Below are 62,692 nucleotides of genomic sequence, written 5' to 3' on the forward strand. Positions count from 1 at the left end.
CAAAAAAAAAAAAAAAAAAAGCAAACAATAAAAAACACAAACATATGGAGACTAAACAATATGCTACTAAATAACAAAGAGATCACTCAAGAAATCAAAGAGGAAATCAAAAACACATAGAAACAAATGACAATTGAGAACACATGACCCAAAACCTATGGGATGCACCAAAAGCAGTCCTAAGAAACTTTACAGCAAATTAATCCTACCTCAAGAAAAAAGAAAAATCTCAAACAACCTAACCTTACACCTAAAGCGACTGGAGAAAGAACAAACAAAACCCAAAGCTAGTAGAAGTAAAGAAATCACAAAAATCAGAGCAGAAATAAATGAAATAGAAGTGAAGAAAACAGTAGCAAAAATTAATGAAACTAAAAGCTGGTTCTTTGAAAAGATAAACAAAAGGTAAACCTTTAGCCAGACTCATCAAGAAAAAGAGGGAGAGGACTCAAATCAATAAAATTAGAAATTAAAAAGGAGAAGTTACAACTGACACCACAGAAATACAAAAAATCATAAGAGACTACTACAAGCAACTCTATGCCAATAAAATGGACAACCTGGAAGAAATGAAAAAATTTTAAGAAAGGTGCAACCTTCCAAGACTGAACCAGGAAGATATAGAAAATATAAACAGACTAATCACAAGTAATGAAATTGAAATTGCGATTAAAAATCTTCCAAAACGGGCTTTCCTGGTGGCGCAGTGGTTGAGAGTCCACCTGCCGATGCAGGGGACACGGGTTCATGCCCCGGTCCGGGAAGATTCCACATGCCATGGAGCGGCTGGGCCCGTGAGCCATGGCCGCTGAGCCTGCATGTCCAGAGCATTTACAGGTTCCAGAAAATAGGACAAATCTCAATGAATTTCAAAATATTTAAATCGTACAAAGCATGTATTCCAACCACAGGAGAATGAAATTAGAAATTAATAACAGAAGGAAATTTGGGAATTCACCAATATGTGTAAATTAAACAAAACACTCTTAAATAGCCAATGAGTAAAGAAGAAATCATGAGGCAAATTATAAAATACTTTGAGAGGAATGAAAAACACACAACAAAACTCATGCAGCAAAAGCAGTGCCCAAAGTAGACACAAAAATTTCCCCCCAAAATTCTAGCAAGCTGAATCCAGCAACATATAAATAGGATTACATACCAAAACCAAGTAGAATGTATCCCAGAAATGCAAAGTTGGTTCAGCATACAAAAATCAGTGACTATAAAACACCACTTAAATAGAATAAAAGACAAAACCCACATGATTACATCAATAGAGAAAGCATTTGACAAAATCCAACACTCACCAATTAAGAATAGAAGGTAACTTAACTTCCTCAATCTGATAAAGGCCATCTAAAACAAAATAAAACAAACACCCCCTCCCCCCCCGTTAGTATCATATAGAATAGCCAAGAATAGCCAAAATATTATTTAAAAAAGAAGTACAAAGTTGAGGACTCACATTTCCCAGTTATGAAAATACAGTAATCAAAACAGTGTGATGCTGGCATAAGGACAGACATATAGATCAATGACATAGAATTGAAAGTCCAGAACTAAACTCTTACATATATGGTCATTCGTTTGCCAAGACCATTCCATGGAGGAAAGAATGGTTTTTTCAATAGATGGTGCTGGGACAATTGGATATCTACCTGGAAAAGAATGAGTAGGACCCTTACCTCACATCATATACAAAAATTAGCTCAAAATGGGTGAAATACCTGAAGGTAAGAGCTAAAATTACAAAACTCTTAAAAGAAAACAGGTGTAAATATTTGTGACCCTGGATTAGGCAACTGTTTCTTAAATCTGACACCAAGAGTACAGAAAAAACAGAAAGAAAAGAAAAGGATAAATTGGACTTCACCAAAATTCTAAACTTTTGTGTATCGAAGGACGTCACCCGAGAAAGTGAAAAGACAATCAATAGAATGGCATATGTGAAAATAATATGTGATTAGAATCTACTATCCAGAATATACAAAACACTCTTACAGGCAATAATAAAAATAAAAATAATTTCAAAATAGGCAAAGGATCTGAATAGAAATTTCTCCAAGGAAGATATACAAATGGCCAATAAGCACATGGAAAGGTGCTCAGCAGCATTAGTCATTAGGGAAATACAAATCAAAACCACAATGAGATACCCCTATAGCTATTACAAATATTGGTGAGGATGTGGGGAAATTGGGAACTTTGTACATTGCTGATGGGAATATAAATGGTGCAGCCATTGTGGAAAATAGATTGGTAGCTCTTCACAAAGTTAAACATAGAATTACCAATGACACAGCAATTCCACTCCTGGGTGTGTATCCAAAAGAACTGAACACAGGTACTAAAAAAATACGTGTACACATCTGTTCATAGCTTCTCCCAGAACTGGCAAATGGTCCCAAGGAAGTAGTAGCCCTACATACTGGGTTCATCTCTTTGGATTTATGTTTTCTCCCGTATCTTGGTTCTATATTTCATCACTACCTTAGTAGCACACTGATGCCTTTGAGTAGAATTTTTCCCCTAGTTTTCCTCAGGGAAAGGTTTGATCTGAATTACCCGATATTTTCCTAGTTTAAGTAGAATAATATTGATTCTATCCTGGATACTCTTCTTTCTAGACCTTTGTATCTTATCTACTTATGGAGTTTCAAATAGCATCCATATGCATATGGATAGATTCTTATAGTTCTCATCTTTAGCCAACCAGTCTGAAATATATTATACCTTTCTCCCAAACAACTGCACTTCCTGGAATTTCTTGAACATGACATCTGTGTATCTGGGCATATGGTCGTCCATCTTTCTATTCTGCTTTGAATGCTCTTCCCTCTGCTGTCCACCCGGCAAACTCATGACAGCTTTTTAAAATTCAATGCTGGTATCCACTCCACAGTCTTTTCTGATTCCCCATGCAGAAGTAGGTGCCTCTCCTCTGTGTTCCCACAGTATCCCAAGAATAATTAATAATAATAATGTTATGTACATTAATTTATAAACTTATAATTTTAAAAAATTATATGTTGCACTGTTTTTATTAAATAATTTAAGGACTATTCAAAATGCTTCCCCTATATTAACTTATCTCTCATAACAATCCTATGAATCTGATAACATTATTATTCACATTTTATAAATGAGGAAATTGAAGTGAAGTAACTTCCCAAGATTATGCAGCTATTAAATTGCAGAGCTGGAATTTTAACTCAGGCATCTGACATCAGCCTGTAACCTTAACTACGCTCTCTGTCATCATATTGATCATAATCATCTTCTCTGTCATTTGCTGGGCTAACTGTTAATGCCAAGCATTATGTTAAAGGGCATGATCACATTTTAGAGCTCTATAATGTAGGTCCCATTTTTTTCTTATTGAGGAAATTGATGCCCCCAAATTTAAGTAACTTCTCCCTTATGTTCATTGTGTTAGATTGCAATTCTCCACTCTTCCCTAGATCCATGCCCTTTACAATATGGTTTTGTAATTCTTCCCATCAAGAGGTAAATTTCATTTCCCTAGTCCTTATATCCAGAATGGCCTTGTAATTTGCTGTGGTCAATAGACTGCAGGAAAAGTGACGTTTCAGTTCCAAGCCTGGGCCTCCAGAGCCCCTGTGCACCACTTTTCACTTTCTCTGTCATGGGACGCTGCCACTGCCATGAGAACAAGCCAGGGCTAACATGCTGCTGCTGAAACCATGCTCAGCAGAGAAAAGTCATCTCAGATGAGGTCATCCCAGACCAGCCAACCTGCCAGCAGACCACAGATGTGAGAGAGGTCAGCCAACCGGAGACATGTAGAAAATAATTGCTGTTTTAAACCCCTACATCTGGGGGTAATTGGTCATGCATTAGTATGGTAGCAATACATAACTGATTCAGTCATATAGCCAGGAAGTGACAGCATCTCTCTCTCTCTCTCTCTCTCTCACACCCACACACCCACACACACACGTGTGCAAAAATATGATCCATGTGCTCTTATCCATACAGCTTGATAATAGGAGAATAAGAAATTAATTTAACCCCCATTCATGAAGGCATGAATGTGGAGGGGGCACAGGGAAACCAGCACAGGAGGTAACATAGGAAGGAAGAGGAGGGGAGGGGCCACGAAGAACTTTCCAACCCCTTCAAACTGACTTGCCCCCTCTCTGTCTCTTTCCTTTTTTTTTTTTTTTTTTTGCGGTAGGCTGGCCTCTCACTGTTGTGGCCTCTCCCGTTGCGGAGCACAGGCTTCGGACGCGCAGGCCCAGCGGCTATGGCTCACGGGCCCAGCCGCTCCGCGGCATGTGGGCTCTTCCCGGACCGGGGCACGAACCCGCGTCCCCTGCATCGGCAGGCGGACTCTCAACCACTGCGCCACCAAGGAAGCCCTGTCCCTTTCTTAAGAGACCCATCCCTCGACCCCTCCCTCTTCCCTCCCCCTCCCCCTCCCCCAGACCTGGAGGATCCTTCAGAGGGAGGTTCCGACCTCTTTCTCTTCCTTTGCTGGTGTAAGCCATGGTGGTGTGTGCTTCTGTGTGATAAGTAGGTTTTTGAAGTTCCTGTTCTTTCCGTTCCCAAGTCTCTGGGGCTGAAAAGGAGGAAAAGATATTAGTTATCAGATTTTTTAAATGTAAATAAAATATACTCCCCCCACACCTCAGAAAAGCACCTCTTCCTGTTAAGCGTCCGGAGGTTTATAAGGCACTACCGCCAGACTGAATTCTAGCAAATGCAGATGGTAGTGGGTCAGCATTAGCCATTGAGTAGAACTTAGCCTTTGGTCTTTCCAGAACAGAGTCAGATGAATGAGGATCCCCACGGGAAGACACTTGCTGCTCAGGAATGAGTCAGTACTGGAGTCTCCTGGGGTAGAACCTATAATCTTCCGAGGGCAAGAGGTTGTGTCAGTGCTAGTGATGTTTGCTCTGCCCAGAAATACAGCAGCAGAGGCCAGAGCCTCTGTGCTGAACCTACCACTGCTTCAATGTGCTCCCTTCCCCACTGTCCAAGGAAAGGTAAAATCTCATTCTTTTATTTATTCAACAAATAAAATATCCACTATGTCCTAGACACTGTTCCACGTGCTGAGGATGCATCAGTGAATAAAACCAAGTCTTTCCTCCATCAAACTTGTATTTTAGTGGAGGAGACAACCAATATATATACATAGATATATAATTCCTAAGTGCTTTGAGGAAAAATAAAGCAGATTAAGGTGAGAGGACAGGGAGTACACTTGAGCAGAGACCTGCATTGAGGAAGGAAAAAACGTAGATATTGGGGTAGAGGAAGCCAGTGTGAGGAACAGTACACTCAGCGTTCCTGAGGCAGCAGTGTGCCTGGTCCTTCAGAGGTCCAGCCAGCAGCTGAGCTGCAGCAGACTGATCAAGGGAGGTGGAGATAGCCATGGGCCAAGTCATGCAGAAGTTAGTGGGCAAGAGTGAGGGCTACATTTTTTTCTATGAGATGTTACCTTTCATCGTAACCACTATAGACCAATATACAGGAATACTTAGAAAGTTTGTTGACTGAACGGGGGGGGAAACCCTCACTTTATATCATTTAAGACAAACTGTACCCAGTCATGGCTACACATGAATCATCTGTGTAACTATGTGACTCCTGGGCCCACTTACTCATCAAAATCTCTGGAGATGAAGCCCCAGAATCAGTACTTTAAAAAAAAACTCCAATCCTCAAAACATATGGTTGTATATGCAAAGAAAACGTGTGAAAGGATTTATACCAAACTACAATATGAACCTCAGGCACATGATTTTAGTTCTGAGTAGAAATGCCATAAAGAATTTAACTTTTTAAAATAGTTCTCAAAATCAGACCTTTTAAGGACAGTTCTGTCTTGGTGAAACTGCTACCAAAGACATCCATCTTGTAATATAGCTCTAATAAAAAGGATCAATTTGATACTGAATTGCAAACTGGAATGCACTCAGTATTTGCTGGGTGAATGTCTTTTAACAGCTTACTGTCAAGTATGTCGGTCACCCTATTGTACTGGGTTGCTGCTATCACAGTAGGAACTAACTCATGACGTTTCCATTACTGCTGCAGTAGTGGAAAAGTTCTAATCTACGAAAGCACTCTATTGACACAACATGCTTAGGTTTCAAACTATTTAAAATCCTTTTTTAGATAGGTTAATTAACAAATAGATGAATGGGCTATCTAACCTATCACCAGGTATTGCATTATGCAGACTTATCCAAAAAAAAAAAAAAAACAAGGTTATACTAGAAAACCAACTTAGTACACAATTTAGAGAAAAAAATTTTATTGCAATATAAAACGCACTTATAAAATGTCCACAGAAGGCATATAATTCTTCACTGCTATATAAATTCACTGGGAATACTTTATTCACCTTCTATTGTTATGATGACATCACCTAAAACATAAACGATGAGTTATACTCTATAACAAATGCATCATTGATTTTCAACAATCACTGGTTTAATAATAATTAGTTTAAGATTATATAATCACATCTATATTCTGGAATGTCCACTTACTTTCATATAGTGTAATAGAGTTTAAGAGCATAATTGCACATGGATGGTAGAGAAAAACATTCACTACTAAATTATTTTATACCTTCATGACAGGTTAACTTTCTTCCTGACCGAAAATAACAGCTTCAGCAGCTTGGCCTATGGTCGACAACACAGCTCCAGGATTCTCAATGCAGTAGTTTGTGTGTATGTGTGTCTATGTGTGCACCCACGGAAAAACTTAAACTACATCTTTCATAAACAAGTGCAACATTACCGTCAATTATTTTGCATTATAGTCTGATTATTTGTAAACAAACAAAACCCCACACACTCTTAATTCTAGAAAACAAAAAAATCTGTCAACTCATAATTATTCTAACATGCTTTTAGTTGAACACACATTGAATTTCTGAAAGGTGCATATATTACCGTAGATAATAAAGTGTAAAAATGAGTGTTTCATATTTTATACTATGAAATGTACATTTCTGGTATTTGTTCTATGCAGCATAAAGTTTAGATCAAGAAATTCTAAATCCCGGATCCCCACAGTTCATTTAGAAAAGTCCTCTAAATTATGGCTCTTGCAGCAGGTTTATCAGATTAAACATGATGAAGTTTTCTAGCTCCCTCTATTTCAAGTATCAGAGAAAAGGAGGCTCAAAATCTCTGTAGGTTGTAATTGAAAATGCAAAGCTTTAGAAAACAGTTAACTGTGTTTTGAAATAAGACATAAATTGAAACAAGATTTGTTTATCTGTGTTAGGCTGATGAGTACTAGGACTTTAAAATAATTTTGTTAAATCTGAGTATTTGCCTATAAATATATGGTTTTAGAGAGAAATCAATCGGTTTAAAACTTTTTCAATATTGTTGACTTTAGTTTTGTTTGCTTTTGAATGATATAAATTTAATATTCAACTGGACATAAATATTTGGTCTCACACTACCTATAATGAAATGACTTACTTTTGAAATGGAAAATTTTTAAAGCACTAGAAAGAGCATTTACTAAAGCAGTTTCAATGTGTCTTTCAACATCATCAGAAATCCTGAAGTATATATCTGGTACCCTTAATGTTTCAGAGTGAGTTGATTTTCTGAAATTTTAATGCCATTTAAAAAATGAAAAAGTCAAATAGAAAAGACTGCTGCAATAAAGCACTGTTTCTAAAAGTTGTAGACATGATCTCACAGTCTGAGTGAGCACTGCTCTTCAGAGCACCTTTTCCTAGGCACATGAAGTTTTCAGCTTAGAAAATAATCTAATCTGGTCCTTAACATATTCATTAAGTGGAATGAATATTTTAAGGTCTTCCTCTCTCCCTTGAAGAAAAAAAAGTGATGTATCACCGAAGAGTAATAAGAATTGTATCTTACTTTAGATTTTCTGGAATTGGCCCAACTCTATAAAATTTTAAGAACTATGTGAAAGTGTGGAATCATCACTCTATGAAAACTGTGATGAAATTAAACATCATTATGTCAAACCCTTTTCTAGCTTTAACTCAAAAATAGAAATCATGAGTCTTCTATAACATTAATTTAAAAACACACAGAAGTGAAAAGTGCTGATTTTCAAAAAGTACAATTTTTTCCCCTACTATACATCAACGTGGAATGATTTCAGTTCTCCTGTACTAAAAGCTGGACTTTTAAAAAAACTTAGTATTGTAATAATTTTAATCAGTAGTGGCTTCAGTTTCAGCTGGACCCCTAATTAGTCTTCGAATTCCTCTTTTTCCTGAAGGACCTTTTGGTTTTGCAAAACTTTGTTTATGTGCATGCTGCTTGGGGTGTACTTCTTCATAAAGGAAGTCTGCAGTCAACTCATCCCCATTGTCTATCTCGATCTGTAAGAGATAAAATTAGCAAAGTGTGATGCAATGTGAGAAAACACAACATTCAAAACCTACTACAGATTTGGGTACAGAGGATGTGGCACATATATACAATGGAATATTACTCAGCCATAAAAAGAAACGAAATTGAGCTATTTGTAATGAGGAGCATAGACCTAGAGTCTGTCATACAGAGTGAAGTAAGTCAGAAAGAGAGAGACAAATACTGTATGCTAACACATATATATGGAAATTAAGGAAAACAAAATGTCATGAAGAACCTAGGGGTAAAACAGGAATAAAGACACACACTTACTAGAGAATGGACTTGAGGATATGGGGAGGGGGAAGGGTAAACTGTGACAAAGTGAGAGAGAGGCATGGACATATATACACTACCAAACATAAGGTAGATAGCTAGTGGGAAGCAGCCGCATAGCACAGGGAGATCAGCTCGGTGCTCTGTGACAGCCTGGAGGGGTGGGATAGGGAGGGTGGGAGGGAGGGAGACGCAAGCGGGAAGAGATATGGCAACATATGTGTATATATAATTGATTCGTTTTGTTGTGAAGCAGAAACTAACACACCATTGTAAAGCAATTATACTCCAATAAAGATGTTAAAAAAAAAAAACCTAATACAAGCAATGAGCCAGTTTTCAGGTGTGAACGCTCACCAGTAAGTGCATAATACTCATTCCAGCAAAAGAGAACCAAGGACCATGTGAAAATAGTTCACTTTCATCTTATTTGGGGGGAGGAGGAGGGAGCTAAATGAGTTGCTTGAATATATAATTAGCTATACTCATTTTCTATTTGGTTCTCTCTTTCTTCTCCAATTTAACTAATGTTTAAAAGTAGTACAGTAGGAATCACCACTATATTCTTAAGTTGTTCTGTTTTGGTACACTACATATTTTCAAGAAACATTACTCATGGCCCTTTCATCACTTGGGTCACTTGAAATCACTCTATGACACGGGCTGGCGAACGATGGCCTGCAGGCCAAATCTGCTCAAGTTAAGAGAGTGTTTTACATTTTTAAAGGATTGTAAAAACAAACAAAATAATAAAACAAAGAAGAATATGTGACAAAGACCATATGTGGCCTGGCAAAGCCTAAAATATTTACTATCTGGTCTTCTGGTAGAAAAAGTCAGCCAGCCCCTGCTATAGAAAGTGATTCTTAAGAACTTAAAAAGCTCTTAAAGGGCTCAGTACCTAAAACACTGGTAATCTGTAAGGACCTGTGTTTTAAGAGTTGAAGGGCTCAAGAATAAACCATATCTTTTCCCATGCCTCACCTGCATTTAAGAAAATAAATTTAAGGAAACTTAGCTCCCAAAATTCATGTTTATGCCCATTCTCTCCTTTCCCAACAACTGGAAAGATTCTCAACCACCCCATGGTTCAGTTATAAATAGAGACTGTAGTTCCTTATTAATAAAGTCTTGAGACAATCACAAGTATGCAGCTTGAGTAGCACCATCCAGCAAAACTTTCTGCAACATGGAAATGTTCTCTAAATTCTGCACCATCCAACACAGTGCCATTGGCCACATGTGGCTAAAATGAGCACTTGAAATGTGGCTGGTGCTTTTAAGGAACTGAATTTTAAATTTCATTTAATTTTTATATATATTTAAATTTAAATAGCCACATGTAGCTTGTGGCTACATATTAGAGAATACAGATCCACAGGGAGACTGGGGTCATGATAGGCCATCCTCAAGCACTTAGAGGAGTTCCTAAGGATTTATGATGAGAATAAGAAAAAAAACCTTTCATTTATAAACCACAATACATCACGAACTACACGAAAGACAATAAAAATGTAACAAAAACTGAAAAATTAAAAATAGGTAGGTATTAAATATATTAATAAGATAAATTAGATAAAATAAATTAGATAAATAAATAGATAGGTAATTACCTTTCTAATGACATCCATTTGTAGTTGTCTTTCTACAATCTCTAGCAGAGGGCTCTTGCAGCTAGAATACAGCATCCGTTCTCTTATACTGCATGTGTATCCAGGCATTGAATAAATAAAAACTAAATTAAAATAATAATAAATCCAATTAGCAGCACATCAATTAAAGCACACACTAAACCTCATAAAGCTACAACTAAACCCTCTGGCCAAGAAATAAGAAAGAATATAGTGATGAAATATCAATCAGCAAACTGAAAGTATTACGTTAAAAAAAAAAAAGTATCATATACCTATAGACTCCAAATAGTCTCCTTCATGGGAATGTTTATACAGAAAGAAATGATAACGTGCTGAATCTCTGGGAATCCTCTTTGGCAAATCTTTTAGTTCTGTATTTATTGTGTTGGCCAAAATTATAATTTCATTTTTTATATCTATTTCCTGTCAATAAGAAACAAAATGCATTTATTAAGACAGATACACAGAAATTTAAAATTTATAAATTAAAAAACAAGGAGACAAGGGGAAACTTACACAATTTCACTTTTTCCACAGTGAATATATATTGTTTTTGTAGTTTAAATGAATAAAAAATAAAAAGGAAGCAAATAAAAAGATTTAAAATCCATTAAAAACAAACCTTATACAAGCCATAGATACCAAAAGGTGAAGCCATTTCATAATAATCATTATATCTCTTACCAACTGCACATAGTTGAGCTGTCTGTTATTCAATTTTTCCAAAGCCTGAAAAGCTTCTCGAGAAATAGGAAATGCTACTCCTTGTAGTGTTTGATGCTTAGTGTCCACACTCACGTCAGTTTGTACCTAGTATGACAGATTCAATTTACCGATGAAGTTTAGCATTTAGCAGTGTCAGATGGCAAAGAGAAGAAAACCCAACCTCTTCAGAGTGGGGGTCATTCCACCCTTGCCCATTTTAATATAATTAAAATTAACAATTAAAACACTATGAACTTAAAAAGCAAATAATTTTCACATTTGTTTCAGGTTCTGCTAGCACTTTGTCAACATGCAGAGTGTATGCCACATTTTGATGAAAATGCCGGAAGTGAACATCTGAGTTGAGTGTGCAATGTTAGTGGGGCTTTGCTTTTATGTTTGGTTTGGCACAATTGCCATGAGCTACGTAAGCTCTCTGAAGTGTCTTCAGATTACACTTTTAATTAAAAAGTTTTACTTGATAAAATTTATGAACAGTGTGATATAAATATAATATGCATAGAACTTTACTTTGTTCTGCTAGACATAAAATGCAACACAAACACCATGCACTGAGTTGAAAGGAGTACAAACAATATACAAAGACACAACACAGCTCAACAAATTATACTACTGCAGAAGTTCCACACTTAGAGCTTTCATTACTAAGAACATGGGTGTGCACGTATCGGAAGAAGAGAAGAGTACGTCAAGAAAGCTTTCAATGCACATATTTAAGACTTTTATACTCAGTAAATGACAGCATAGTATAGGGTCTCATTTGCAGTGTTGCAACAAAGTCAAATAGAAATTTTACTTTAAAAAAAAATGAATGGAGATTCTACAGCATAAATGGTATTGTATAATGAAAACATCATAGAACATATGCAAATGCATACCCCAATAAGATCCTCTGGGTTCTGATTGCAAGGAATAAAACAAACTATCAAACTTGTAAAAAAAAAAAAAAACCATGTAAAAATCCATACTCAAATAACTTGAGTTAAAATAATATAAAGATAGATCCTTGCTATCAGGTCAATATTAAATAATATTCAATCACTTTTCAGACTGATTCTTATTAGTCTGTTACTCAGACAAGTGAATAGTAGTTTCTGCTACTTGTTCTTTTCTATAAAATTGCGTTAGAAATACAGTAGCTATTCTAACTTAGAATTGCTGCAGTAAACACATTAGAAATATGATAAACTATAATATGGATGAAATTTATTGACTCTAATATGCTAAACAAGTACTCAAATAACCATCTCCCATATATATCTACATATATGCACACACCCATCCAAGTAATGTCCATAGAAGTTAATTTATAGAGCCTCTAGAAATCCTAAACACACTACAGCATTTATGTTTTACTCTCTCTAGTCGTCAGTATTCTCTGAAATAACAAAACAAACCTTCTTCAGGCAACCTCATTAGATATAATATCCCTCACACTACATGGGTAACACATACTTTTCCCATTTATCGATATTTAGTATTCAAAGTACAAAGTTAAGAACAATTGTACTTCTCACAGGAAGATTACTAATCTATAACCTACATTATAAAGACAGGAGAAAGCTATTTATGAAACTGACATGAAGTTTAATATTCACTTTTAACTTTTTCCTGAAGACACATTGAGCACAGTCTTGTCAGTCTTGTCTCTAAACTGAACAGAATAAATGTAAGCTATCTAACTTATTTATTCTCTAGTTACCTCTTCATCGATTAATTAAAAATACAATATTTTTAATCACTTAGAATCTTGCAACGTTTCAAAATGGTAATAATACCTCATTAATTTTAATCTGTCGTAATTCTTCTTCAGCTGCAGTCAGTGGGGCAGGAGAAGACTGTGACAGCAAATATTTCTTATATCCATGTAATGACACATCTTCCTGTGAGCACAGAAACTGACTGTTACTAGTTGTGAGGCTACTTTAGGAAAACAAAATCATTAATTTAACAGAAAATATTTTAACTAAAAATAAACAGTAACAATAATTTTCTTTTTTTAAAAAAATATTCTATTCTACAGGTTTCAAAAGTTTTAAGGGGATTAGCTACACTTCATTTCCTAAAGCTTTACAATTATTAGATCTTTTGTGTGAGTGTGATGGTGGTAACGCCAGCCACATGACGAAACTGATCATGCTTCAAGTCTATAGGACGATTATAATTAACCTGGGGAAGCCTGCCCCATAGTTATTCAATAATCAACATATTCAGATTCTGAATTCTGTACTGTAATGAATTATATAATTTCTCTATAATTATTCATAGAAAATAATTACAGTTCTTATTTAAAATAAAAAATATTTCAAAGAGGTTTACTTCTCATCAAAATTTTGTGGTTTGGAAGACTGAGAATAGAATTGAGAAACCAGGCCACTTCACAACTGATGTGAATAAGCAAAGGATACCCATCTAGTCTCGTGCTCTATCCACCAGAATACATTACTCCCTGAATCACAATAAAAGCTCTAAAAAACAAAAAACCTGTTGAAAAAATACACTGTAATTTTCTTAATTTGGGGGTATATCTACATACATGTATTTACCATACAAATTTTATAATGAAGTAAATTCTTAATCATAACTTAACTAAATTTATTAATCAACAATTACCCCAATTAATTATCAATCAATTTACCTGCCTCAATGTTCTAGTTCAATTAATATAGCTATTGCTTCCACAGCATAAGTGTAAACATCCAAAATATCTAAAACCTACTATCTCTTTTAAGTAGTCTCTCATTTTTCTGAGCCTATCTCCACATCCTTAAAATGAAAAGGTTGAACTAAATGAGGGGTTGAACTAAATGATCTCCAAGGGATATTCTAGTGTTTGAAGACTAACAGAGGAGATTCCAACATATTTTAAAAGTGTAAGTATGATGTTTCAGTTAACTTGCATATCATATGAAACGTAATATTTTCTCTTATTCTTTATGTTTACCGATTCACCAGTCATAATTCACATTAACTATCCCATTACCTCGGTGCAACATGCAGAATCTACATAAAAGTATAAGTTTTGTACCTTTACTGTTCCAAACACTTCATCTTTAATGTGGCCACCTCCAAACTCCTTTTTCAGAGTTGCTCTTGTTGCTGCATACAACATTTTTTGACGAACCTAGTAATTGTGAAAGTTTACTTATAAGTTTATAGATGAAAACTATCATTACAAAAGAAAGCACTTTATAAATGTATGAAAATCTTCAAACACATTAAAAAGAAATTAAACTGTGACAAAGCTGAAGTCCGTTGACTATAACATGTTAAAATATGTGTATACAAATAACCATCATAACATCAGCATCTAAAATATCAACAGCTACTAAGGAAGACTTCAATTTATAAGTCATATTTTTGGAAAAGTAGAAAAAAACTAAATTTTAGAAAATCATTCATTTTTGTCAAAGTATAAAATGAATTCAGGAATTAAAAAAACTACTTAAAACACTATTTTAAAATCACTGAAATGAAGTAAACTTGATAATGACATTTTACTCAAAACAAGTCTAGGTCAGACGCTACTTATTTAGTTGTTTAAGAATCAAATATTCATGGCATAACTATGGCATAAACCATTCTATGAGGGACAAAGTAGAAAAGAACTACAGTATATACTATTATTAAAGAGTATGATAGCATCTATGGAAAACTACTAAAGATAACTGCCAACCAATAGAAATCATTTCATAATTTTGTACTGGCAAATCCAGTATTTCTTTCAGACAGCATATACAGAATTAAATAGGAAGTGATGACTTTTGAGAATGATATTTACATAACTTTTAAAATTATTTTTCTACAATAAACAAGAGAATTAATTTTTAAAATATTGAGCAGTATCCATACACTAGCTTTTTATTTTATTCTATTAATCAGTCTACTAACTCTCCTAAGAGAAATACTTGTTTGTGTGCATGCCCATCACTTGAATGGTAGCTATTGAGAATATTTAATAAAATGTTCAGTTAGTTCTATAAGAATTATTTCAATTATTACTCTCAAAATAGTAACCTTCATTCTTCAGAGGTCCACAGAGTCATTTATAATTGCCACAAATTTTTCAATTTAAAATCAATAATAATTCTACTGATTTCAATCAAGGTCAAGATTTCTGAATCTAAGTACATTACCCCTGATTCTACATTACCAATCACAAGGATTTTTTCCATGATCATTCCCATCTATGAGATATGACTGTTGCTTCTTAACTTTCTCTTGGCCTAGGAATATTTCAGAAAAAAATTTTCTAGCTTTTAATGTTAAATAAGTAACCAAAAAATTACTTACATGAGAATGGTCTGGAGACCACGCAATGAATATCCATTCATATCCCTGGGCATTCTGAGAATCTAACCTGAATAATACGTAGCACGGTTGTTTGTCCTCCAACAGGGGTAAAACAAAGGAATCATAATCCTTATCCCAGGAATCTAAAGGCTGCCTACACGCTCCAACCACAAGTTTCTCTATGAAGAACAATTTTTAAAAGATATATAAATGGTTTAAAATGCCAAATGGTAGAATAATGAAGAATAGAAGAACAAATTAATAGTTAGTTCTTAATTGCTATTATTCACATCAAAATATAGAACGAGCAAAGGTTGTAACACAGAAAATAAATATAATATAAAGCAATATTAAAAACATATAAAAATTATAACTAGCATAGTTAAAATAATGTTATAAACACAAGAAAGGAACGTACAAAGATGATTATAAATAGTTGAGTTGGATGGCTGAAGAGAGGGTGATTATATTCTATTGTCCAAATATTTATGCTATAAATTATCAACAAAATATATTTAAGTGTCCTACCGCTCAAAGGTATAATTTCTGAAATTAAACACTGAATTGTACAGTTAAGAAATACTAAATAAAAACAGGTTTAGCTCCTATTTGGCCATAATGCTACAGATTTTAATATTTGTCCAGAAACAAATTGGTACAGCCACTTTGAGACATTATTGGGCGAATCAAGTGAAACTGCTAATGTACTCTGCATAGAGAATCTCTTGCACATATATACCAAGGTGTTCACTGCAGCACTATAAAATAACAGTGGAAACTGAAAATAGCCTAAATATTCATCAATAAGAGAATGGACATATATTATGTGGCATAATCATATTATACAATTCTATTCATATTTAAAAAGAATTAGTGAGCCTCTATCAAAACTAATTATAAAAGCAATGTTTACAGGAAAAGGAATGATGCAGAAAAAGATGTCAGTTTATGTGAACTTAAAAACTCTAAACAGCACTATATGTTATTTAGGGATACATATAAAAAACAGATTGAACAAAAATAAGGTTCCTAACATAGTTGTCTCAGGAGAAGGTCAGGAAGTAAAACTGTTTAAAGCGAATGTTCTTATATTACAACAACATTAAATTACAAAAGGCTTGAAGCAAATATGATAAAAATGTTAGCAGTTAATAATTTAAGAAGAGATGGAAGTATTTGTTATTTATTCATAATTTCCTTATTTAAAAAATTTTCTCAAAACAAAAATAAAACCAGAAAATAGTGATATTCTAAAATATGCTGCTTTTCAGTATATGTTTATTCTTGTTGAGTGTGTTAACGTATGTAGAACAACTGCCTATTTTTCAAACTATTTTGGTATTTTTAATATATAAGAGAAAATGGAATGCAAATTAGATTTACTTCCAGTTTATGAAAGAACAAGGTATTTTTCCAAAGCAAAATATTTAAGGTATTTAAGAAATTAGGTCAATGGAATATTTTAACATATTCATTTGAGATTAAGTAGTTATAATATTAATTATTCACACTCAAACCAGCTGAATTAAAAGACTCTCCCACCCAGTGAATTTCCCTACGTACAGCTTTATTTTGAAAGTATCAATTTATAGTTTGTTACACTCAGAACTTTTTCCCATAACAAGAAAGGGGAATCATTTCTGCAGCATACACTGCAATCAAGTTGAGAAAACGGGAGAGTTTAAAATCCTTCCTTTCTACCTCAAAACTAACTTTACTGAATAACAATTCACAAGTAACTTTTCTTTTGTGTGGGATAATCACCTGTTACTGATTTTCATTCCAGAGATGCAAGCACTGATATTAGATACAAACTGTGGTACAGAAACTGAGACACAAAAAGTGTAAGAGGAAGATGTCACACCAAAAACAACATCTTTTTGTTTCCGTGAGAGTCAACTACAGAATGCAGAAGGTAAAGTAAGCAGGGGCCCACAGGACATGTCCAAAATGTAGAGGAGCCAAGTTAACTAAAGGCGAGCTCTGAACCTGCTTCACATTTATTAATAGTCCAAATCACTGACAATGATTTAGAAGTTTAAAAATACAACAGCCAATAATCCAAGGACAAACAACATTTAAAAATGCTTAACTAACCATTTTCAATCGATATCTTCAGAAGTCTGTATTTTCCATTTCTTGCTCTGGCAAAAATATCTTTAACATCCTCACTTGCTGTGGAAAAAGATACAGAAAAGTAAACCTATTTTTAATACTTACATATTAATACTTTCTGATGCTACTTGAATAGGGAAAAAATGAAATGTAATACAAAGAAAACATCTTGAAGATGCAGCATTCTCTTATCAGTAATTTAAATTACAAAAATTAAAAGGTGTAACAGTAGACATTGTATACAGCTAAGAAACATAAACATATTTTAAAAGTATATTAATTCTAACCTGTTTTACCTAGATAATTCCATAGCAGAAATTTACACTAGGAATGAATATATTAAAGTTTCTCAAACCCAATAATCACAAATCACAATTTTGAAAAACACCTTTAATGCTTGTTTGAAAAATGCTGAAAACCTGCTTTCACTCTCTTCTGGTCCAATTTCAAGCTTATAATAAACAAACACACCTCCATCAATTCATTTTTACATTTTCACCTTTAAAAACAACAATTAATGTCAAACACCCTATCCTGATTAAAGAAAAAGACAACAATTCATTCAAGCTCGTACTTCTGGTCATACTTCTCTAATTTATATTTCTTAAAAACCTGGAGTAATCTCACTGAGCAAATATATATTTAATAACCTATCCCTTGTGCTATTAAAGCTTCAATTTCGTTCTAATTTTATTCTTGAGTTGTATATTGAGAACAAGAACCACTGTTTAGTAGTGCTTGCTATAACGCTCAAGCATGAAAGTCAATAATTATATATATCAAAACTAACGCAGACAAAACAATGCTTTTAGATTTGCGACTGTTTTGCTTGTGTTTGTGCGTGCAGGAGGAGGTGTGGGGTGGTGTCAAAGGCCCTTAAGAACAAAACACAATTAGACGTTTATCTGGGGAAAAGATTCTTTGTCCATTAACAGGAGGAGCTTGTGTTTACATTACAACTCGTTAAGTGATCGCGAGTAACCCGGGACATATTTGATTCTGATGAAGTGAGCGCTTTCAGACCGCCCATTTCCAAACCAGGAAATAATACAGGTCAATTATAATTGCACATTCAACTGCCTGCCCGGGACGATTAAACGCAACCACACAGATCAAACTTTTCAGTTCCCTGGGTAGTATCTAAGAACAACCAAGACGCCTCATACTCAGGATACAGACAACGGTGTTGATGTTCCAATTTTGGAAGAAAATGCGGAAGAGTCTGGGAAGCACCCTTACTGGAAATGAAAAAGATTCCCGCATCTTTCTTTTGATAATCCAAATCTTGTAACAACTCTAAAGTTGGACCGTGAAAAAGAAAATTCGCCCGTCTCTCGACAGCAAAAAGAGCCCCAGTCGCCTCCACGGTTCCAGGTCTTCCCAGTCCGATAAAAAAGGGGAAAGTTGGGCTAACGGCGGCGGCGGCGGTGGTGGCAGGCACGCCCCCTTCACCCCGGCCGCCGCGGAAAGCCATTTCCTTCGCTCCGGCGAATTTCGGGTCCATCGGCAACGTGGCGGCGGCCGGCCCGGGCTGGGAGGGTAGCGGGCCGGGAGCGCCCGGGACACGAGAGCGCGGAGAGGCGCAGAGGCCCGGCTCGTCCCCGAGACCGACTCCCTGTGCTCCGGAACCGACTCCGGCCCTGCCCATCCCGCCGCCCGCCCTGCTCGCCGGGGGCCTCCCAAGAGTCCCTTCCCCGCAGGCAGCGCCGGCGCCGTTACCTTGGATGCCGGTCTGATGGGACATGGCGGCGGCCGCGGGCTCCCGGCTCCGGCGCTGAGTGCTGCGAGCGGCCCCGGCCGGCGGCTCCAGGAAGTGGCGGCTACTCCACCAGCCCTGACGCGTCATCAGCCTGCGACCCGCCCCGCCCCGCCCCCGCACCGCGAGGCCAGCGGCGTCCTTGCGCGGCCCCGTCGCTCTCGCTGCCTGCCTCCTAACACCCGCGCAGTCTTGGCGCAGCCGGACTGCAGGTCCAGACCCCCGGCCCGCAGCTTCAGCTCTCTGCCGGGGTCACAGTTCACGTTATTTGCCGCCGTTTCTCCCCCTCCACCACGGTGAAACACTGCTGCCCGGCAGGATGGCTTTGCCCTCTGGGGTCTGCCCTCCAGTGACCCTGCCGACACCGCCCTTCACTGGTTCAGCAAAAACGTTGCTCAAAAACAGAAATGAACGTTTTACTGAACACACGTTTTCAGCTTTAAAAAGATGTGCATGATATCCTTTTTGGTTTACTCTTCCTGCAGTCTATACAATTTAATGTAAACGGTCACTCCCCGCCCCTTTTTTATAAAAAGAATTAATAGATAGGCAGTCTCCTATGAAAATCCCCCACGCTTTTAAATTAAATTTATCTCAGACTGTTAACTATCCTTTCTTTAGTTGGGCACATTTAGACACCAGGTTTTCCTTTTTCTTCATTCCAAAAAGAGACAGCCACTGAGAGTGAGATTAACTGACTTGAGTACTCCTCTGTGGTCAGTTCTATCATTGCAAACTATAATACTGCTCTGCTTCAGGTTGGCGGTTTATTCTTTAATCAGGTAATTACTCAAGATTCATTCGTAAGGATGAATTTGTAAGGTAACAGAAGATATTATTAAAAATTATTTTTCATTTTCTGCTTTTATGAGCATGTATTTCCCTTTCCAAGGATAATTTTAGTAGTTATTTTTGTACTACTTTTCTAGGACTCTTAGATTATAGTTTCCTAGGTGGAAATCTGGGTCTTTTGTTTTTAGGGCCTTGAACTGACAAGTATACAAAAGTACAATCTGATTATCAACAAATACTCTGAACAGGCCAATAATATAAATGCAAGTTAACAAAATCACTCTTCAAATGCAATGTATTTTTAATTAGTTAACTAGCCGCTGGGTAATTGATTTCTTTACGAGGGTCACAGCAAACAACGTTGCTATGCCCTGTTTCTTGTTACTTCAGCCTTATTTCTCAAACACGTCCTCATATTCTGGAATAAGAAAAATGTAATCTGAGTTTTATAACTTGTTTGGATTTAAGAAATGTAGGGAGGTGTTTCATGCTAACCAAATTCTTCCTGACACAACAGTTCACCCTAATTTACCAGTTTTGATAGCATTGTTGAGCACAGAGAGTTCATCTGCAATTTTTTGACTGATTGATGTTATTGTGACTAGGGAAAATTGCTTAAGGAGGTTGGCACTACTCAAAAGTACTGATGAGAAAAAAATAATTCTCCCATATTCATGCTTAGAAAAGACCCCGGTATGTTCAGCCCTGGAGAGGAGGAAAGTCCAGGTAGGTTGGATAAGACCACCACGGCATCCACCAGAAAATGCTTATTTTCTGCCAGTACAGTAGTTTGACTTAAAACTGCAAGGGGCTTGGGTGCATTGTTTATGAAACAGCAAACTTCCTCTAGCAAAACAGGAAATCTGAGAAGGGAAAATGTTTGCTAAGATGTGAACAGCATGGCCAAAATGATCTTTTTTACTGTCCATCAACATTTCTACATATAGTTAAATAATTTCCTCTATTTTACTGTATTTTCGTATGTGCAACAAATGGGTTCTTGATGCTTTCATAGGATATTGTTTTATGAAAATGTTTCTGGTTGATATTGACCATACACTTAAATCTCACTAATTTATTATGCCTGATGTTCACTTCAGATTAGATCATTGTACTAACTTTAGAGAAATGGTTTATTGAGTATAAATACTGCTAGTGGTGCATATATTTTACCTATTTAAGAGAACAGATTATGATAGAAATCCTGTTTATTTGGTTAATTTCTTGCACTTACATCTTTAATTTGATCCCAATCATATGACTGCTCACCTTATCTTTTTAAAATATTGTGTTAAAATACACATAACAAAAAATTTACCATCTCAACCATTTTTAAGTGTTCAATTCAGTAGTGTTAAATACATGCAACCACTCTCCAAAACTCTTTGCCTCTTGCAAAATTAAAACTTTATATTAACATTAAATAACTTTCCATTCCAACCCAACCTCCAGGTCCTGGCAAACAACATTCTATATCTGTTTCTATGAATTTGACTACTCTTAGTATCTCACGTAAGTGGAATCATACAGTATTTGTCTTTTTCTGACTGGCTCATTTCACTTGGCATAATGTCCTCAAGTTTCATCCGTCTGTAGCATGTAGAATTTCCTTCCTTTTAAAGGCTAGATAATATTCCAGTGTATGTATATACCACATTTTATTTATCCATTCATCCATCATGGGCACTCAGGTTGCTTCCACTTCTTTGGCTATTCTGATTAATACTGCTATGAACATGGGTGTACAATTAACTGAGTCACTGCTTTCAATTCTTTTGGGCATATGCCTGGAAGTGGAATTGCTAGATCGTATGGTAATTCTGTTTTAATGTTTTTGAGGAAACTCCATACTGTTTTCCATAGTAGCTTCACCATTTTACAATCCCACCAACAGTGCACAAGGTTCCAGTTTCTCCACATCCTTGCCAACACTTGTTATTTTCTTTTTGGTTTGTTTTTATAGTGGTCATCCTAATGGACGTGAGGTGGTATCTCATTGTGGGTTTTATTTACATTTCCCTAATGATAAGTGATGTTGACCATCTTTTTATATATTTGTTGGCCTTTTGTATATCTTCTTTGGAGAACTGTCTATTCAAGTCATTTTTAAATTGGGTTGTTTGTTTGTTTTGACGTTAAGTTGTAGGAGTACTTTATATATTCTGGATATTGACCAGATATATGATTTGCAAGTATTTTCTCCCATTTTGTAGGTTTCCCTTTCATTCTGTTGTGTCTTTTGATGCACAGAAATATTTAATTTTGATTTTGTCCAATATATTTTATTTTTGTTTTCTCTCCCCTTAACTTTAGAATATCTTTCCTAATCTTTTGAATATCTTCTAGCTTTCCTTCCCTAAGTTTCTGCTAAATGTCTTATAAATATCATCTACACTTTCTCACCTCTTACTCCTTCAATCCATGGTTTCCAAACTGTGTGCAGAGATGCCCCAGGCACAGTGAACTCATAGGAGCGCCTGGGGTATATTACACAATTCTGAGGGAAACACAGTAGTACTTGATGTCTTTCTGATACCACACAAAATATTAGCTCGGGATAGTTTATAGTTTCAACATTAGATCACTCTATGTTCCTTTTCATAATGTCATATCTTTGAAAAGCTGGATATTCAGTGGTTGCTGTGATAAAAGCAATTACAGGGCAAAAATCAGTGTTGAACAGGAAATGACAGTGGCTAGTATCTTATCTAATTCCAAAATTTAGGAAGTTCTGTGGTGTGTAACAGGTGCATGCATCCCGTTAGTAAGTAACTGATTATTTAAAAATAAAATCAAATATTTTTCTTTCAATTTTTATGTATTACTTTTCAAACAGCATCTAAGTTGCTAGTACATAAATACTGATTAAGTTGCTTGGAACTGACTACTTAATAAACTGAACTATTAAGTGTTTCTTTTGACTTAGGAATACTATGAAAAAATCACTGAGTTATGAAAGACCCCATGAACTGAGAAAGTTTGTGAACCTCTGTCTTAGAACCTTTGTATATGGCTTTCTCCATACCGCTCTGTTGAAAGCATTTTCTTGAATATGACCAATGTCTTCCTTCTTGATAGCAAAATCGATTCTATTATTCTCAGATGTTTTTATTAGTTTCCTGTAGCTGCTAATTAACAAATTAGCACAAAGTGGGTGGCCTAAAACAACAGAAGTTTATTCTCTCACAGTTCTAAAGGCCAGAAGTCCCAAATCATAGCTGTCATCCCTCTGAAGTCTCTAAGGGAGACTCTTTCCTTACTTCTTCCAGCTTCTGGTGGCTGTTGGCATTTCTTGATTTGTGGCCACACTACTCCAATCTCTGCCTCTACGGTCACATTGCTTCTTCCTCGTCTGGGGGTCTCAAATCTTCCCCTGCCTTACTTTCATAAGGACGCTTGTCATTGGATTTAAGACCCAATCAGGTAATCCAGGATGATCTCTTCATTTCAATATCCTTAACTTAATTGCATCTGCAAAGAACCTTTTTCCAAATAAAGTAACATTCACAGGTTCCAAAATTAGGATGTGGACATATCTTCTGGAGTGTCACCATTCAACCATCAACCTGCTACAGATGTTTGAGGCTTTTGATACTCTTGATCGTTGCTTCTTCTTGACATACTCCTTTTTCTCTTCTTTGACACTGCACTAAACTGATCCCCCTCTTAACCTGGCTCACAGTGTCCAGAGTATTATTGTTGTACATTACTCTGGATGTTACTGTGAGGGTGTTTTGGGGATGAGATTAAAGTTTAAGATGGTAGACTTTGGGTAAAGCTGATTGTCCTCCACAATGTGGATGGGCCTCTTCTAATTAGTTGAAGACCTTACTAGAACAAAGACTGAACTCTCTAGAGCAAGAACAAATTCTGCCAGCAGACTGCCTTTTGAATTGAATTGAAACTCTTCCCTGAGTCTCCAGTCAGCGGGATTACCCCATCAGATTTTGGACTCGTTAAGTCTCCACAGTTGCCTAAGCCATTTGCTTAAAATAAGTCTCTCTTTCTGAATATACACACATCCCATTGATTCTGTTTCTCTGGAGAACCCTGACTAATACCCTTCAACTCCTTCTCTGTCTTCTTTGCCTCATTCGTCGACATACGTGAAAAATGAATTCATTATATCTTCATCCAACTAGACCTACTCTAGACTTCAGTGTTTCTCAATGTGATATCATCACTTAAAAACAGGTCCTTCTAACCTGCTACACAGCTGACTCCAGACCTGGGAGGCCTTGCTTATATTAACCACATCGCATGTATCAGATACAAAATTAACATAGATTGTAATTAAATTGCTCAAATTTGGAACTTTGAGGCTGAACTCTTCCATATCCAATCTATATTCAGTGAACCACTCTTGTCAATTACCTAGCAAAGTTCAATGAAGTAGGCAATTAATGTTTAAAAAAAAGAAAAAGAAGACAGAATAGGCAATTAATGTTAAAAAAGAATAAAGTATCCCATTTACCCAGTCCCTCACTTATACCTCTTTCAAATCCTCACATCTGATTATTTTCCAAATCTTATAGATTCAACCATTTTACTTTCAGAAGCAAAACATCTTCGGGTTCCCTTTTTTGTGTCTTGTTGCTCTACTCTTCTTACCTTACCTTATATTATTTTCTATATCGACCCCATATGAACAAATCCATGCTCAGCTGTCAAGTTCATTTCCTGAAATGCTCTTTGACTGGTCAATCCCCCACATGCTGACGCTCAATGCCTCCCCCTACCTACAGAATATGGTCCAAGCTCGTCAGCCTGGCACCCAAGGCCCTCTGCCATGTCTTTCCTAACTGTGCCCTATGCCCCAGTCAAACTACACTGCACTGTCTTATGCTGTTTTACTGATCTGGAAGACAACTCCTTACTCCCTAACTATACACCCAGCACTTTTCTGCTGTCTCCGCCTTTTAATAGTTAACCCATCCTTTGGAGCCATATCAACTTCCATGAAACCTTTTTTCAGTGTCAAATATGTTAAGAAGTCTTGTTTCTTTAAATGCCTTTAGCATTTTGTGTGTCTGTTCTAGCACCTCTCTTACTCTTTTCTGTAGTCATAGATGTACTTGAACTTACTGCAGTCTTCCTATTAGACTGTGTAATCCTTGATATCAAGGACTTTATCTTGCTCCTTTTTGCATCTCACATGTGTTTATTACTTATTTATTCATTTGTTCTTCCATTCAATACACTGTTTCTCAAATTGGGGATATAATCATGATCACAGTGCTCTGTAAACATTTGTGGAATTTAAAAGATCTTGATGACTTTTATTTTACATGTGGAAATGAATGTTGATAAGTCGCTTATCCTCAGTGGAACTGCAAAATAAGGATGAACAGTTTTCCAAGAATGCTTTTTTAAGTTATCAAACTGTATGATTCTTTGGTAATTTAAATGATTGTATATCCACTCAGTAAAACAACTGTTTGGAAACAGTTCCATTTAGTTTATGCAATTCAACCAAATTTCTTTTGAAAAATCTGCATTGTAAGATTTTTCTTTAAAAAACCTTTATTTTTATGGTAACTATTTTTATGTTTTTAGCAGTGACTACTCAGACAGTTATAAAAATTGCCTCCTCTCACCCTACCTCTTTCTTTAAAAACTGATGTAAAACAGTGGCACCTTATTGTCGGCCCTATCAAATTATGTATTCTTATTCCTATAATTTATATGTATGAATCCTCTGCTCTAAGCATGAATATTTTCCCACTTTTCCTCATCTATTATGTCTCCAGATGTTAAACATTTGTCAGAACTGTCATAATAATAGTACCTTTGATTTGTATAATGGTTTAAAATTTTGAAAGAACACAGGTAGACTTATTTGAGCACCAATATAATCCCATCTGACAGGCTGAATGATGTATTATCAGGTTTTATTTTTTAACTTTCAGAGATTTGAAAATCTGAGGGATAGAGAGAGGAAGTCAGCAGCTTTTAAGGCTAGGGCAGGTGTTTACAAGAGACGGAAACCATTTTAAGCCAATGTATGCAAATAACAGGAGAATCTCATGTATCCCAAGAGCCTGACTTCATTTCTGCTTCTCTCTTTTTCTCTCTCTCTCTCCTAACAGGATCTCTCTGCTTGTGCACTCAAAATGACAGAACATGGCCACCTTACCTTCCCAATTGACAGTCACAGTTCTAGCCATATGCAGAGACTGAATAGTTGTTTCTAAGTTCCAAATTCCTAGGAGAGCATATGATTGACCCTGCTTGGCTCAGGTATCAAATCATCCTTGGCCAAGTTGGCTGGTTTACCCAGTGCACACTGCTCCACGAATGAAAGGCAATTACTGTAGGAGGGGAGATGGATCTTGGATCTGAAAAATAGTCTCAGAATTTATACGTTTTACAATTTGGCAGAGCTGGTGCTTAGAACCTCAGAAGTCACAAATCAAATGCATCCCAAGGGCAGTTAAATAACATAAATGAATAAAGGTGACAGATGGAGGCTGCAGCACCCGGATGGGCCACGGGCTCAATCTAAAGGGAGCTGCTACTACTCAACTCCAACTCCATGGGAGTCTGGGCCTGGGCAACCAATCTTCTGATTTTCAAATAAACTCAGAAATTGGGATTTTATGTAAAATCTCTGTTTAAATTTTTTTAAATCCCAATGAGTGAGAAAAGAAAAGAAAAAAAAAAGCCATGACTGCAGGTCATATCTGAACTATCAACTTGTAGTTTAGTACTTCTGACCTAGATCTGTCTGGTCAATTGTCAAATAATGACATTGAAAAACTCACATCCAAGGCAGCTTCAAGATGGCGGAGGAGTGAGACGTGGATATCACCTTCCTCTCCACAGATACATCAGAAATACATCTACCTCTGGAACAACTCCTACAAAACACCTACTGAACGCTGGTAGAAGACCTCAGACTTCCCAAAAGGTAAGAAACTCCCCACGTACCCGGGTAGTGCAAAAGAAAAAAGAAAAAACAGAGACAAAAGAATAGGGATGGGACCTGCACCAGTGGGAGGGAGCTGTGAAGGAGGAAAAGTTTTCACACACTAGGAAGCCCCTTCACTGATGGAGACGTGGGGTAGTGGGGGAGAAGCTTCAGAGCCATGGAAGAGAGTGCAGCAACAGGGGTGCAAGGGCAAAGCAGAGATTCCTGCACAGAGAATCACTGCCGACCAGCACTCCCCATTCCGAGAAGCTTGTCTGCTCACCCGCCGGAGTGGGCGGGGGCTGGGAGCTGAGGCTCGGGCTTCAGAGGTCAGATCCCAGGGAGAGGACTGGGGTTGGCGGCATGAACACAGCCTGAAGGGGGCTAGTGTGCCACAGCTAGCCAGGAGGGAGTCCGGGAAAAAGTCTGGACCTGCCTAAGAGGCAAGAGGCCATTGTTTCGGGGTGCGCGAGGACAGGGGATTCAGAGCACCGCCTAAACGAGCTCCAGAGACGGGCGCGAGCCACGGCTATCAGCACGGACCCCAGAGACAGGCTTGAGACGCCAAGGCTGCTGCTGCCGCCAAGAAGCCTGTGAGCAAGCACAGGTCACGATCCACACCTCCCTTCCCGGGAACCTGTGCAGCCGGCCATTGCCAGGGTCCTGTGATCCAGGGCCAACTTCCCCGGGAGAACGCACAGCGCTACTCAGGCTGGTGCAACGTCATGGCGGCCTCTGCCGCTGCAGGCTCGCCCCGCCTCCGTACCCCTCCCTCCCCCCCACCCCGGCCTGAGCGAGCCAGAGCCCCCGAATCAGCTGCTCCTTTAACCCCATCCTGTCTGGGCCGGAAAGGATGCCCTCAGGTGACCTACACACAGAGGCAGGGCCAAATCCAAAGCTGAACAGGAGCTGTGTGAACAAAGAAGAGAAAGGGAAATTTCTCCCAGCAGCCTCAGAAGCAGCGGATTAAATCTTCACAATCAACTTAATGTACCCTATATCTGTGGAATACGTGAATAGACAACAAATTATCCCAAAATTGAGGTGGGGGACTTTGGGAACAACGATACATATATTTTATTCCTTTTGCTCTTTTTGTGAGTGTGAATGTGTACGCTTCTTTGTGTGATTTTGTCTGTATAGCTTTGCTTTTACCATTTGTCCTAGGGTTCTATCTGTCCGTTTATATTTTCTTTTTTTTAGTATACTTTTTAGCACTTGTTATCATTGATGGATTTAGTTTTTGGTTTGGTTTTTCTCTTCTTTCTTTTATTTATTAATTTTTATTTTTTTTAATTTTTAATAATTATTTGTTATTTAAATAACTTTATTTTATTTGTTTATTTATTTACTTTCTTTCTGATTTTCTCCCTCTTCTTCTGAGCCATGTGGCTGACAGGGTCTTGGTGTTCCGGCCGGATATCAGGCCTGTGCCTCTGAGGTGGGAGAGCCGAGTTCAGCACATTGGTCCACCAGAGACCTCCTGGCTCCACGTAATATCAAATGGCAAAAGCTCTCCCAGAGGTCTCGATCTCAACGCTAAGACCCAGCTCCACTCAATGAAAAGCAAGCTACAGTGCTGGACACCCCGTGCCAAACAACAAGCAAGACAGGAACACAGCCCCATCCATTAGCTGAGAGCCTGCCTAAAACCATAATAAGGTCACAGAAACCCCAAAACACACAACCAGACATGGTCCTGCCCACCAGAAAGACAAGATCCAGCCTCATCCACCAGAACACAGGCACCAGTCCCCTCCACCAGGAAGCCTACACAACCCACTGAACCAAACTTAGCCACTGGGGGCAGACACCAAAAACAACTGGAACTAACGAACCTGCAGTCTGCGAAAAGGAGACCCCAAACACAGTAAGTTAAGCAAAATGAGAAGATACAGAAACACACAGCAGATGAAGGAGCAAGGTAAAAACCCACCAGGCCAAACAAATGAAGAGGAAATAGGCAATCTACCTGAAAAAGAATTCAGAGTAATAATAGTAAAGATGATCCAAAATCTTGATAATAGAATGGAGAAAATACAAAAAACGTTTAACAGGGACCTAGAAAAACTAAAGAACAAAGAAATAATGATGAACAACACAATAAATGAAATTAAAAATTCTCTAGAAGTAATCAATAGCAGAATAACTGAGGCAGAAGAATAGATAAGTGACCTGGAAGATAAAATAGTGGAAATAACTACCGCAGAGTAGAATAAATAAACAAGAATGAAAAGAATTGAGGACAGTCTCAGAGACCTCTGGGACAACATTAAATGCACCAACATTCGAATTATGGGATCCCAGAAAAAGAAGAGAAAAAGAAAGGGACTGAGAAAATATTTGAAGAGATTATAGTTGAAAACTTCCCTAATATGGGAAAGGAAATAGTTAACAAGTCTAGGAAGCGCAGAGTCCCACACAAGATAAATCAAAGGAGAAACACACCAAGACACATATTAATCAAACTATCAAAAATTAAATACGAAGAAGAAATATTAAAAACAGCAAAGGAAAGACAACAAATAACACATAAGGGAATCCCCATAAGGTTAACAACTGATCTTTCAGCAGAAACTCTGCAAGCCAGAAGGGAGTGGTAAGACATATTTAAAGTGATGAAAGGGAAAAACCTACAACCAAGATTACTCTACCCAGCAAGGACCTCATTCAGATTCAACAGAGAAATTAAAACCTTTACAGACAAGCAAGAGTTAACAGAATTCAGCACCACCAAACCAGCTATACAACAAATCCTGAAGGAACTTCTCTAGGCAGAAAACACAAGAGAAAGAAAAGACCTACAATAACAAACCCCAAACAATTAAGAAAATAGTATTAGGAACATACATATCGATAACTACCTTAAATGTAAATGGATTAAATGCTCCAACCAAAAGGCATAGACCGGCTGAATGGATACAAAAGCAAGACCCGTATATATGCTGTCTACAAGAGACCCAGTTCAGACCTAGGGACACATATAGACTGAAAGTGAGGAGATGGAAAAAGAAATTGTATGCAAATGGAAATCAAAAGAAAGCTGGAGTAGCAATTCTCATATCAGACAAGGTAGACTTTAAAATAAAGACAATTACAGGAGACAAAGAAGGACACTGCATAATGATCAAGGGATCAATCCAAGAAGAAGATATAACAATTGTAAATATTTATGCACCCAACATAGGAGCACCTCAATACATAAGGCAAATACTAACAGCCATAAAAGGGGAAATCGACAGTAACACAGTCATAGTGGGGACTTTAACACCCCACTTTCACCAATGGACAGATCATCCAAAATGAAAATAAAAACAAGAAACACAAGCTTTAAATGAAGCATTAAACAAGATGGACTTAATTGATATTTATAGGACATTCCATCCAAAAACAACAGAATACACTTTCTTCTCAAGTGCTCATGGAACCTTCTCCGGGATAGATCATATCTTCGGTCACAAATCAAGCCTTGGTAAATTTAAGAAAATTGTAATCATATCAAGTATCTTTTCCAACCACAACGCTATAGTTCTAAATATCAATTACAGGAAAAAATCTGTAAGAAATACAATACATGGAGGCTAAACAATACACTACTTAATAACAAAGGGATCACTGCAGAAATCAAAGAGGAAATCAAAAAATACCTAGAAACAAATGACAAAACACGATGACCCAAAACCTATGGGATGCAGCAAAAGCAGTTCTAAAAGAGAAGTTTATAGCAATACAATCCTACCTCAAGAAAGAAGAAACACCTCAAATAAACAACCTAACCTTATACCTAAGGCAATTAAAGAACAAAGAACAAAAATAACCCAATGTTAGCAGAAGGAAAGAAATCATAAAGATCAGATCACAAATAAATGAAAAGAGATAAAGGAAACAATAGCAAAGACCAATAAAACTAAAAGATGGTTATTTAAGAAGATAAACAAAATTGATAAACCATTAGCCATACTCATCAGGAAAGAAAGGGACAAGACTCAAATCAATAGAATTAGAAATGAAAAAGGAGAAGTAACAACTGACACTACAGAAATACAAAGGCTCATGAGAGATTACTACAAACAACTATATGCCAATAAAATGGACAACCTGGAAGAAGTGGACAAATTCTTAGAAAAGCACAACCTTCCAAGACTGAACCAGGAAGAAATAGAAAATATAAATAGACCAATCATAAGCACTGAAATTGAAACTGTGATTAAAAATTTTCCAACAAACAAAAGCCTAGGACCAGATGGCTTCACAGGCAAATTCTATCAAATATTTAGAGAAGAGCTAACACTTATCCTTCTCAAACTCTTCCAAAATATAGCAGAAGGAGGAACACTCCCAAACTCATTGTACGAGGTTACCATTGCCCTGATACTAAACCCAGATAAGGATGTCACAAAGAAAGAAATCTACAGGTCAATATCACTGATGAACATAGCTGCAAAAGTCCTCAACAAAATACTAGGGAACAGAATCCAACAGCACATTAAAAGGATCATACACCATAATCAAAGGGGTTTATCCCAGGAATGCAAGGATTATTCCATATACGCAAATCAATCAATGTGATACACCATGTTAACAAATTGAAAAAGAAAACCATATGATCATCTCAGTAGATGCAGAGAAGGCTTTCGACAAAATTCAACCCTGATTTATGAAAAAAACCCTCCAGAAAGTAGGCAAAGAGGAAACTTACCTCAACATAATAAAGACCATATATGACAAACCCACAGCCAACATCGTTCTCAATGGTGAAAAACTGAAACCATTTACACTAAGATCAGGAACAAGACAAGGTTGCCCACTCTCACCACTCTTATTCAACATAGTTTTGGAAGTTTTAGCCACAGCAATCAGAGAAGAAAAAGAAATAAAAGGAATCCAAATCGGAAAAGAAGAATTAAAGTTGTCACTGTTTGCAGATGACATGATACTATACATAGAGAATCTTATGGATGCTACCAGAAAACTACTAGAGCTAATCAATGAATTTGGTAAAGTAGCAGGATACAAAATTAATGCACAGAAATCTCTTGCATTCCTATACACTAATGATGAAAAATCTGAAAGGAATCACTCCCATTTACCATTGCAACAAAAAGAATAAAATATCTAGGAATAAACCTACCTAAGGAGACAAAAAACAAAAGTATGCAGAAAACTATAAGACACCAATGAAAGAAATTAAAGATGATACGAACAGAAGGAGAGATATACCATGTTCTTGGTTTGGAAGACTCAACATTGTGAAAATGACTATACTACCCAAAGCAATCTACAGATTCAATGCAATCCCTATCAAACTACCACTGGCATTTTTCACAGAAGTAGAACAAAAAATTTCACAATTTGTATGGAAACACAAAAGACCCCGAAGAGCCAAAGCAATCTTGAGAAAGAAAAACGGAGCTGGAGGAATCAGGCTCCCTGAGTTCAGACTATACTACAAAGCTACAGTAATCAGGACAGTATGTTTCTGGCACAAAAACAGAAATATAGATCAATGGAACAGGATAGAAAGCCCAGAGATAAACCCACTCTCATATGATCACATTTTTGATAAAGGAGGCAAGAATATACAATGGACAAAAGACAGCCTCTTCAATAATTGGTGGTGGGAAAACTGGACAGCTACATGTAAAAGAATGAAATTAGAACACTCCCTAACACCATACTCAAAAATACTCAAAATGGATTAAAGACCTAAATGTGAAGCCAGACAGTATCAAACTCTTCGAGGAAAACATAGGCAGAACTCTCTATGACATAAATCACCGCAAGATCCTTTTTTTTTTTTTTTTACATCTTTATTGGAGTATAATTGCTTTACAGTGGTGTTCTAGTTTCTGCTTTATAACAAAGTGAATCAGCTATACATATACATATGTTCGCATATGTTTTCCCTCTTGTGTCTCTCTCCCTCCCACCCTCCCTATCCCACCCCTCTAGGTGGTCACAAAGCACCAAGCGGATCTCCCTGCGCTGTGCGGCTGCTTCCCACTAGCTATCTATTTTACGTTTGGTAGGGTATATATGTCCATGCCACTCTCTCACTTTGTCACAGCTTACCCTTACCCTTCCCCATATCCTCAAGTCCATTCTCTAGTAGGTCTGTGTCTTTATTCCTGTCTTACCCCTAGGTTCTTCATAACATTTATTTTTTCTTAAATTCCATATATATGTGTTAGCATACGGTATTTGTCTTTCTCTTTCTGACTTACTTCACTCTATGACAGACTCTAGGTCCATCTACCTTATTACAAATAGCTCAATTTCGTTTCGTTTTATGGCTGATTAATTTTTGACCGACCTCCTAGAGAAACGGAAATAAAAACAAAAATAAGCAAATGGGACCTAATGAAACATAAAAGCTTTTGCATAGCAAAGGAAACCATAAACAAGATGAAAGGACAACCCTCAGAATGGGAGAAAATATTTGCAAATGAAGCAACCGACAAAGGATTAATCTCCAAAATTTACAAGTAGCCCAAGCAGCTCAATATCAAAAAAAAAAAAAAAACCAATCCAAAAATGGCAGAACACCTAAATAGACATTTCTCCAAAGAAGATATACAGACTGCCAACAAACACATGAAAGAATGCTCAACATCATTAATCATTAGAGAAATGCAAATCAAAACTACAGTGAGGTATCACCTCACACCAGTAGAATGGCCATCATCAAAAAATCTACAAACAATAAATGCTGGAGAGCGTGTGGAGAAAAGGGAACACTCTTGCACTGTTAGTGGGAATGTAAATTGATACAGCCTTTATGGAGAACAGTAAGGAGGTTCCTTAAAAAGCTAAAAATAGAACTATGAGTATTCCTGCTACTGGGCATATACCCTGAGGTAACCATAATTCCAAAAGAGTCATGTACCACAATGTTCATTGCAGCTCTATTTACAATAGCCAGGACATGGATGCAACGTTAAGTGTCCGTCGACAGATGAATGGGTAAAGAAGATGTGGCACATATATATAGTGGAATATTACTCAGCCATAAAAGGAAACGAAATTGAGTTATTTGTAATGAGGTGGATGGACCTAGAGTCTGTCATACAGAGTGAAGTAAGTCAGAAAGAGAAAAACAAATACCCCATGCTAACACATATATATGGAATCTAAAAAAAGAAAAAAATATGGTTCTGAAGAATCTAGAGACAGGACAGGAATAAAGACGCAGACCTACTAGAGAATGGACTTGAGGACATGGGGAAGGGTAAGGGTAAGCTGGGACGAAGTGAGAGAGTGGCATGGACATATATACACTACCAAGTGTAAAATAGATAGCTAGTGGGAAGCAGCCGCATAGCACAGGGAGATCAGCTTGGTGCTTTGTGACCACCTAGAGGGGTGGGATAGGGAGGGTGGGAGGGAGACGCAAAAGGGAGGAGATATGGGGATATATGTATATGTATAGCTGATTCACTTTGTTATAAACCAGAAACTAACACACCATTGTGGAGCAATTATACTCCAATAAAGATGTTAAAAAATAATGAAAAATAAAAACTCACATCCTCCATAAAGTTTTTATACAATGGAAGAGAATACAGTGTGTACAGCATTAATGTAAGTAGTACACATTTGTATATAATGGGTATACACATAAAACATACAGAATCATTCATCCACCTTGTGTCTGAATGAGAAACTTGGTGGAAGCAATCATTTCTTCTTTACTTTGTGAGGTAATTTATTATAAAGAGCTGCACTATTTGCTTTAGGCTTTCATAAAGAACAAACCCTGTTACAGGATAAAAAGCCGTGTAGAAGCTATATGTCCCTGAACAAAAATTTTTAACCTGAGTCTCAGTTTTCTCTTATGTCAATATGATGTCTCATGATTGTCATGGACATCAAGTGAGATACAATTTTATAAAGGTTTTGACATGTATTAGGTGCTCAGTGTATGTTAGGCTTCATATCTGCTAGTTGGAATTAAGTTCAACACAATACTGTATTTTTGAAGCATACAGTATGAAACATACAGTGTGTTTCAAAATAATGTCATTAAAAACAGAGCAAGTAAAGTTAGATTGAATTTCCAAACATCAAAATCAATGATCCAATGTTGGTTTCTTATGTAAGTTCATAAAACCACAATATCACTGTTAACTGCTTTGTCTCATTTACATTAGAGTTATAAAGCATCAAATAAGAAAAATAACCCTTGGTCATAAAAAAAAATGGATCAAGCATTAAGCAACTTTTTATATGCAGGTAATTATAACCCCCAACAATCTGTAATAAACACCTGGCAATATTGCTGTAACTTTTAACACAATAGAGTATACCACAGAAGATTCTTCCATTTCAGTGAGGCTCTGTGTGTTTGAATGAATCACCAAGGAAACAGAGCAGTTTGGGTTAAAGATCAGTTCCAGCAAATAATATCGCTTTGTTACTCTACCTGAGTGAAATCTGGGCTGAAGTAATCTTAAGTGATATGTACTTTCTAAGGAAACAGTGAACGCTTTGGTTCAAAAGAGCTGTTTATAATGACAAGGATGCATATTGGAATCAAAGTGCAGGAAAGCACAAGGCAACCAGCTTTTTCATGCATTATTTAAAGTGGGATTTTTTCACCCTGCTTTGGAGAAGTGCCTTGGCAACAGGATCTTGAACCTCATTCTCATTATCTCTAATGTCTTCTTGTGAGTAGGATGGTTTAAATGGCTAATGGGGGTATTTGCAAACTACTTTGAAAATACACTACTCTTTCCTTCCTGTTTCTTTGTCTTTTCTAGGGATTCTAAATCACAACTAAAAGCTCACCTAACATTTTAAGAGCACGCATGAGAAAGCCTCTCTAATACTAAGTCCAAAACGGGGGACAACCTTCTATGTCCTTTAAGTATTTTTGTAGTCACAACAGAGGCAACTTCAGCATTTCCATATTAGAGGAATTTAGGGCTGGAATCTGCAGTCTAGTTTGAAAGCGGTGCAAGGGGTTGTGAAGCTGAGCTAACCTAGCAGGGGGTTTTGTGCTTGTGTATGTGCATCTGTGTGTGAGATAAACTTGAGAAAACCATTCATATCAAATAATTGAGGGGGGGGTGGAGTTACAGCTGAGCAAGATTATGGGAGGGTTAAGGCCCCTTCACGCTCATCCTAAACTACCCTTTGGAGGTGTCTGAAAACCATAATTTCATTGTTGGGATCCAAAACGGATAGACATTTTACTAAGTATAGCTTCTTAACAAGCTCCTTAACAAAGCTTCAGTGTATCCTATTCTGCTTTTTAGGGGTAGACTAGATTCATGTGGTGACTTTTATTTAGGGATGTGCCAGTAAAGGAGTTAACTTACATTTTATATGTTAATGATGGGCACAGTAGTACAATGAATTCCAGGAAAGGGAATGTTCAAAAGTCATTGAATAATTATACTGAATCATACGTATTTTTAATAGCTTTCGGTGAGACTGGTGGGTACTACACAATATTCTTCTTTCTTAATAAGAAAGCTCAGATTTTATTTGGTATGGCAAGGTACCCAGATAAAAGTTTGCAATTCTACCTCACTTGCAGCTTGATGTGACCTTGTGATTAAATTCTGGCCAATGAGATGGAAAAGCTGTTGGGTGAGTCTTGAAGGCTCCTTAAAAAAATGCTAAATAGCTGGTGAGGACCCTTTTTAATTTCCCACTTCTCCTGTTTCCTACTAGAATGAGGATGTGAGGGCTGAAGTTTTAGCTGCTGTCTTAGACCTGAGGCAACCTTGATGAGAAAAGCCACAAATCTGGAGAGTGGAAAAGAAAGACAGAGGGGAATCTCTCTCTCATATCAGACCTGGCATGCCTACCTTCAGACTTCCTTTACATGTAAGCAAAACATCTTCTGGGACTTCTGTGGTAGCGCAGTGGATAAGATTCCGCGCTCCCAATGCAGGTGGCCTGGGTTCAATCCCTGGTCAGGGAACTGGATCCCACATTCATGTCACAACTAAGAGTTCACATGCCACAACTAAGGAGCCCATGTGCTGCAACTAAGGAGGCCGTGAGCCGCAACTAAGGAATCCTGGAGCCGCAACTAAGATCCGGTGCAACCAAAAAAATAAATAAATATTTAAATATTAAAAATAAAAGAAAAACATCTTCCATCCTATTTAAGCCACTATTATTTCCAGTCTCCATTATTAGCAGCCACATATATTTCATAAGTGAGAGATTTTGTTTCACCAAAACTGTTCCGTTTAGTTCATAGAGACCCAGGATAGCAGGTTTGTAAAATGAGAGGTGTTGTTATCCAAATCCCTTTGGTTTCTGAATTTTGGATAACAATGAGCGAGAATTTGGTTAGCAAGGGTTACATGTAGTTTTAAAGGTGAAATCACAGCTAGTTGGTATTCTACATTCCCTGTAATCACAAGATAGAAAGCGTCAAAGTTTTCCTTTAACTTTGCTAAATAAGAGAAGCAAATCCTCCTAGACCTAAAAATATTCCTTTGTACAAAAGCAGATAAATATGCATTCTTTATCAGATTTAGAAATACTGTAGATCTTACAAAATATATAAATGTTTCTCTATTCTTTAAAAAACCATTTTTAAACTTTAGCAAGACTCACTTCTATAATAACTGCAACATTTGGCATATATTTTTTGAATTTCAACATTTTCCTAAATATTGACTCAATGTTATTTAGGAACTCAAAGAGTCTTCACTGTCTTGAAAAAATATTTAGGAGTCTGTTTGTTGCCTAGCTTTGCCAAATAGCATTGTAAACAGGTATCAATATTCCCTCTCTGAATTTATGATGTCATCTTACAATCCTGGTTTGTACCTCCTTCTTTGTTACCTACTGCCTTAGATTGGACATTATTTTATCTGTTCTCTCTTAAATGAGTTCTCAGAGACAGCTCCTAAAAGAGAAAACTCTTAGGAACAATTTCTCTCTGGTGTGTCATGTCAGTTATGTCTGACCTGTTGTCAGTAGGGAGTCAAGCTTGTTGGAGAATTGAGTGGAATGTGACCAAGGACTCCTCAGGAGCATGGAGACTCGTCTCACCTTTTCTTTCTCTTTACTCACTGCAATGCAGCACATTTTAATACAAATCATGTGCACCTTGGATTTACTACAGTAAAAGGAAAGTGAAGGATATATTGATATACCAGAGAAAGAAATGGCAAATTCTTACTTTTGTGCTTGTTATTCAGTTATCATGTTGGCAAAGTTTTCACTAGTTAATGTATTCTTCCATGTACTTCTCATTTCTACCTCCCAGTTCATCACTAGCCTTCATCACTCACTTGGCAATTCTGATCAATCCTTTTTTTTTTTTTTTTTTTTTCTGGCCACACTGCACGGCTTGTGGGATCTTAGTTCCCCAACCAGGGATTGAACCCGGGCCCTCGGCAGTGAGAGTGCCGTGTCCTAACCACTGGACTGCCAGGGAATTCCCTGATCAATCTTATTAAACCAGTTTACTTTGATCCTAGGACTAGGCTGGTCTCTCTCATTAAGAGCAAGCTGAATCTGCCACTCAGCTCCCAGGTCCAGTTCCATTTGGCCTCACTATTAGAACTGTGTTGCTTGGAGTCATGTAACTCACTGGCTCAGTGGGCCCATACACCTACCTACTACTCATAATAATACTTTTACCGGTCTTCCCGATGATGCTGGGTGCTGGGTTTCATTCAAGTTTTCTGAACTGTTTTTCCTTTTCACCTTTCACATCCTGAACTCTTCTTTTTTTTCCTTCCTCAGAAATAAAGCACAGCTTATTTCTTTATGCAGTAGCCCTCTGCTGTGGCAGCCCACATCAGCCCACATCAGTCCATTTCTTTTGCCAGGGTTCATTAGGCTCCCTCTCAAAGAAACTCATTTCACAGCCCTTACTCATTGGCTGTTGTTTCTTCCTGAACCATTCTTTCACAGGACAACACACAGGTCCAGTTAAATCACAGTTCACCTTCCCTGGCTCTAGACACGATAACCTCCAATCCACTTTAACTTTGATCCTGTTTGTTTTTAAAGATTGTTTTTCTTCCCTCCCTCCCATCCCGTCTTTCCTCCCTCCTTCCTTCCTCCGCCCCACAGCCATTGTCAGTGCCCTGGTGTTTTCCATGTCACTATCCTAGCTCCTTAACAGTGAAGTGGAACAGAGGGAGAGACTCCCCAGGGGATCCTCAGGTATATTCTTATTGTTGCGGCTCATCTTGGATGTTTATAATGGCGCTAGAATAAGTGTTGTGGGCTGCACCCCACAGCACTGCAAGCCCTGTACTTGCCCAGCCTCAAGACTGAAGAGCCTAGAGTCAGCGACAGAACCATCTATGGTTTAACGGATGGTGGGGAGGGGGGCTTACGTGTCTGAGGCGAGGTCCTGGAGCAACACCGCACCACAGATGGCAGGCAGGACATGGCAGCTGTCTTCGCTACTGGGGAGGGGGCGAAGTTATAGGGGGAACTGACGTCAAGTTGGCTCTTCTGTTACCAGGGAAACCAGCAGGGGAGCGGGGGGGGGGGGGGTGCCCTCACCTCCCCTTTGATAAGCTATCATAGAGGAGTTGTTCTGATCTAAAGATTAGAACAATCACTAGCTGGGGCAGGGCAAGTATGTAGGCATTTACTGATTAGGCTCTCTGATTAAGAGAGAAGGTCAGTCATGTGAGTAGGGTGTAGGTGAGGCAGGGACTGGTGGAGCAGGGATGTACAGAGAGCAAGAGAACAGCCATCTTGGGTGGCCTGATCATACAGTGTTCAAAAGGATGTAGATCTTTCTGTTCTACAGTTCAAGTCTGGATAGAAATACATTTGAGAGAATGGGTAATGAGCCTGAGAAAATTACAGCTCAAAGTGAGGTAAATTGCACTTCTAAGAATTTAAAGTCTGAATGTGCAGATGGGAGGCTGTATTTCCCAGTGGGAGAAGCTCTGGGTTCTACTCTCACATCCATGACCGCCTAGCTTTGTGATGTTGTATGTGAGGCGTTAAGGCGGGTAAAGAAGGGGTGAGAGCAGCATAGTCATCTTCGAGCAACAATAGATCCCCGAGTTGTTTTGGTACTTTCTTATCTTGCTGGGTTTTTTCTTTCCATTCTCCTCACTGCTGTCCTTCTAACATTACAGTAATTTTGTGATTCTTCCCTGGTTTCTCTGGGTGGTGTCTCACCCCAGCCTGCCGGTGCTGGGCCCTCTGCTCTAGACTGTACCTTTCATTCCTCCTACCACAGCAAACTTGTCCAGGCTCTCAGTTGTTAAGAATACCTGCCAGGTAACCGGAAGCCAGTCTGGTAAACTAATTCACAGCAAGGTGCTCATTCACGGATTCATCAAACATTTACGGAGCATCCCAGCTCCTGTGCTCAGTGTGAATGACTGACCAAGGCCATCCCTCTGCATTATCAACATACACTGTGGCAGCCTTGAGCTTTGGGGTCAGACAGTCCTGGGTTTGAATCTCACCCTGTCACTTGCTAGAAAATCTTCCATCCTGAAAAAGTTACCTAATCTCACTTTCTTCATCTGTATAATGGATACAAGACAGTAATAACTCCCTGCAGGAGTTTTTGGGTTTTAAGGACAATGACATACAGTGGCTAGATCAGAGTAGATGTTAAAGGTATAGTGACTGGGCTTCCCTGGTGGCGCTGTGGTTGAGAGTCCGCCTGCCGATGCAGGGGACACGGGTTCGTGCCCCGGTCCGGGAAGATCCCACATGCCGCGGAGCGGCTGGGCCCGTGAGCCATGGCTGCTGAGCCTGTGCATCCGGCGCCTGTGCTCCGCAACGGGAGAGGCCACAACAGTGAGAGGCCCGCGTACCGCAAAAAAAAGAAAAAAAAAAAAAAGAAGATATAGTGACTATTATGGTATTATTGGTTATCCTTTCTGTATATCATTTATGGGGACCTTTCACATTTTAAATGTGGATGTAAATTGACAGTGCCTTAGCAATAATAAGAATTACAAGGCATATGACAGGTTGTGAGAGACATTTAGTGAGTCAGAAGTCTTTCCCCACCTCTCACCCACACCAGTTGTCTCAGTTCTGACACTGGAATACGCAAGTATCAGCTGTCTGAGGAACTGAAGCAGAGCGAATTGCTGAAGACACAGGAGAGGTGTTAAAAGGATACACAGAGGTATGTTTTCAAATGAGGCAGCTTGGCTCTAAAATGCCAGGAAACAGCAACAGCAGATCATGAAGTGAAAAGTAGGTCACTTGTTTGGAGTTAAGGTGTCAAGTAGCATGCAAGGTGAAGAGCCCAAAGCCATAAACAGTAACACGCTGTGGAGATTGCTGCAACAGCCGTAAACCAAATGGCTGCCTTCCTGCATATGCCTGATGGACAGAACTGCTGGTCACTGCAGCCGTCTTTTTGCCACACTTTCACACATGCAAAACAACAGCCAGCCATCAGCAGTATCATTTTGAACGTAGAGGACAATGATAAATCAAGAGACCAGATAGCTGGTTATGCACATGGCCAGGAGGGCAACTCAAGAGAAAGTGGGAATAAAGCTCTCCATTTATTTAGTTTGCCACCTAAATGTGTGTTGTACTTTTCAACTGTTTATGGCTTCAGATTTTAGGGTGTCAAATTTCAGAGTGCCTAAATGAAATACCTGCTTGTTTGCATATTCTTGTACGTTGAGTAGGCCTCCTACTATTGTAGGATGTTTCTGTGTTGTGAAAATTTTTTTAAAAATACTGGTTTTGTGTGCAGGTTATAAAGAATTTTAAACTCAAAGCCTGGGGCTACCACTTCAAATGGCATTTCAGCAGTCATCTGGGACTGTCATCTTGGGGGAAAGGGAGGAGGGAGACAAAATGCTGTTTGGATGGTGAGGGACACTAGTGGGAAGTATGTTCTGCTCCATTACACGCATTGTCATCCCACAGTTCTCTCTTCTTACATTTGCCTCCTGCGCACTACCCATGACAGTCTAAAACTCTGGAGAGATGATTGAGATAAAAGAGTATCTGAGGGAACAGGGATTTTGGTGAACTCCGAATTTAGGAACTCGATGCAAAGAAAGAAAAGACTTAGCTATCATATACCAGTGAGTCATTTTGGCCATTTGATTCAAGCAGAATCCTCCACATTTCTTAGCCTCCTGATATTAACTGCATTATGATTATTACTTTTTAAAAATGACTTATCTATCATGAACTAAAGAGTTCTTTACAGTGATATATTAATATTGTTGAAGTTACTGAAAATAAACTGCTTGAGACCCAAACTATGATGTGATGCTAACATTATTTTCTCTGACATCTGATACATATTAATTTTATTGCAAAAGGGTGTAACTAAAATTTCACACAACCTGAAGTCCATGAAGAGTTTAAAATAAATTGAAGTTACTTGGACACTAGGAGCTGTGTAAGAATACAGAAATATCCTAGCTTCCCTAACCCTTTCAGTTGTCAAAGAGCACACTGGATTCTGGAGCATTCAAGCAGATAAAGGGCCTTCGAAAAGTCAGCAAGTAAATGAATACAAATATTGGTTCAAATATGCTCTTTAAAAATAAGAATAAATGACGGAATTGAATAAAACTTCATATAATTTAAATTGCTAGGAAAAGCAATTTGTGTAGAAAGTGTGACTGTTAATCTACTCTCAGAAAGTAATCTTTATGGATCTCTGTCAAAGGCATTGGCCTTACCTGAAAGGATAACAGGCTGATAAGGGAAATATATTCCTGTTAGTAAGAGTTATGTTTAAAACTTAATTGTTGAATAAAAATTCCTCTTGGGGGCAGAATTGAGGGTGATTTAGGAGATATTCCCTTTGTTGTATGATTGGGAAGAATACGTACATTTGTTTATTTTTTAATGTTTTTGGAGTCCTGACTTGACAAGAGCAAAATTTGAATTTATGGCCTTAAATGACTGGAATGGGTTCAGGATTTTCATAAATCTAGACAGCAACTAAGGAACGCTTCCACTCTTCCTAAAGGCAGTGGAAACTATTTAAATATGTTAGAGCCAACTGACAAGGACCTACACCATTCTTTGGAGTTTTTTAAAAAAAGAACTTTTATTTTTCAGACTATAAATTATGTTAGTATATGAACATCATTGTCCTGGAGTATTTTGGATGGAACAGTCATTAAATGGGTTGATTCCACTTAGCATCGATGCAGAATATATAAAAGCATGTTTTTTTCTAAGCTCAGGCTTACACTGAATTATTTCTTTATTTCCCACTAGCATAAAATTTACTTATATCAGCTATATTAATGCAAACATAAGAGCTTTATTCTTCAGAGAGGTTAGTTTCATGATCTAAATTTAGAGCTGCTTCTCAGTTTACGTCATGAGTGATTATGCTATTTTTTAAAAAAATAGTAGAAGCAAAGAAATGTTATGGCCACTTTTGATTTATCTTCTTGAAAATGTGTTCTTAGTGGTAGAACAGTTATATGCTTGCACTTACTTAGCAGCTCAAAAAACTGGGGGAATAAGGTCTCGCTTTTCAAAGATGCCTCTCTCATGAGTTTGTAGAATCTTAAGCACACCTTCAGAGTGTTATTTTTAAAAAGGACTTTGGTTCTTTTCCTATATGCACTTTAAAACTTGCAAGTAAGTTTATACAAATAGATTCTCACATCTACCCATTTATGTATGATTAGTTCTAGGTGTCTGAGTGAATCAAGTTTCTTGTGGAGAATAGAAAGTACGTAAAAGTAACTGCTGACATTTTTTTAACATTCCATTTACTGGAAAATAAAATGAACTTTTCAACAAATGTTTTTCTAATTTATAAGGAATCTGCACTCCCCCATCCCCATCTTAGCCTTCTCTTACTTTTTAATTTTGTATCAGTTCTCTTAATCTTAACATTTTAATATCACCCTTATGGGCTCAGGTCAGATTTTGATATATTTTTTGATGGAGTGAGAAAAAGCGATTAGAGGGATGTATATGTCCATAATATGTTAAAGAACTACATATCTTCATAATACCTCTCCACTCTTGATTTCTTTTCATCACTTTCCTTTTCCTTCCTTGTTCTTTCAACTTGAAATACCTCTCAGTATCACATCACTCTAGTGAAACTGATGGGGTTTCCATAATTCTCCACGATGGACTGCATAAATTGAGAACACGGGGTTAACATGAAGCCAAAGATTCTGAATTGCAGAGGGAGAGGCAGCACTAGTTCACAGCTACTGATTAAGTCACTAAATAAATGGGGGGGAGGAGGCCTTGTTGAACCAGTTGTTTGTTGACCTAATCATGGACTTCCTATGATGTGGTGTAGACACAGTCTATGCCAAGCTTTTACTTGTTTTCTTGCTTCTTAACTATGGTCAAGGAAGAAAAGAATAGGGGCCTCTACCTGTCTCGGAGTCTTTCTATTTATTGCAGGTTCTTCTGATTTTCAATTCTAAAGCTTGATTGGTGGCAGACTCCACTGTAAGCTGAACTTCCCTATCTTGTTTCTCGGAGTAGTATTGCATTTCCCCTTATGATATTTCAGAAGGGATGTTTGACCCAACAGCATTGATTTTCTCTATCATCCTAGTTGTGATGGGGTGGTTAAATTGCAATATGCCTCGTTACAGCACATAACTCTGTAGGCTGATGCTGAATTCTAGAAAGAGTTGTATTGCCATTCTAATCATTTTGTGGTCCTTTTCTGTATGGAAAAGATCTAAGCTTATATTTCCCAGATAAAGGCAGTTGCATAAATATGGTAAGATAAAATTAGAAAAAGAAAAAAAAAGCCTATGTTTTTCAGATATTCCAGCTCTCTAGTCCTTACCAGTATGTAATTAAAGGAATCAATGCAGAGCCAATGCATTGCTGTAGAAAAATAAGCAACAAGCATTCGTTATTCTTCAGAAGTGCAGAATCTGCATCTTGCCCATGTTATTGTCCTCATAATCAAAAGACATCGGGAGGAAGAGCACTGTTCTCTCACAGGTATAAGACAATTAGTTAACTCAAACATACAGAGACAAATAAGTGATTTAAATCTTTACCAAACCTGTCAATTTATCTATGAGCAGTTTTAAGACACAAAATGAATAAAATTTGCATTTATTACCACTCGGTATAAATTATTTATAACTAGAATCTTAGGGATTAAATAGGCTTAATTATCTGTGTCCAGTACCGTTATTGTTCACATGAAGAAATCTTGTGTGTGTGTATTCGTAAAATTACACGTAAGTACATGGAGTATAAACCTTGGGTGCATTAGGCCCTGAAGGCACAGAGATTAATGAATTATCCAAGGTGATACAGATGGGTAGTGGCAGGGCTTCCCTGGTGGCGCAGTGGTTGAGAGTCTGCCTGCCGATGTAGGGGACACGGGTTCGTGCCCCGATCCGCGAAGATCCCACATGCCGCGGAGCGGCTGGGCCCGTGAGCCATGTCCGCTGAGCCTGCGCGTCCGGAGCCTGTGCTCCGCAACGGGAGAGGCCACAAGAGTGAGAGGCCCGCGTACCGCAAAACAAAAACAAAAACAAAAACAGATTGGCAGTGGCAGAGCTGACTAAAACCCACCTTTCCTGACTCCCCTTTTAATTCTCCTTTTGTTATATTTCAAATGTGATTATTTGCAAGAGTACTGAATTATTAAATCATTGTGTTTCTTTAGTGGGGAAGGGCAAGGATTTGGACCTCCTCAAGGAAGATACATTTTTATAGTAATTTATTTTATTTTGTGTATTTCTTGAGTGTCAGCCATGAGAGTATAGAAGAAGACCACTCAGGGTGAACAAGCTATAGGTGTGCCCATGTGGGTGTGGGCCTACCATGATTCTGTTTGTGTCTTTCATGGGGACGACTACAAAGAAGTAAAAGATGATGGGTCTCAATGTCTTTCCATAAACTTTAGGAGATCTGGGCATTTGTGGATATGGAACTGATATTCAAGATTTCAAGACTTCTCTATGGGCACCCAAGGTTCAACCTACGGGCTTATGTGTATCTTTACTAAGGCACAAATGTGAGTTGACTTCTGTGAGAGACCAGTTTCAGAAAGATAGTCACTTAGCTATTGTGTGAACCCTGATAACCACACCCACATTAAAACAAGATGTTTATTTTCTTGCTGTTAAATCCCACAGAGGAACTCATATGAAGTATTAGAAACTTTGGTTTTGCAGATTCAAGTAAATTCATGATTACTGCTTGTTCAGTAATGATAATATTGTAACATAGGTCAGTTACATGACAAAACTAACTTTAATAATTTTAAAAATGGCTATAACTTAGTATTTATAACATCATTAAAGGTCTAAAGAGCTCTTTAACGTTTTTATTATGTTTTACAAATATTTTATGAGAAAGTTATATGATATAATGACACTTTGGAAATGAGGGAATCTTTTTTATAAGTTCCCTGGATTTCTCTCTCTTAAATGCAGTAAATCTATTTGGGGACAAGGCATTCATACACAGAGCAACCTATGCATTCACAGAGAAGAACGCAAATTAACATAAAATAATACACAAGTAAAATGCCATTAAAACATGCTCTATTTGTAATGATAAAATTCTTTTCCTAGTAATCTTATACTATCGCCTGTTACTACTTCTGTGGCTCCTTCTATGTCTCTAGGCAAAGCTAGTGGTTCATAGGATACTAGTTCCTCAGTTTCTATGTTGTGATAGAATGATATGTATCTGGTCTTTTTCTCTATAAGATAAGCAGGATAATGCTATCTTAGTTGTTCCTACAGTACAGTACACAGTAAATAGTTGCTAAAAGAATGAATTAAATATTGTTTGAAGTGGTGATCCATTGAAATTTGAAAATCTTTTTCTCTACAGAGAATTCTATTGTACAAATTGAAACATATAACATACATAAGAGGTACTGAGTAAAAGTCATGGACCCAAAGGGGTTCATGAATTTCTCCATTAAAATTTTGGTAAAACATTCATATAGGAATTTTTTGGTAAAAATGTGAGGCCTTTCACTAAAGCTGTTACCCATGGAAATGAAACTTAAAAAGAAGGAGTAGAAAATGTACAAGGATATACCAGATGTTTTACTATTTTGTTTAATCCTTCCTGTGTTCCATAACTTACATATTATTAGCCAGATATTTTAGACAAGGATATCTGTTTTAGATAGAGTATGTAGCAAAATACTATTTGAACCCAGGCCTGTCTATCCAACTCCAAAATATCTGCTATGTTTTCCTTATACTACACATTTACTCAAGGTAAGAGATGAGATGGTCAAGAATATTCTTTTGAGTAAGGCTGAAAACTATCCCAGACAAAATTGTATGAGTGAGTTTTATTTTTAATTTTTGTGTGCTAACAATAAATAAATTAACTGAAACACTTTCCGCATCAGTTCAAATGCTGATTTTCAAGTTTTCCCGTTATTGCAGAGAGAAAACACTTTGTGCCAGCTTAGCAGTTTTAAGTGACAAATTGCTTACATTAATATATATATTCTCCCAGCACTAAAACACTAAAAATTACATGCAAAGGTCTAGCATTGCTATTTTCAAAAATAACGACCAATCCATTAGCTAATATCTGTGGCTATAAGGGAAACAAGAGGCTCTAGAAAGTTCATTATTACAGGGAGGAACATGCTTCTCAAATTCCTCTCACCAAACCGAGCCCTCCACAGACCTAAGGAAGCTCTCTGGTTAAACAAACCAGCGCTGCTCCCTCCCAAAGAAGAGTGATTTCACTGCGGTAAGAGGCTTGCCAGGGTTCATTCCAGGGAACCCAGGTGTCCAGCTGATTTGTGGTAGCAGGGAGCCTAGCCCTGCTGGTAGAATGCAATAGTATCCATATCGGTGTCGGACTTCACCTTGGCCTGAGGTGAGTGCTGCTTCCAGGGCAACTGCCCCAGTTCTCACCATGTGACCTGAGATGCTGGCAACTACGTCTCCAAGAAGTGCGCTTTGAATCAGAGGATAAAACCAGCAGGTGAGGTAGGGCCCGTTTCACATGATTTCCCCATCTATGTGCCATGCTCAGGGGGACTTTGAAATCTGTGACAAGAGGCTAGGGAGATTGGGATGCAGGGGGTGGGGGAAGCTGAGAGGATAAAGCCACTTGATAGAGTGCATTACAGGCCTCAAATATCTTCAGCGGTCAGGGGTCCAGGTATGTAACTCAAATGACTGCAGAAGGCCATTTTGGGGCAGCTGTTTTGCCAATCAAGAATGTAAGTCCAGCAAAGCCAGTTCTTCAAGTTTTCATGAGAAGCTAGAAATTCATTTTTTTTTAATGTGAAATCTGTTGGTTTTTAAATATTTGCAACTAAGTTAGAGTTTTTCGTTTGTTTGTTTTGCTTTGCTTTTTTGGCCTCGCCGCGCAGCACGTGAGATTTTAGTTCCCCAACCAGGGATGAACCCGCGCTCCCTATAGTGGAAGCTCGGAGTCCTAACCACTGGACCTCCAGGGAAGTCCCCAAGTTAGAGCTTTAAAGTAGTGTGAGGTCAAAGAAAATAATTCCACAGGCCAAATTGCCACCACTTTGTAAGCTTTGGTATAAGGCATCTATCTGGGACTCTGGAGGGAAAGGACCTGCCTCATTCCCTCTAAGACAGATGGATTTCATTGGTCTGGGATGCGTCCCAAGCATCAGATTACCCTACTGTAAAGTTGATGTTGAGCCCTACTCACTTAATAGGTGGCATGAAGTGATGGAATTCCAAGTGCTGCAGGGCCGTATCAACAAGGCTTCCCTGGCTGCCTTTTCTCCTACATTCTCTTATGCAACTTCATCAACAGAGCCATAACTTCAATAATTCCCTCTACCTGTGTTTCTCCAACTTAAATGTGCACAAGAATAACTCAGAAGCTTATTAAAATAGAAATTACTAAACACACTGCAGGAGATTCTGATTCAGTAGATGGGTTCTAGAATTTGCTCTTAACATCCACCTTAGTTTACTGTAACACAGATGGTCTGGAGACCACACTTTAGAAACACTGACTCATGATGGATACTGATGGCTGGCACATCTGTTATTTCAGCCCTAGTTTCTTGCCTAAGTTATAGATCTGTATACACAACTGCCTGCTGGAAATCTCCACCATCTTTACCTGGATATCTCAGACTTACTGTCTGAGTCCAAGTGTATTATTTTCTTCCAAAGCCTGCATACAGACATATTTTTTATTTCATTGAAATGCATCATCATCAACTTAGTTTCCCAAGTCAGAAATCTGCATTTGCACCTTTGATGGGTGGGGACTAGCATTCAGGGTGTAAGTGGTATACGGTGGGCACCAGCATGCCCACCAAGCAGCTGCTTTCCTACCCAAGCTTTGCTGCGTCTGCTGTTATTCTACCTTGGCTTTCTAAGTGTAATCCAGTTCTTCTGGGACAAGACAACAATAACAGCTTTATTTATTGAGGTTTACTCTGTACCAGGCACTCTTCTAAGTGTTTCACATGTATTAATTCAATCTTTTCTTGAAGCCACTGAATTCTCTGTCTAGTTTTTGCCAGCTCCATACACCCTGAAGCTAAATCTGCTCCCCGTCTTTCCATTTGCTGGCTGCGACCTCTGCTTCAAAATAGATAATGTCATCTTTTCCCCACAATCATACCACCCACCTAACTACAGACCCTGGGATCTAGGATCCCTGCTATTATTTCCTACTCATGATTCCAGGGATATGGATGGCTTCCTGAATTGAAATCATATTTAACTATGGTATGATAAATCAGGTTGCCACCTACTCTAAAACAATGGAGTGCTAGAGTCAGAAGGGCATTCAGAGATTGTCTAGTCCAATTTCTTTACGTTACACACTTGGAAACCGAGGCTTCGAACCACAAAGTGATTTTCTAAGAGTAAGAGAGAAGTAAGAGAGCTGGGGATCAAACCTCAGTTTTCTGTTTTCATGTCTAATGCTGGAATGCAAACCCTATTCTCGGGGAGCTACCTGATACTGGGGATTTTTGTTGTGTATTTTCTGTATCTGCCTGCATATAGGATAGTGCCTGGAATAGTGCAGTGATTGTGAATATATACACCACAGATGCGTCGATCTATGCTTGATTGTCAATACAATGACCAGAAAACCCCTCTGACGTGAAGAACTGTGATTACATTGCAGGAATTTTATTATGTTTAATGTAGTATGTGGACTATTTAGCACCTCTAGTAAAAATGCAATGAAGGAAATAGATATAAGATTGTGGCAGCAAGGAGCTAGCTTAATTATTCTGCACACGTGTCCCTCAAGAGAAACCTGCCCTGGCCACCCTTTCTAAAATTTCCATATCTCTCTCCACGCTCTGATTCTACCTACTTTTATTTATTTATTTATCCTTTTTTTTTATTGAAGTATAGTGGACTTACAATATTATATTAATTTCAGGTGTACAGCATAGTGATTCAGTGTTTTTCTGATTATACTCCATTAAAAGTTATTATAATTCCCTGTGCTATACAATATATTCTTGTTGCTTATCTATTTTATACATAGTAGTTTGTATCTCTTAATCCCATACCCCTAATTTGCCCCTCCCACCTCTACCTACTTTTCCTAATAGCATGTCTCACTACCAGAAATTATATCATTATGCATTTTGTGTTTACTATCTATGCAATCACTAAAATAAACTATATGAGAGCATGGGCTTTGTTTATTTTCAACACCGCATCGCTGGAAGTGTCTGACACAGTAGAGCTTCCTGAAAATGATGGTTTTAAGTTTTGGAATGGAAGCTTAAATAACATGCAACACTTCGACATTCAGAGGGCTAATATACCTCTGCAAATAGAAGCAAAATAAAGACCCAGGGCTGTACAGTGCTGGAGTCGTAATGTGAGAGATTTGGATAACATTACTCAGAGGCATATTTACAAAAAAACACTTTATCATTAAGTAAATGACTTCTCCCATGTGTTTTTTACCCTGTATTGGAGGAGTAACCCAGTACTGTAAGTAAAATCATGACATTTGGACGGGGGATACTTGCTTACTGGTGAATGCAAATGTAATAAGTTGAATAGTGTCCCCCCAAGATTCATGTTCCCTTGGTAACTCAGAACATGATTGTATTTGAAAATAAGTTCTTTATAGATGTAATGAGTTAAGTAAGGATCTTGAGACGAAATCGTGCTGGATTTGCGGTGGGTCCTAAATCCAATGACTGTATCTTTATAAGAAAAAGGAGAGGGAGATTTGGACACAGAGACAGAAGAGAAGGTGACGTGAAGACTGGGGTGATGCACATATCAAGCTGAGGGACACCAGGAGCCTCCAGAAGCTGGAAGGGGCAGGAGAGGGCTCTCTCCTATACTCTTTGCGGGGAGAAGGCCCCGATGTCACCTTGATTTCAAACTTCTGACCCCCAGAACTGTGAGCAAATCAGTGTCTGTTTTAAGCCACCATTTGTGGTGATTTGTCATAGCAGCCTAGGAAACGAACACAGTGAAGACAGGAGATATTTGCTTACTTGTGGACAGGAGGATGTGGATTGTGCCGTAGATAAATTAGTCTACAATATTTTGAAGTTAAGTATTATAATACCTAACTCACTATAAGAAGATAATGCTCTCTGTGAGACTCACCCTTTTTTTAAATTAATTAATTTTTATTGAAGTATAGTTGATTTACAGTATTATATTAGTTTCACGTGCACTACATAGTGATTCAGTATTTTTGCAGATTATACTCCATTAAAGGTTATTACAAGATAATGATTATAATTCCCTGTGCTATAAAGAATATCCTTGTTGTTTATCTATTTTATGTATAGTAGTTTGTGTGTTAATCCCATACCCTTAATTTGTCCTTTCCCCTTCCCTCTCCCCTTTGGTAGCCACAAGTTTGTTTTCTATGTCTGTGAGTCTGTTTCTGTTTTGCATATATATTCATTTGTATTTTTTTTTGATTCCACATATAAGTGATATCATACAGTATTTGTCTTTCTCTGTCTGACTTATTTCACTAAGTATAATATCTTCTAGGTCCATCCATATTGCTGCAAATTGTAGAATTTCATTCTTTTTTTATGGCTAATATTCCACTGTGTATGTATACTACATCTTCTTAGTCCAATCATCTGTTGATGAACACTAAGTTTGTATCCAAGTCTTGGTTATTATAAATAATGCTGCTATGAACATTGGGGTGCATGTATCTTTTTGAGTTAATGTTTTCATTTTCTTCAGATGTATACCCAGGAATGGAATTACTGGATCATGTGGTAGTAGTTCTATTTTCAGTTTTTTGAGGAACCTCCATACTGTTTTCCATAGCGGCTGCACCAACGGTGTACAAGGGTTATTTTTTCTTTGCATCCTCTCCAACAGGTGTTATTTGTAGACTTTTTGGTAATAGCCATTCTTACAGGTGTGAGGTGATGTCTCTTTGTGGTTTTGATTTGCATTTCTCTAACAATTAGCGATGTTCAACATCTTTTCATGTGCCTGTTAGCAATCTCTATGTCTTCTTTAGAAAATGTCTATTCAGGTCTTCTGCTCATTGTTTGCTCGGGTGGTTTATTTTTTTGATATTGAATTGTGTGAGCTGTCTATATATTTTGGATATTAACCCCTTGTCAGTCACATCATTTGCAAATATTTTCTCCCATTCTGTAGGTTGTCTTTTCATTTTGTTAATGGTTTCCTTTGCTCTGTGAAAGCTTTTAAGTTTAATTAGGTCCCATTTGTTGATTTTTGCTTTTGTTTCCCTTGCCTTAGGAGACTGATTCAAAAAATGTTGCTACAATCTATGACAAATAATGTTCTGTCTATGTTTTCTCCTAGGAGTTTCATGGTTTTCATTCTTACATTTAGGTCTTTAAACCATTTTGAGTTTATTTTTGTATATGGTGTGAGGGAATGTTCTAATCTCATTATGTGTCTCTCCAGTTTTTCCAGCACCACTTGAAGAGACTGTCTTTTTTCCATTGTATATTCTCACCTACTTTGTCATAGATAAATTGACAGAGGTGTGTGGGTTTATTTCTGGGCTCTCTATTCTGTTTCCTTGATCTACGTATCTGCTTTTGTGCCAATACTACACTGTTTTGCTACTGTAACTTTGTAGTATATTCTGATGTCTGGGAGGGTTACGCCTCCAGCTTTGCTCTTTTTTCTCAAGATTGCTTTGGCAATTTGAGGTCTTTTGTGGTTCCATATGAATTTTAGGATTATTTGTTCTAGTTCTGTGACAAACATCATGGGTATTTTGATAGGGATTGCGTTAAATCTGTGGATTGCTTTGGGCAATATGGCCATTTCAGCAATATTAATTCTTCCAATCCAAGAGCATAGGATATCTTTAGATTTCTTTGTATCATCTTCATTATCTTTCATCAATGTTTGTAGTTTTCAGAGTATAGATCTTTCACATCCTTGGTTAAGTTTATTATGATTTTTTTTTACTTTCTCTTTCTGATATTTCATTATTGGTGTATAGATTTTCAACAGGTTACTGTATATTAATCTCATATCTTGCAACCTTACTGAATTCATTTACTCTAATAGTTTTTGGGTGGAGACTTTAGGGTTCTCTATATAAAATATCATGTCATCTTTATTTTATTTATTTATTTATATTAACTAGAAATAGAATTTAGTTAAATATTTAAGAAAACAGAATAGAGGGCTACGTAAAAATCCCACATGGTAAAACTTAAAAAAACACTTATTCCTTTTAACAAAGGTTTAGGCGTATTGTTTAGAGTTTCACTTGTCTTCAATAATATTAATAGCATGTAACATAATATTGGATGTTGTATCTGCTATTTCACAGGTAATATTCTATGCCACTTAACACATTTTGACTCATTTATTCCCAACAAATCTATATCCTAGATACCATTAGTATCTTCATTTTACAAATGAGGAAATAGAAACACAAAGATGAGTGAATTGACCAGGGTTAAATGACGATCATGTCATCTTAAAATAGTGACACTTTTCCCTGTCACTATTTGCAGAGACATCTTTTTTTTTTTTTTTTTTTTTTTTTTGCGGTACGCAGACCTTTCACTGTTGTGGCCTCTCCCGTTGTGGCGCACAGGCTCCGGACGCGCAGGCTCAGCCGCCACGGCTCACGGGCCCAGCCGCTCCGCGGCATGTGGGATCTTCCCGGACCGGGGCACGAACCCGCGTCCCCTGCCTCGGCATGTGGACTCTCAACCACTGCGCCACCAGGGAAGCCCAGAGACATCATTTTAATTACTTTCTAAAACTTGGAAGAGTGGGTGAGCCAGGCTTCTGGGCTGAGCAGTGCTGATGGAGGAGGGGGCCCCAGGCACTGAAAAAAAGGCTTTTGAAGCCCCTTTTTATTTTTTCATAAATTGAAGAAGTGGAGGATGGGGAAGATGGCTCCCCCTAACCCTTAGGGGAGGCAGGGAGAACAGCCCTTCTGGTCTATGGGTAGAGTCAGGCTACTGTTTTTTATTTCATGGCTACATAAAAACAGGGCCATTGTCGTCAAATACAAATCATTTTCATTTCTTATTTTTTAAAAAATTCCTGGTGCTAATTATTTCTCTTATTATCTGCCTGCCCTGAGTCCCTTAGTGCTAAAATAGCTGAAACTGATAAGTCCATTTTCAATAATCTGGCTTTCCTTACTTCTCCAAAGACATAATTCACTATCCCCTACAATCTGCTCCTGTGAATGGACCATAACATTCCTGATCCTTTGAGCTTCTTCTCTTCATCCCCTCCTCCCACTTTCTCTCCTACTGGTCTTCCCTCTCTTTCTGCCCTGCTTCAGCATGTATTGATTGAGAACCTTACGCGGGATGAGCATTGTTTCTGTGCTGCTCCCCTTTGCCTGGAATTTCTTCTTTCTCCCTTTGCTGCTTATCTAAATTCTCCTTATCCTTTAAAGTTTGCTTCAAGCACCGTCTTCCATTTGGTTAATACAGCAATTACCAAGGATAGTTTCTTTTCTCCATTTCAAATTTCTATAGCTCTTATGGTCAGTAAAATGCGTTTGGCCTTGATCACATGTCACCTTTTATTACTGTTTATGGTGATTATAATCTATCTCTTGTCTGCTCATTTAGATCACGGAGTTTCCTGAGGAAACAGACATGCTGTGTTTGTCTTTGAAACCTCAGCACCTTGCAGTGCTTTGATGGACTAGCTGCTTTGGATATGTTTATAGATTGTGTGGTATATTTGGTACTTTATATGAAATCAAGAGTTTTGAAGGCTCTCAAATCAAGCTTCTCCCCCTCGGGCTAGGTCTATGAAACCTGTCAAAATGGGTCTGTTGGAAACAGTCTGAAGAAGAAAAAAAAAGACCATTTGTTTTAGGAGAAATCAAGCAGGAAGAAAGCGAAGGTCAGCTCAAAACTGCCCAAAGGCAAATTTGCCATTTAAAACCAGCAGTCGCATTCCTGTGGATGAAGTCATCCCCAATCTCAGTCAAGTGCTGCTTCTTGGGAGTGAGGCACTGGTCAGTTCTTAGGGTCTCTTGTATTTGCAAGAGTGGGTGAGAGGCAGAGGACAGAGCAAGTAGAGGCAGTAAAAAGAACTGAAGGGAGTGGCCAGTGAAACAATTGTCCCTCTCTGTCATCATAACAGAAATGGTTCTTTGAAGGAACTGTTGCATTTATGCAGATTCTTCAGGACAGGTGTGAGTCAGGGCTGATGCTGGCCACCAAGTATGTGGCAGCTCTACTTTTGCTATGACTGCTAGTCCAGGCTTTGTTTGCATGACTCCTTTGTTTTAAAAACTGTACAGAAAAATCCCTTTGCCCGGCCATTTATAGGTTGAAATGGAGGCTAGTTGAATCAGTCATTTGGTAAAAGAAACTCTGTGGAAATATAAGCAGGGCAGGGATGAGATAAATAATTATGATAATAAAAAGAACATTTATGGAGAATTTAATATGAACGAGGCCAAATGTTAAAAGTAAAACACACATTATTTAATCCCTCTAACAACCTGTGAGGCAAGTACTAAGTAATTTGCTTAATATCACATTGCCACTATCTGTGCAGAACCAGGATTTCAGAGCACAGGCTCTAATATTCCAAGCAGTAGACATGTAATGATCTTTTCCCAAGCAAAATTCAGGACATGTGGACTAACTAAAATATATCAGGGACTTGCCTGGTGGCACAATGGTTAAGAATCTGCATGCCAATGCGGGGGACACGGGTTCAAGCCCTGGTCCGGGAAGATCCCACATGCCGCGGAGCAACTAAGCCCGTGCGCCACAACTACTGAGCCTGCACTGTAGAGCCCGCGAGCCACAACTACTGGAGCCCGCGAGCCTAGAGCCCGCGCTCCGCAACAAAGAAGCCACCACAATGAGAAGCCCACGCACAGCAACGCAGCTAGAGAAAGCCCGTGCACAGCAACGAAGACCCAACACAGCCAAAAATAAATAAATTTATAAAATATATCAGTGTATTCTGGGTACAGTGGGGCTAGACATTTACAATTACGTCTGCTGAGGAAAATCCTGGCAATAGAGTCATTGACCTTTAAATACCAGAAGAAAATTATGGATCAGTTTCAAATTTCTATTCTTGCCTCTTTGGAACAAGGGAATTATGCTGTTTATATTTGGAGTGTGCAATAAGCATCATCTTGATTGACCTGTTGGAAGTTAAAAATGATTTTGCTTGGAGTACATCAAATCACTGATGAAAGGGTTTCCTGATAGACTTGATACAGACTACGGATACTTCCGCCTATAGTTTCCTCTTGCTTTCAAAGGGCCATTTAGAGAGCATACAGTTTGGTCATGATCAAAGTTTTCACCAAATTTTGAAGTGTATATTGAGCCTGTCTTTTCCTTTTTTTAAAATACAGAGTATAACTGTATTATTAGTCTACTGGGATAGATGAAGCAAACAGAAGAACATCATCTCATGTGGTTACTTCTAATTTCTGCCCTCTTGGGTCAGACTGTACAAAGGAATTATATATAAACAAGACATATTTTAAGCCTGTCTGTCTGCAGGGTTGGCTCTGTATGTGGAAGTAGAGTAGGTAGAAGACTGGATAGTGGCATTTGAGAGTTTCCTACTTAAACTATTTATATCATTGCCCTGACATTGTCTGAAACTGTGGTCAGTTTACTGCCTATAAAGAAAAGAAACGGAGCTGTCTGGGTTAAGATATGGATGGGATGAGTGCAAGATATGCAGCTCTGCCATCTTGGTTTCTTCTTGGGGCTCCTATCTATAATACCATTTTCAAACACTGCTGACCAACACTAGAGAAATGGTTAATTTCTGTGAGTAAACAGTCACCATCTGTGCACTGGACCAAAATATTTTGGTCTGGAGGAAAGTTTTCATAGAACATAAGGTTTGATGGGAAGGAAGAATGGCCTTTTTTGAGAGCCTATCATGTACCTGGCATTCTATAGGTGTCTTACACACATTAAGGCACTTGAAACTCCCAGTAGTTCAGTGTGGTAGGTGGCAACTGGGATGGAAAGAGACTGGAGAATAGGGAGAACAGTAGCCTAAATCCTGAATAGGACCTGTCCTTGAACAGGCCAAAAGACCTACCCTGGGCCCATAAGTCCATGTCCAGATGTAACATCTCACCACTTTAATGGTGAAGAAAAGAAGACCTAGGGATTCTTACGGTAATCTTATAGTAGCAATTTGCTCAGAGTTGCAGCTAGGGTTGTGATGGAACCAGAATTCACACCCATATTTCTTATTCCAGGCCTCCTAACTGTAATACCCACATCCTTTTTGAGGTACACAGGGAGGACATATAAGATGAGAGGTTAAAATGTGGGCTGGCGAGACACACTGCCTGGTTTCTGATCCTTACTCCACCACTCTGGCTAGTCGAGAGATCCTGCATGAACTGCTCAGTCTCTGCTTGTCTCTTTCCTCAAAAGCAAACATAGAAGTGAAACTAACTGCAGCATCTCACAGGTCTGTTGCAGAGATTAAACATTTTAATACATGAAATGGGCCTGGTGCACAATAAGCCTTCCGTAAATCAAGTTTTTATCACTACATGTTATTGTGACAAAGATCAAGTGTAAAGGCTATTCTCCTGTCTGGTTCTTAGACAGGGGTGAACTGGAGATCATGGATGGCTATTGAAGCAAAGAGCACAAGCTTCTTGGTCAGTGGTAAAAAGGGAGCATTGATATTGAAGAAAATCCTGCTCATTTCAATATTTTGCCTTGAAGTGGTCCTGGAGAACTGTATTCTTTAAAACTTGAGATCTCTGAATTAAGAACAAATAGTAAGCATTGGTTAAGTTTATTCTTAAAATTATTATTAAAGGAAGTCTGACCATAAGTTAAGAAGGCAGGGATCTAAAGGTAGGGTAATGAGTACCATGTAACTGAGGCCAGACATTTCAGTTCTGATTAACTGAAATTCACTCTAGTAGATACCAGAGTAATTCAACCAATCATGGAGTGGAGTGAGTTCTATTTTTCAAGTAGACAGAAGAGAAGCTGTCAATGATTTTTACCTCAATATCCTTTGAAATACAATGTGTTGTACACACTGTCTTTCAGGAACAGGAAAAGTGTCTTTTGTTTTGCTTTGTTTTGTTTTTTTAGGGGAGGGGGTGATAGTTAAGAACCCACAGTCCTCAGTATTATGCTGTACGATTTTTGAAGCTTTAATATTTTCCAGTTTTAACTGATTGAAGATTCTTTGCTTTAAATGAAGACATAAGGAAAATATAGCATATGGTGAAGAGGTGGAGAAAAGGGAACCCTAGTACACTGTCAGTGGGAATGTAAATCGGTGCAGCCACTATGGTAAACGTTATGGAGATTCCTCAGAAAACAAAAAATAAAACTACCATATGATCCAGTAATCCCACTCCTGGGTATACATCTGAAGAAAACAAAAACACAAATTTGAAAAGATACATGCACCTCAATGTTCATTGCAGAATTATTTACAATAGCCAAGATATGGAAGCAACCTAAGTGTCCATTAACAGGTAAAGAAGATGTAGTATGTGTACATATATATATATATATATGTATATATATATATATATAATGGAATACTACTCAGCTATAAAAAAGAATAAAGTTCTGCCATTTGCAACAACATGGGTGGACCTGGAAGGGTATTATGTTTAGTGAAATAAGTCAGACAAAGACAAATATTGTATGTTATCACTTATACATGGAATTTAAAAAATAAAGCAAATGGATGAATATAAAAAAGACTCACGGATATAGAGAAAAAACTACTGGTTACCAGTGGGGAGAGGGGTGGGGGGAGGGGCAACATTGGGTAGGGAATTAAGAGCTACAAACTACTATGTATAAAATAAATAAGCTACAAATATATATTGTACACCACAGGGAAATATAGCCATTATCTTATAATAACTTTGACTGGAATATAATCTATAAAAAACTGAATCACTATGCTGCACATCTGAAAGTAATATAATATTGTAAATCTACAGTTAAAAAATATATATATATATAGCATATGGAACTCATGTTAATTAGTTACATGGTTTAATAATTTTTTGTAAAATAATCCTGATTATAGTTACAAAACCACAGTAGACTCTAATAGTTAAACTGTGGAATTAATCTGCTATTTATTGAGCCATTACTATAACTCATTATGGTAGGTATTGAGGATGCAATGGTGAGTAAGATTTAGTCTCTGCCCTCAAAGAGTTTATTGTTTAGTGGGGGAGAAAAAGAAGTTGTAAAAAAGTACAGCAAATGTAAGAAATGTCACAGTAAAATGTACAAAGTCCTAGCATAGGAAATAACTTTCTGGGAAAACTTGTGAAAGCTTCACTATGTTGAGAGTTCCATAAGATGATCACAAACTGTGACTACAATGTAGATATATGTGGTCATTCTTAGAAGTAGAACAAATGTCAAACTAGTGAGAAGTGTGGCAGTGGACTCCCAACGATCCCTGTGTACACTAGCTACACTGCAGGACTTGGGAATGGCTCTCTTTGTACATCTCAAAATCTGCTGACATCTCAGCTCTCCCCGTTGCTACCCAATTTATTCCTGAATCATGCTGCCAGTCCAGGAGAGAGACTGTTCTCCTCCTAAGTTTGCTACTGTTAAGTAGATATGAATTATCCCATTTTCCATTTGACTATACAAACTAGTAGTCACTTCTGTTAGCATGGAATATCAGTATGACGGATAGCAGTTTTTAATACATTATAAGCAACCTGTAAATTGAGGTAGCAGTTGTTACTGGGTGTGGATGGAAACAAGGCCACACACATATATAATGGAAAAGACGCTACAACAGGAAGAAAGGAACCTGTTAAACGTGGTCAGAGGGTCTTCCTCCTGCATGCTGCAAAGGAATCACTTGAGCACTATAGAATTATAGTTTATTGAGAGCTTCAGGCTGCAAAAAGGTTAAAAATTGTGCTCCTGTGTGCTTCCGTATATATGTGTGCATAAATGCATGTATGCATTTATATATGTGTGTATACATATGCAGCTCACTTCTAAGTGTGTATGAATGTGTTTGTGCTTATAAAAGTGTGTACATGTGTGAATATATGAGCATATGTTTTGTGTAAGTTAGACAGGCTGGAAAGTAAGTTTCAGACTTCTCAGATCGTCGCGGGCTCTGTCTCTTCCCACCCCCAGCCCTCCACGCCACCAATAGACAAAAGCAGGAAGGATGCCCTGTGACCCGACCGCGTTAGAAAGTTTGCAGCTCTTAGAGGACATTCCACCTGGGAACCTCATTGGTTGCCCGCAGGATGGTGGGTTTTATAAGAAGTCGGCCGATTCCCCCCGGGAAGAAGGGGCTGCTGTTGACAGGCTAGGCTGAAGCCCTGCCGCCCCCGGCCGCCACCCTCTACCCCTCCGGGTACCGAAGTCGGTCCCCGCCCGTCGCCGCCGCCACCGGCTCTGCAGAGGAGGGCCCGGCCCGGGCAGCTCGGCTGCGGCGCAAGACCCGCAGGCTGGAGTCGGGCCGCGGCGCGGGCCCGAGAGGAGGGAGCGGGAGGGCAGAGGCGGGGGCGCGGGAGGCCATGCCTCCAGCTGCGGAAGCTGCCGCACAGCTGGAGCCGGCGCAGTCTGCGCGGCGCTGTCGCCCTCGCGCTCCGGCTGCCCGGCCCGCGGCCGGCGGACTTTGCGGAGGGCCCCCGGCGTAGGCGGCGACGGGTGTGGGCCGAGCCGGTATTTATAGCTCGGTGACAGCTGCGGTGGCAGCGACGCCGCCGGCCCGTCTCGCCGCGCTTCCCAGCGAGGCCGCGGGCGCGGCGGAGGGCTGCGCTCCACCGGGTCTCCCGAGTGCGGACGCCCCGAGCCCGCGCGGCCCCCTTGGTGAGTACGCGGCCCGGGCGGCCGCGCGCGCCTCCCCCGCCGCTCGGTCCCGCTGCGGCGGAGCCCTCCCGGTCCGGCCGCCCGCAGCCGCGCCGCCTCCTCGTCCTGCCCGCGACTGCGGCCCCGGCCGCGTCCCCCGGCCCGCTGCCCAGCGACTCCTCTCCTCCCTTCCCGGGGTCGGCGCGCCAAGGGGCAGTGCAGTGCCCGGGAGGGGGGCGCGCACCTGCCCTCCAGCAAAAGGAGGAGGAGGAGGGCTAGGGGAGGGCTCGGGGCTCGGGGCGGCGCGGGGGCGGGGGGCCCTCAAACTACCGGGATCCGAGGGTGAGGGTCGTCGCCAGGACGGACGGTGAACTTTCCTCGCTTCAGGGGTTCCTAGGATGCGAACAGAGTAAAAGCCCCAGTATTGTTCGTTAATTAAATTAACAGGTTGTAGTTCAGGAGTGTTCGCCTTAACAAACAAACCCCTCCAAACCCCACAAAACTTCAGTGTTTGGGTGTTTACTGTCTTCATCGTGATTAATAAAGCTATTTGTCGAGTCCTATTTTTGAAAATGCCAGAGGCCCACAAGTGTGTTTGACTCATGTGGGTCCACTCTGGCTGCCCTTATTCATTCTACTCGCTGTGGAACAATAAACCAGTGTGCGTGTATGAGAGAGAGATGCTCGTAAACATCACATGCTTATTTTAGTATTTATGTGTAGGTAGAAGTCTCATGAACAACATTTTTTTTTCGAGTAAAAGTATGTTGAATAAATGTATTTGAATAAATGTATTGTCCCCCTAGTTATAAATGATATGTTGTTTGAAATCCAGAGAAGGACTTCCAGGAAGATTTCAGGGTTTTGTTTTGTCTTCAGAAAAAAAGTTCTTCCAATTTATTGAATGTAAAGTGTAGTAGAATCCCTGTAAAAGCAATTGTTGTTGTAAAGTATTGAATTTTTGCCATGCTTATACTTTCCAGCTCTATTCCTTCTCCCCCAATCTTTGTACTTTAAAGGTAATTATGGATTTTGACATTTTGAGTCATATTTATTCCCACCCCATCCCACCTTCACCTGATCCTTGTGATCAGAAACCAGTACTTGTTTGTTGTACTTAATTTGCTTCTTAAAACTGTCAGTCAATTAAAAGCAATTTCAGATATGAATGAATTTTATTTTATTCATTAACTGTTACTTTATTTGGTGTTGTGTTTAGAATCTGATCATGGCAATTAATTTTTTATCATCAACACATGTAATGAAAAGGAAGTCTAAATATTTTTAAAGAATTCATTGGTGATTATTTTTCAACTTTAGGACATGAAAAGGACATTTTGATCAAAATCTTGCCATTTTGATGGAAAGTTGGCTAATGTGTTAGTTCAGAGAGAACCCCTGAGCTGCTTTGCTTTCATGTTTTCTATTTGAAACACTTGCATGGGTTCAGTGCTTTGTTATGCCAAAGACTGAAGGACAATAACAAGGGAAGAACATAATTTAAAGGTTGAAACTATGTGAAGAGAAAGTCTAGGAAGTGATTTATGGATGTGATCCTCTAAATTAGCTAGGGTACCACAAATACAATCCTGGTATTTGTACAGAGCCACTTATGGTGGTTTCATTGATTGACTTAAAAGGTTG

The 62,692-nt window shown here is 38.4% G+C and overlaps 1 protein-coding gene across 3 annotated transcripts; it reads right to left on the minus strand.

Moving 5' to 3' along the window:
* Positions 1-4,484: 4,484 nt before the first annotated feature.
* TWF1 (twinfilin actin binding protein 1) lies at positions 4,485-19,283 on the minus strand (the record flags this gene model as incomplete). 3 transcript variants are annotated; one of them, XR_014326563.1, is made up of 10 exons in its annotated part: positions 4,485-4,585; positions 6,310-8,362; positions 10,283-10,404; positions 10,576-10,726; positions 10,988-11,113; positions 12,808-12,912; positions 14,058-14,153; positions 15,323-15,501; positions 17,420-17,497; positions 19,157-19,283. XR_014326563.1 is itself a non-coding variant. In XM_082849375.1 (9 exons), the coding sequence occupies 9 exons, from the start codon at positions 19,281-19,283 to the stop codon at positions 8,192-8,194; spliced, it is 1,155 nt and encodes a 384-aa protein (XP_082705501.1). In that variant the 3' UTR covers positions 6,157-8,191. The 3 variants fall into 3 exon arrangements, 1 of the variants encoding a protein (XP_082705501.1); XR_014326564.1 differs by having other exon boundaries at positions 12,808-12,927; positions 19,157-19,275; XM_082849375.1 differs by lacking the exon at positions 4,485-4,585 and having other exon boundaries at positions 6,157-8,362.
* Between the last annotated feature and the right edge of the window lie 43,409 nt (positions 19,284-62,692).

Source organism: Leucopleurus acutus (genome assembly GCF_964270905.1).
Source record: "Leucopleurus acutus genome assembly, chromosome: 11".
NCBI lineage: Eukaryota > Metazoa > Chordata > Mammalia > Artiodactyla > Delphinidae > Leucopleurus > Leucopleurus acutus.